This window comes from Muscardinus avellanarius (assembly GCF_963383645.1).
Source record: "Muscardinus avellanarius genome assembly, chromosome: 8".
Lineage (NCBI taxonomy): Eukaryota > Metazoa > Chordata > Mammalia > Rodentia > Gliridae > Muscardinus > Muscardinus avellanarius.
The window spans coordinates 51,105,883-51,177,971 of NC_137794.1; the positions used below are offsets into that span (position 1 = coordinate 51,105,883).

Here is a 72,089-nt window from a genome sequence, read left to right on the forward strand (position 1 = left end):
CTATGAGAATTTCTTCTTTTGAGATTACTAAATTCATTTGCCCATTTGTTAATCAATTTATTTGTTTTGCTCAGTGTGAAGGTTTTTTGTTCTTCATATATTATATATATAAATCCTTTATTGGAAAAGTAGCTGGCAAAGTGTTTGCCTATTTTATATGCTCTCTCTTCATACTATTGTTTCCTGTACTGTACCGAAGCTTTATAATTTGATGTCACCCTATTTATTAATTCTTGGTGTCAATTCCTGAGCCTTAGAAGTCCTATTGAGGAAGTCATTACCTATCAGAATGCTGCCCAGAAACCAAGTAGCAACAAATGTTGTTGAGAATTTTTGGGAAACAAAATAATTATATGCTGTTGGTGGGAATACAAATTAGTACAACCACTATGGAGTTCGGTATAGAGTTTCCTCAAAAAATGCGGAAAGATGAGAAATGAAGCTGCCATACAACCCAGCTCTATCACGCTTTGATAATTTTACAGAAGGAAATCAGCATACTTTAATAATACATGCATTTTCATGTTATAGCAGCACAATTCACAATAGCCATGTTATGGAACCAATCTAGGTATCCATCAACAGATGCATTAATAAATAAAATATGGTATATCTACAAAATGGCACTTTTTTCAGCAATAAAAATGAATGAAATTGTGTCTTTTACAGGAAAATGAACAGAACTAAAGAATGAAATTAATAAAATAAGTCAGACCTGGACAGTCAAGGGACATATTTTTTTTCTCATATGAAGAAGCTAGAGAAAAAATTTACAAAAAGGCTCTCATGAAAATAGAGATTCTTTTCCAATAGAATTGAGGAAGGAGACCAGGAAGCAGAAGGACGGGAGAGTAACAGGAGGTACTAGAGAATAAAATTGAGAAAAATTATGTTATTTGCATATTCAAATAAGTCACAATGAAGCCCACTATCATACATAATTATAATGTATCATTTATTTATTTATTTATTTTTCTGGCCATGTTTTATTTGTCTTTTTCTTCAAAGATAGCCAAAGAAACAGACAGTATTCAGTAAAACAAAATAGATGAAACAAATTCTAAGAGACTGTGATGCCACATGCTACATTTAACCTAGTTTTATTCATTCTTGCCTCAGGATGGGGAATAGATCATTTGGTAAAAACATACAGTAAAAACAAAAAATGCCCTATCATGGACAACTTTTAAACTACAATAACGATGTACCCTTAATTACTTCCATCCACGCGAGTCTAACATTACAGTTTTGTGGGGGTTTTGGGTGGTACTGGGGTTCCTGGAAACCCTTCTACCTCCAGGCTACACTCCCAGACCTATTTTTATGTTTTTATTTGGAAACAGGGTCTCTTGAGCCAGTGAGGCTGGCTTCGAACCTGCGCCATCCTACTGTCTCCGCCTCCCAAGCACAGGGATTACAAGTGTGCACCACCACGCCCAGCTACAGTTTTTTTTTTTTTTAAATAAACACAATTAAGACTTCTAGGAGCATTTTATAATAAAGTAATTCTAATTTTCTTTGTAGATAGATCAAGCACCTCCGAAATACAAATTCCTATACACAGTGAGCATTTTACTTTAAATGAACAATTAAGTAAATGAAGTACGTGGACAGCCTTAAGATGAGCTGGTATCTATCATATGCTCAGCCAGGCAGGCAACAAACCACAGTGCCAAATGGGAAGTGTAATGGCAAATAAATTTTAAGACTAAGTTAACGTTCATAATTAAATAAAGAAAATATACTGATTTGCTAAAATAAATAAGACGTGATGTATTAACACTTTAATATAAAGAATGAACCAGAACATTTATAAACAATGAGTGAGTCTTAAGAATAGTTTACTAAGATAAACACTGGCTAAATAGAAGTGCATACCGTGAAGCGCTATGGGTGGTAAATGTTCTCACATACTTTTGTTACCTTGAGGTAGATAACACATGTGTACCAAATTCGGCATTCATTTTAGTTGCTGCTGGTGTCATGTGTTTTAAGAAATGTGTACAGTATGAAAAACTTGAAAATATTAGCGAATGAAAAATGTCTTAGGAAAAAATAGATATTTTTATGCAATTATGTACAGTCTCGCTGTGTAAATTTCAAGGCAAGATTTTGGTTTCCTGTGGAACAGATCACTGTTCTATGAGAATGTTTACTTGTCTTAGTGCATTTCTTCTGTCTCCTCCTGCATTGCATTATTTTGCTCTATTTTTTGTGTGCAAATGACATGCCAGTTAAAATGAAAACTATCTCATGTAGAAAAAAAAAGTCTGGATTTAAAAAACCAAGAACTAATAAAATCCTTACTAAATGACACCATCTGATTCAAGTAAAAATGACTTAAACACTAGTAATAAAAAAAGAGACAACACACATTTCATGAATACAAAGAAATGTCTGCCAAGTGTTTTAGTTAAGATGTTTCAGAATGCTGCTGTATGTTTTGTGAAGAATTTGAGGGGAAGATTTCATAGCAGAAGGTGTTCATGTGGCCTCAATGGACTTACGTGGTGACCCCACTGGACTGTGCAGCTGGGGGATGCCCATGGATTCCAGCTGCTTGTTAAAGAGGAACTCCCCACTGCTGTTGGGGAGGCCTTCCTCATTTCCTCTCTCCCCAAGCTTGCTGTCGTCTGCTAGCTCAGTGTCTAGCATTTCGGTATCTTCCTTCCTGCTAAAGAACTTGGCCAGGTAACTAGTGTAAGTGTTCTCCTTCTCAGCTTGCTCGTCCTTCCTGACCTCACAGCAGAACTGACTGATGAGAAAGCACTCCTCCCTGCCACTCACAAACTGGCAGTCCCAGGAAGGCTGGTATACAGGGCCTCCCGCTGAGCCAAGTTCACCATTCCCTTTCCCTGCTTCTCTTGGCTTACTGACTGTGAAATCAAGCTTTTCAGTTCTAGCTGGGACACTGAGCTATTCAAGTTGCTTAATTTACCAACAACATCAGCAGGCTCGTGCTGTGAACTAAGTTGAATAGTTCCTGCAATAGAGGAATCGAAGTCAAATCCCTGGTTCTTTTCCTTCTCTTTTTCAGCCAGCTGCTGTGAGGCTTCCTCTAGTGCTATCTGGGCTTTTACCAACCCATTCCTTTCACATTTTGGCTTGCCTTTCTTATCAGCTTTTTCTTTGCTCTGTTCTTTCCAGATGGAAAGAACTATAATAAGTTTGGGTTCATAGTAATGGATAACTTCACTCTCTCTCCAAACCAAGCTACTTAAGAATGATGACGACCTTGCTTTGTAGTTACACATATGGCTACACTCCAGATCACAGTACTTGTTTTCGTGATGATCTGGGGACTGCCAACAAGGCTCAGTAGAGTAACTGGTGTCAAAAGCAGGATCCTCCAGATACTTTTCTCGGTCTCCATCCAAATATTTTCGAGGATCAACTTGTACTTCTTCTTCGTCCATGCCATCAGACAGTGCTCTGGGGTCCAGCTGGACTTCATTAATATCAAAGTTGTTATGCAGAGGCAAGTCATGCTCCGAAAACTGACAGTCGTGGAACCTTTCCCAGTTATAAATGTGACTGTGAGTTTCATCCATAAGCAAAGTATCATCCACTTCATCTTCAGTGTGAAAAGGATGGCTGGAAATGGGCTCATCCATTGGGAAAGAATATATACTCATGTACAGATGAGAGAGGGCTTCCTCTGCTGTCAACTGGTCCATGGGGCTAAATGTCAGGATTTGTTCCAGGAAATCCAATGCTTCTCAACTAATTCCTGGAAGCAGCTGAGTTAAAGGTTTGTGTGGCTCAGTCATGTCACTTCTAATGTAAACTGGAATTACGCTGAGAAGCTCCTGATGATCTTCTTCATGTACAACAGGAATAGATTCTAAAATCAGTTGCATCTGCTCAAGTTCATGTGCACCTGCAAAGAGGGTTTTACCAGTCAGCATTTCAGCAAAGATGCAGCCTGCAGCCCACATGTCAATGGCTTTAGTATAATTATTAGTAGAAAGTAAAAGACGTGGAGATCTGTACCATTTAGTAACCAAACCTTCAGAAAGATGACCCTTATGGGAATGATGAGGATCCATGATCCTTGCGAGACCAAAGTCACCTGTCTTCAGCACCAAGTCTTCAGTATTAATGAAAAAACTAGCTGGTTTGAGATCTCTGTGCAGTACATTTCCAGAATGGATATACTTGAGCCCCCACAATCTAAATGTACACCATTTTGAATATGTTCCACTTATAAATAAAAATTTAAAAAAGGAAAAAAGAAAAAAGAAAAAGAAAAGAAAAAGCCAGGTATGGTGGTGCAGATAAGGAAATCAGGGGTTTAAGGAGTCTATCTACTGGCCCACCAAAAAAGCATCACACATTAAATAATAATGAACAAAACCAACTTTACTTAACTAAATTAACTTCTAAATTTTAAATTTACTTAACTAAAATCAACTTAATTAACTTCTCATTAAGTCCTTATTCTCTCATATGAACATATCAACTTAAAAGATTTTGGCTTCAGCCCACTGGACTTATGTTAATAGTCCATAATCTGGACCTACCAAAGGCAACAAAAATAGACTATAAAATTTAAGAAAATTATGCACTTCTGAAATATATATGCTGATTTACATGTATCACTATTTTGAGAGCACAATTAATATACAAATAGAAATAATTACAAGACAGTTAATTTCTTTTTTACCCCTTTTCTACACAAATGAAAAAATTTTTAATATGAATACAAAACAACCAATGATTTTTTAAGTTAGAATTGGATTTACTTCTTTCAATTTAAGATGTTTATCTGAGCCAGTTATGGGTTTGCCTCAAGCCCCTTTTTATTTGTCTCTCATAGCCAAAGCCACCTGTCTTTTTCTTATTTTGTTATACTGGATCTGAATTCTGCAAACTATTTTTATTTTTTGCCAGCTGACTTGCAGTTCTGTCAATAGCAAATGTAGAATGAGAAGAGACTAGAGGATAAAGAGAATTTTTCCAGAAATATCTGCCCTGTAACTTAAAAAAATGACAGATTTTTTTCTGAATTTTTTGGAACTCAATGGCCCTCATACTGTGACATGAGCTAAGTTTGTGATTTTCTTCTGTATGAACTCTGGTGCCCTCTAATATAATCTAGTGCTTACTGCAGTCAATGTCATCACTGATCACTTAATGTTAATCTCTAACTGGACCCTGCAAGTACATTCTCTCCAAGCCAATGTTTTAGAAAACGAGTCTGAAACAGAATCTGGTCAAGAGACACAGAGCATACTAATAATTTGAACCAGAAAAATTTAATATAGATAACAAAAAAAGTCAAATACAGTTTTTAATGGTGTGCATTGCAGATCAAAATCAAGGCAGGTGATTTTGAAGCCTCACCAAGTTTGTCATATAAAATTTATGGCACTATTTGGTATGGTATGTGACCTTGAAACTTAGAATGGGAATACCTCAGTAGACTCATCCAGAACTGAGAATCTTTAAACACTAAGCCTCTTTTAGCCTTCCTTGTCAGGAAAATTAGCTTGCTCTCCCTTATGTAAGGAGAATAGCCTTCTTTTGCTTTTGAAACCCGTAATGACTATCTGGGACAGACACTTTGCCCAACTTCTCTTCACCACTAGAACTACAACTAGAGTCAAGTCTCAATTTGCTCTATACAATCAAATATAAGTATGATCCAAAAAGAAGTAATGTATTCAACAAAAGCATTGTAAAATATTGTTAATATATTTGGCAGAATCCTGGAGAATATTATGGAGGTAGATTTTAAGGGTATCATACCAAGAAGGGCAACTATAATTTTATTATCAAGAGAAAATATTTGATATGAACATACTTAGGAGAGATATTAGATTTAATGTGTTGTCTTGTGCCTCCATAAATTATTCTAACAGTTTAGTCAGTTGCTTAACTAAGAGTTAGATTCGATGTTGACCTTTGTTTAATGAGGCTGAAAGGCCAAAACTTCCCTAGTATGATGTAGAAAAAGGATTATAAAGACTTAATAAGATAACCATGTTGGAGTGAACTTATGAAGTATAATCTACACACACACACACACACACACACACACACACACACACACACACACCTCAACTCCATCCTAGAAGACAGTACTCTCACTAAGGCATTGAGCAATATATTAATGAGAGTATCCTCCAAAATATCTGTGTTGGCCAACTGTATTGGGGCAGGACTGTGATCCCAGAAACTCATGAGGCTGAGACAATAGGATCAAAAGTTTAAGGCCAGCTTGGACAACTTAAAAAGAGTCTTTCTCAAAAATAAATTTCAAAAAATTAGAATAGGAGTGTGGCTTAGTGGTAGAGTTATTGCCTAGCATACACACACACACACACACACACACACACACACACACACACAATCTGTAGTGACTTTAATTTCTATACCATATATCCAGTATGGTTTTGGGAATTTTGGCATGCAGATAGGATCCCTTATTATATTTAGGATTCTAACGTAACATACTAAAACCTAGCACTTCACTGCCAAAGGCATAATGAGCACCCAGAATAGTTGGATACATGACAACGGGTGATAATGGCTAATGTATCATAGTACCCTAAGGAATGAAATATACATGTAGACTACTTGAATGCTGCTTAATATGTAAGCAGAAAAAAGCCTCCTAGTTTTCATAAACTACACTCTGACTTGAATTGCCATGATGGAAAGCCATCACTTCTTTTTTTTTTTATTGGTGCACTGTATTCATACATCATAGTGGGATACAAACTTTTGTAGACATACATGTACACATCGCCCAGTCAGCCCCCACCCGATCCCCACCCCATTCTCTCCCCATCCCTCCCTCCCATGCTTGGCTTAGTGGTTGACATCTAGTATTATAGCAATTTATCCAAAATTAAAAATGATAATCTCACATAACAGTTTCATTTGTCTGATACCAAGCTTTTGATGACTTAAAGATAACATTTCAATATTTCTTTTTACTTTCTTTCTTACCAGAGAATATTTTTTTCTATTTTTTTAGGTGAAACTATCATATATTTATATATTTATTTTTCAGAAAAAAAATCAATCCTAATATAGAAAATGGACTCTAGATACCCAAAACGATCTTGAAAAAGAACAAAGCTAGAAGATATATATTTTCTGATTTCAAACCATATAAAGCTACAATAATTGAAACAGTGTAGTACTATTCTAAAGGCAGATATATAAACCATTGGAGTTAAATAAAAGCCTAGAGCTAAATTCTTCCCTATATTGTCAAGTTATTTTTGACAAGATTTTCACGAACATTTGGTGGTGGAAATAATAATCTTTTAACTAAATATTGTTGAAACATAATAATTACATGGAAAAGAATAAAGTTGGACCCTTACCTAATCCCATATACAAATATTAACTCAAAATAGAGAAAAGACCTAAATAGAAATCTTAAGACTATAAACTTTTAGGAGAAAATCCGGGTCATAAAACCTCACAACATTGAAATTGGCAGTGATTTCTTAGATATGATTTCAATGGCACAGGCAACAGAAGAGTATACAAACTCCCTAAAAAATAAAAAATAAATATTGTATATCCAAAGACAATGTAAACAGAGTTAACAGTTACTAATAGAATGGGATAAAATATTTCCAAATGCTATATCTGAAGGTATATTAATATTCCAACTAGAAATCCTAAAAATTAACAACAATAAAGGCAAACAATACCATTTAGAGATAGGTAAAAGACTAACATAAATAATGAATCTCCACAGATAACCAATCTTAGTTGTCTGTTGGATGGAAACTCTTGTTTCTCTGGTTCTGGTGTGTGTTACCTATTTCTTCTTTGTAGTTAATCTCTTTGAGTATTTTCTCTAGTGCTGGTTTTGAAGACATAAATTCCTTCAGTTTCTGTTTGTCATGGAAGCTTCTTATTTCTCCATCTAATTTGATAGAAAGTTTTGCTGGGTAGGAAATCTTTGGCTGGAAGTTGTTTTCTTTCAGAGTTTGGAATATGTTACTCCAAGCCCTTCTGGCTCTCATGACTTGGTTTGGGAAGTCTGGAGTGATTCTAATTGGTTTGCCTCTGAATGTCACTTGGCCCTTTGTTTTTGTTGCCTTTAAGATTCTCTGCTTGGCTTCCACATTGGTCATTTTGACAATTATGTGGCATGGGGATCCTCTTCTCCGATCCTGTCTAAAGGGAGTTCTATAAGTTTCCTGGATCTGTGTATCAACCTCTTGCTCTATGTTTGGAAAATTTTCTGCTATTACTTCCTTGAAGAGATTGTTGATCCCTTTGGTTTCACTTTCTTTTCCCTCCTCTATTCCAATTATTCTTAGGTTAGCTCTCTTAAAATGGGCCCATATTTCTTCAATATCAGATTCCTGCTGTTGGATATTTTTTCCTAGATTAGAAACTATGCGTTCATTTTTGGAATGATCATCTTCTAGGAGCGAGATTCTATTCTCCATGTGGTCTAATCGGTTGTTTGTACTTTGAATTGAGGCCTTTACTTCATTAATTGCATCCTTTATGTCTTTTTGGCTCTCTCTGAGTTCTTTTCGAAGCACCTCTATTATTTCTACAGTTATTTTCCTGATTTGATCTTCTAGAAATCTCTGATTTTCTGTTTTATTGGGTTCTGATGTTGTGGGGTTGTGGGCATTCATTGCTCCAGTATTATTCCTCTTTCCCATGATTTTGGGAGTTTGTGCCTTCTCTGGGTTCTTCCCTTGGGTCACTATGACTTCACTTAAGGTATTCTGGATCTCTAGTCTGTAGTATCTCAGATTCCACTACTCCTTTACTGGGTTGTATCACAGAGTCTCTGACCCAGAGAGTCGATAGAGGCTGCTTTAGACTGTGGGGGGTGCCAGGTTGCATGTTCTCCTATGGTGTGATATCTCTGCCACCGCCCCTCCCCCACTGGGTCAAGTCCCAGGGAGTACAGTACTGGGATTTCTCCTCTGGGGCCCGCCATTTGACTCACTGCTCTTGAGTACGCAGATGTAGCTGTACTGGATTCAGTGAATTCTCTGCTGCTGCCGCCGGTGGCAATATGGCGCCGCTCCTACACCCTTGGCCATGAGGCTGGCGTATTTCTTCTTGGTTTTGATTTCCACTCTGAATCCCTGCAGCGTGTGCTGAGCTCAGCTACTGGGAGCTTTAGATTTTACCTGCGCTGAGAAATCTCGCCTGGCTGTTCCGCAGCGGCTCACCTCGGCTTGCTGTAGCCGTCCGGTGAAGTCGCCGCTGCCGCCGGCAGTATGGCACTGCTGCCGTGGCCTCGGGCGTGAGGCCAGTTATCTCCTCTGTGGCTCTGAGCTCTGTTCTCAGTCCGCTTTCTCTCTGGAGCCTGGTGATTTTTTTGTTTCTCTGGTGATGGTGTTTTCTGGCTATGAAAGGCGCTGATTTTGTGGTAATGGAGATTAGTTGTTAGCGGGGCTCTTAAGCCCCGCTTTTCTCGGTCGCCATTTTCCCGGAAGTCTCAAACCATCACTTCTCACACAATTTCCATGCCTAAACATTTGATATCACTCTTTTTTGAAGGAAAAAAAAGGACCCTTTGAAGAAAGACTCTTTTTAATTATTGTAATTATTAGGAGGAAAGATTTATTAGTGCTACTATTGTATATATTGCATATTTTCTACCAAAACTTCCTCCAAAAGATCTGATGTTATTTAAAGAATGATTGTATAGTGGGGGGACAGAAATTCTGAGATTTGAGAAATAATTTAACATAGTCTATGAAATAAAACTAATTATTTAAGAACCCAAAATGTCATTCCAGTCTATCAGTTAAAGTGAAGGTTTACAAATGGCAAGGAGATGGATGGAAAAGGAGCTTATGTTTGAACCATAGTGACCCCTCCGGTACCCTATAGACATATTCTGTGTTTATATCTCCAATTTTTAACAAATAATTGAAATAGATATTCTTTGAAATTTGCAGGATTCTAATATTGGCTTTTTGACTAATAGAGTTGGAACCATTATCATAGGAAATAGTAAATGAAAAGCAATATCACATAAATTATAAAGATTAACATAACCATCAAAACCTTGAAAAATGAAAAAGTGGTGATTCCTATCACACTCTTAATTAACTCACCTATTTGTAGTATGTAGTGGTCAGATGAATATTAGAAAATTCCTATGAATTATGATGAACTTAATCAGACGGTGACTACAATTGCAGCCTTCCCAGTTATAGCTGTACCAGAGCAAACTGACATTATTTCCATACTTATATATGCAGCTTTTGACCTAGCTAGAGCTTTTTTATCATAAAATTTGTGAGCACTGTAAGCTGTTTGCTTTCACCTGCTGAAGCTGACAGTGAACTTTGCACTGTAGTCTCTGTATCCCAGCAATTCTCCTCTCTTCCATAAGACAGTCTCCTAAGATTTTTATCATCTTGACATTCTATCTGGTCTACGGCACACTAATGTAAATATTGATGATATCATGCTGATTATATAAGAAGAACAAAAAATAAAAAGTTCTTTAGGTACCTTAGAATGACACATGCAATTAAAAGATCAGGAAATAAACATCACAAAAAATCCAGAGGTCCTACACATTAAAGAAATTACTTGCCAGAGATCTGGTGCATGTCATGATATTTCTCCCTATAAGCTACTTATCGTGGAAAAAAAGCACAGTGCTTTTTTGTACTTGGGAGTCAATAATTGAGTATAATATTTTAAATGAACTACCAAGTCATTTGTAAGGCTCTCAGTTTCAAGTAAGGATCAAAGCAACAGAAATCTCTGTAACAAATCCAGCCTGCAGTGTGAGCTGCTCTTCTTATTGGGCCTGGGGATTTGTCAGATCTAGTAATACTCAAAGTGCTCACAGCAAAACAGAATCTGTATGCCAAGAACCAGTAGGTAGGAGAACTCTAGAAGAAACCTCCAAGATTTTGAAGCAAAGCAATGCTCCCCTTTTTTGTAAATAATGATTCCTCATTTAAAAAAATAAATTCTGGGTTAATTCAGAACTTTGGAAGAAATTAAACATGTAATTTGGGATACTAGTGATCATGTTACCTGAGCTTCTTATCATGACCTGGGCACCCATGAGTTTTCTTTCATAAATAATAAAACTGGGTACATGTAGCAACCTCCTATTTTAATATCATAGAGATGATATACAACAGCCAGACTGAAGCACATTTCAAATTAATAATGATAGCTTAGTCTCCTTTGATACTAATTTCTGTTGCATAGTCTCCAATTTTTCAATCCTCCTTGTATAGTTACTCATGACAAATTAACTGAAAAAGAAGAAAAGCAACTCAGCACTGACTTAAAAATAAAGAACTGAAAAATTGACCTAATGGGCAGTGGCAAAAGAAATTTTAGAACACTTCAAGTAGTAGTTTTGATTGTCTACTTTACTGGATTGAGAAAAGTATAGGTCTACACTGGTATATATATATATATATATATATATATATATATATATATATATATATATATATATATTATATTTCACGGTAAAAGAACTACAGGAATGGACTCATGCCCAAGGAATGAACTAGTAATATAGAAAAGTTTATTATCCAGAGTTATGGTCTAAATGAAAGATGAATTTGTTTATTGATGATAGATCCAGATGTGGGAGAAAGAATAGACTAATATATATATATTATAATATATATAATATATTATATATATTATATAATAAACTAATATAATATAAACTATATAATAAACTATATAATAATAAACTAATATAATATATATATATATGTGTGTGTGTGTGTGTGTGTGTGTGTGTGTGTGTGTGTGTGTGATTGCTAGCCAAATATCCATTTGGCTAGAAGACAGGAGCTTGGAAGAAACAGGATTGGAATATTACTAACAAGAAAGTGTTGGAAAATGTTATGTGGATGGATCACTCAGAACAACATAAAGATTAAAGATGTTCATGTCTCAATTAAACAGTAAATAAAGAACATCCACTGCAAAGAAAGAACTCAGTAATTGGGTAAGCAAATGACACTTTCTGTGAATGCCATCCAGCCCATTTCCCCAGATACCCTACAACTTGCATAATGGACTAATTGGGGCAGGGAGAAGTAGCTATGCTAAAAGGAACAAAGGATATACATAGAATTAACAATGACTTAACTAAAGGTGACCTGGTTACCCCTACTCTTGAGTGCTGAATCCAACAACAGAGATCAACACAAAGCCCAATATTTCATCTGTCCTCAAGAACAACAGCCAACCATCTGGTGGCATGTTGATTACATTGGACCTGTTCTATCATGGAAGGGTAGAAATTGGTCCTCACTGAAATAGACAAATGTTTTGGAGATGGATTTTCTTTTCTTGTCCACGTTACTTTTGCCAGCACCACCATCTGTCAGCTCAAAAATGCCTTATCTACCATAATGGTGTTCTGTAACACATTGTTTAAAATTATTTCATGGTAAAAGAACTACAGGAATGGACTCATGACCAAGGAATGAACTAGTAATATAGAAAAGTTTATTATCCAGAGTTATGGACTAAACGAAAGATGAATTTGTTTATTGATGATAGATCTAGATGAGAGAGAAACAATAGACTACAAGAGATCATCTGGTATCTCCTACCCTATATCAAGAATACATGGTCCAACAATCAAGAGTGGAAATGGAGGAAATGGTGTATCTCATGCCACGGAAACATAAGACAAAAAGGAGAATAGTCTTATGACTGAGGGAAATTAGGTTTCTCCTAGACTTCACTCCTTCTAATTTTTCACTTCTCTAAGTTTTAACACCACAACATGTTTGAGTACTGTGGATCATTCTAGTTAATCATCAAGCCTGAGCATGATATAGAGAACTTGTGCCTCAGTCCTCCCATTTGATATTGGTGATATGTGGTGTATTGAATATCCACCTCATGCTATCCATTGCTATAAAAGATGCTTTAAAGTTTTATCCTTTATGTATCCTAAGTGCTATTGTATTTTTCTTTTCTGATTATTTATTTTGTAAATAAAATTTATGAATTTATAAAAATCCCTTCTACTCCTAGTCTATTAAAAGTTATAAGTGATTTATTTTATTACTTTTTCTCCATATAAAGGAAAAATCTGCATGTCTAGCTTTGGGGAGTTGTTTTTGTTAAGTATTACAATAGTAGCATATTAAAAAATGTATTCCAAACTCAATATCTCTCAAAAGAAGTTCTTTTAAGTCTACACATTTATAGAGCTGCTTAAATGGCTCTTCCAAACTCCTTTAGGCTTGACCCTCACTGAACTTGATTTATGTCTGTTCCATGTGTCTCATTTTTCTGGGACCAGTGGATTACTTGAGGCATAATATTTTCTTGATATTGGGAAAAGATGGTTAAAGGAAATAGTGCATTTAACATAGGAATTGGACATTATTTTTACTCCTGTCCACATTCTATTGGCCAAAGTAACATACTCAACAGGACATGGAAATACATTATCTCTCTACTTTCAGTAACAACAAAATCCCATGTGAAAAAGGCATGGATATGAGGAAAGGTGAGAAATAGAAACAACAATGCCATGATCCAAAAGACTATATTACATATAGGGTAACATTCCCACCCCACATCTAGGTCTTATGTGTTAGTTCAGTAAACAATTAAATTCAAGTACATTAATAAACATTCCTGGGACAATCAAAGTCATCTATAGTCACTATCATCATCTTTTTTACCCCTCTACTGTGCTTAGTGAATATGTTTTAATTTTTTATGATTTATATTTAGGATTTCTGTGTTCCACTGAAGGAGATTCCTCAAGATATATGGCCCACTCTATTGGCAAACATATATTTGTACATTTTCTCACAAAATACAGAATTCTTTTATTTTCTGCATTCTTATTCAGTATTCCTTTTTTTTTTTAACTGAACTGCCTTTGGTAATTCTTTTAAGATTAGTTGAAAAATTTTGTCTGTGACAACATTTTATTGTGGCCTCACTTAATTTATAGTTTAGCTAATTATAGAATTCTAATGGAAAGTTTCCCCCTCGTTAGTACTTTATAGATTTCATTTTTTAATTCAAGTATCTGGTTTTGTGTAAGAATATTTGCTATCTTGTAGTCCTTCTTTGCATATAAGAACTTGTCTTGTTGGATTTAAGATATTTTCTCAGTCTGACATTTTTCTACTTCAAAATGGCTTAGAATTTTCCAAAATTAATGACACATGCAAAACTAAAGATCCAGAAACCTCACTGAAGACTAAGTAGGATAAATACAAAAACACATGTCTAAGCATATCATATTTACACTTTAGTAAACTGAAGGCATAAAGAAAAATTTTGAAAAAACCAAGAGATAAAAGTTATCTAACATATATATAAATAATTATATCAGACTTCTCTTTAGAAACCATGCAAGTGAGAAAGAAAGGAATTAAATGTTTAACATGTGGGGAAAATAATCACCAACCTAGAATACTAAATCCAGCAAAAAAATCCTTTGAAGTGAAGAAGAAACATTTTTTTTGAGAAGCAAAAATTGAGGAAATTTGCCAATAGTAGACATGCCTTTAAAGAAATGTAAGAAGTTCTTTACAGAAAAGGAAAATTACATATTATTATATTATATTACTATGTAATATAGTATATATACTATATATAATAATGATATGATATGTATTATAACTATATAACAAAAGAACATAAGAAGTTAATGAAGGTAAAAGAAGTACTTTATCCTTAATTTAACAAATAAAAGTTTGCTCAAAATAATAATAAAAAGAATATGTTCAGTGATTAGAGCTTACAGGTAAGTGAAATGAATAACATTTACATTTTAAATGATGGGAGGATAGAATACAAGCACTACAATGTTACTTAAAAGTAGACATGGATTAGTTGTAAATATGCATTATATATCTAAGCTAAGAGGAAAGAATCATATAATACACTCAATTAAAACCAGCAATAGAAGAAAAAAAAGTAGAAAACCATATAAATAAAGAACAACAACAAAAAAAAACAATGGCAACTGATAGAAAACAAATATACTAGGTACTAAACCAATGAAATCACTAATTACATTAAATGTGAATGATCCAAATATATCAATTAAAATACAGACTACATGAGTGGGTAAAAAAGAATAAATGGAACTATACATTGCCTAAGAGAAAAACATTTTAAATATAAAGATGTAGATTAAAAAGTGAGGATGTAGAGAGGTCTGGAGCTCAGTGGTAAAACACTTGCCTAGCAGGTATGAGACTCTGATTTCAAGTTATTGCACCACATATCATCCTAAACATGGAACTAAAAAAAAATGGAATTGTTATATTAATTTTGGACAAAATAGACATCAGAGCAAGAAAAATTATGAAGGATAAGGAGGGACATTATGTGAGGATAAAGAGTGAATCCCTCAAGAATAAATAATATTCTTATGTTAATCCTTGGTGCACCTAACAACACAAGACATATGACAGAACTTCTAGAAAAAGAGATGATCTATTATTTTACCTGAATTTCTACATCCATTTATTATCAGGTAACAAATACAGAAAATCAGTAAGAATACAGTTGAACTAAATATCACCACCAATCATCTGGATCTAATTGACATTTATAGACTACTTCATCCAACAGAAGTAGAAAATACATTCTTTTCAACACAAATGGAATATTCACCAATATAGACCACATTCTGGACCATAAAATATACTTTAACAAAATAAAATTATAAAAGCAAATTTAGCTAGTTTTTGTGGGAAGTATGCATCTTTTGGCACCCATGTTTCTAGTTTCAAGCGTCTATAAGCCAGGAAAAAATATTCAGTGTGTTTAAACTAACAATTAGTTATACTGAATTTCTTTTTTTTTTTTTTTTTTTTTTTTTTTTGCGGGTCTGGGGATAGAACCCAGGGGTATTCGACCTCCGAGCTACACCCCCTGTTCAACTTTTTTTTTTTTTTTTGAAACGGGGTCTCACTGAGTTTCAGAGGGCCTCACTAAGTAGCTGAGGCTGTCGGCAAACCCTGATGCTCCAGGTCTCAGCCTCCTGAATGCTGGGATTACAAGCGTGCGCCACCACACCCAGCAGTTATACTGAATTTAAATAGAAAAAAAAATCAGTTGTATATTTATCCTTTAGAGTGCACATGTATCATCTTTTAGAAAATAAAATTGTGTACAACTAGGATAGAAAATTTAATTTGATAAGAAATTCTATACTTAAGAACGGAGAGAGCCAAGTGTGGTGGCACATGCTTGTAATTCCAGTACTTGAGAGACTAAGGCAGGAGAATCTTGGTTTGCAGACAGCCTCAGCTGCTTAGTAAGGCCTTCTGCAACTCAGTGAGACCCTGTTTCAAAATAAAAATAGGGCTGAGGGTGTAGCTTGGAGATAGAATGCTCCTGGGTTCCATACCTAGTGCTGCAAAAAAAAAAAAAAAAAAGAATGGAAAGCCAGATGTGTTGGTGCACACGGGTCATCTCAGTACTTGGGAGGATGAGACAGCAGGATTACAGGTTTGAGGCCAGCCTCAGCAACCTAAGAAAGGAGAGACTCTGTTTCAAAATAAAAAATAAAATGGGGGGAAAGTTATATCTCATAAGTAGAATGCCCCAGCGTTCAATCCCTAGTACCACAAAACATAATGGAGAAAAATTTATTTTTCTGTTATAATGAGTAACTGGCATGTATTAAATGAAAACTGAAAAAGGGCATAAAAAGACTAATATATATCATAGTCATTAAAATAAAAGTTAGATACTTTGTATAAAAATTCCCAATTAAATAATATTAAATTAATTTTTTTGCTTGTCTACTTTTTTGGGATCGTACCATTTGGCATTATGAGCCTACTGAAATTTGGCTTCATTTTTTTCTTGAAAATTTTAAAACACAGAAAGAATATACATAAGCATTTTCCACATTCATCATGGCACCTGGATTATCATATTCTCTACAATATTATTGAAGTTTACATCTACCTTTAACCAACTAAAGAGATTCTTATATATAATTTCCAAATTATAAGTACATGGAGATGTTTTCTAATACTTATGATCTGAATATGAAAGATACTTTTGATCATTTTCACTCTCTGTCCTGAAATATTCCCAGTGATAGTCCACAAAATATTATAATAAAAAAGAATTTGATGTGGGGAACTACTTGGCTTTACACAAAATCTGCTCCAAATATTTTTAATGATTTGGCAGTTTATAACTTCATGCTATTAGAAATTTCTAATCATGATAGAAATACTTGAAAAAGTTACTCTGGAAGCATTTCATGGTTGAATACTTTCTCTTATTTTACATTCCTCTTCAAATTAACAAATTCTATTAATATTATTCTTTCTCAATTTCAAAATAACTTTATGAATTGTTGATTTAGTGGGCCAACAGTAACTGATGGGGCACAGTCAGTGAATATTTTGGAGTCTTCAAGAAATGGTGACTGTTTTTAGAGGCAAACTACCATACTCAAACAGGCAAAAGTATTAGAGATAACCAAAGATCATCATATATTTTGAAAACATTCAACTTTTTATAAGATGTCCTGAGAGATTTTCCAAGACTTCATGCATAGACTTCTCATGTTTTATTTTTAATTCCCACAGGCTCTGACCCCTCACTTCCAGAAGCTATTTCATGCTGCAAGTAACTTTGCTGCATTTGTCCTTGTGTGTGTATTGCTCACCCACCAACCTCATCCCAGGTGCTTCCCCTGTCTTCGGAGACTCATGCCTCCATCCCACCCTGTTCTAGCTCAGAGAGTCTGGCAGGCAGCAGAGTAGGTCCTCCTCCCTGCTTTATTGTTTTCTCCCTCTTTCCTGAGAGAGTCACAGGAAGTCTATTATTTCTAAAATCAGCTTAAGTATATTTATTTTATAGTTTTATTAAAATTATCCAACAACTTCACCTCTCATTTTCTCATATGATTTGCTGTTTTAATGGAATGTTCATCTTTCAAAGACCTGAAACATTTTCTGGGTCTTTTTCACAACTATAAGGCATATAGTATATGCAATATAAACATGGTTCCAAAGACCTGAACTTTCATGATGGATGGGAGAGAAACTGTTTATCTCGAGATGATTATGGATAAATTCATACACAAAATATGCCAATCTCTTCCCTCATGCCCTAATCTCCTCTAAAGGCCATACCTCTTGATACTCTTACCTCTTAATATTATCATTTTGAAGCTTAAGTTCCAACATGGGAGTTTGGGAGGACACATATATTCAGACCATAGTGGTAGTGCAAAGAAGTTTATTATAAAGAGATGAGACTTAAAAATAAAATGTGTAACAACTGGCATAAAATACAAGTCCCTGTTTACAAGTTAATTAATAGATGTAAGTTAATGGATATTTGAAGGCAGGATGTTTATGGCCTGAGCACAGCTTGGTGAAAATTATTTTGGCAGCTACGTACAAAACAAATTATTGTAGAGAGAAGGTGACTTTAGGAAGTCTAGTAATATGAGAGTAGACATGAACTAAGTGAAATGTGGTGAGTGCTTAGACAATTTGATAGCATGGGCAAAGAAGAGAAGTCAGAGAATAGAATATTATGTTTTTATGTGTCTAAAACATGCCACACTCTCTATTCAATGTTTAAATGTTAGGTGGAAACAGCTGTAGCTGCTCCAGTAATAAAGCTTACAAAAAAGGGAAGATGACATAAATGAAGGATTTTCTGTGAAATTTGTTTATCTGAAAGGCATAGCTAGCCAAGAGCAAATTGGTGGTAGGAAAACATATGTGAAAATGCAAATTTTCATCAGGTTAAGTATAAATTTTTGGCAATATTACTATCATTTGTGTTTCATAACATAATTATTCACTCATTAAACAAATCTTTATTGCACAGTTTATTCTGTATCAGTCATAATTTCAGGTGCTAGAAATATACAAAAAAACTTAAACAATACATAGGCACAGACAGTAACTTTCTCAACAAGACCCCCAAAGTGCTGGAAGTTGAGCCAAGAATTAACAAGTGGGATGGCATCACACTAAAAAGTTTCTTCTCATCAAAGGAAACCATCAAGAACCTAAAGAGAAAGCCTACAGAATGGGGGGAAGATTAAAAAAAATGGTCAATAGATACATGAAAAGATGTTCAGCATCATTAGCCATTAGGGAAATGCAATTCAAAACTACGCTGAGATTCCATCTAACCCTAATCAGAGTGGCAAGCATAAATAAATCAAATAACAACAAATGCTGGAGGGGATGTGGGGAAATAGGAACTATTTTCCACTCTTGATGAGAGTGCAAACTAGTTCAAACACTGTGGAGATCAGTGTGGAGATTCCTTAGGAAACTGGGAATGGATCCATCATATGATCTGGCTATACCACTTCTGGGTATCTTTCCAAAGGGGTTGAAATCAGAGAACTACAGCAACATATGCATACCCATGTTCATAACAGCACAATTCATAATAGCCAAAATATGAAACCACCCTAGATCTCCATCAACAGATGATTGGATTGCAAAATTATGGGGAATACACACAGTGGAATTCTACTCAGCTAAAGAGAAGAACAAAATCATGTCATTCGCAAAGAGGTGGAAAGACCTGGAGAACATTATGTTAAGTGAGATAAGCCTAACACAGAAAGAGAAGGGGCATATGTTTTCTCTAATATACCCAAACTAGGGACTATGAGGAATACCAGAGGGACTCCAGATAATGGAGAAACCTCAGCAAAGCTGAAAGGGAAGGGTAGGAGATGAAAAAGGCTGAGGTTGATTAATTGAGGAGCTATATTCGAATATGTGTAAAAGTATGAATGTAGCATGTTAACCTGGACACTCATTGTTGGGAGGAGGGAAGGGGAAGTAGGGGTGGGAGAGGGCACCAAGCACAATCTGAATGTATGCTATTTTCAATATGATCCACAAAAATATAAATAAATTTTAAAACAATATATAAAAAAAACCTTAAAATATGGTGGAGAAAAGATAAAAGTTGCCAGACATGGTAGCACACGCTTGTAATTCCAGCATTTGTGAGCCTGACACTTGAGGATTGAAGATTGCAGACAGCCTCAGCTACTTAGAGAGGCCCTTCGCAACTCAGTGAGACCATTTCAAAAAATTTTTTAAAAGACTAAAAAATAGAGCTGGGGATGTAGCTCAGAGGTAGAATGCTTCTGGGTTTCAAGTCCCCAGTACTACCAAAAAAAAAAAAAAGATATAAATTAATTGATGATTTCAACATATTTATAGCTAGGGCTATGTGGATCCAGAAAGAAGTAGCATTAACAGTAGCAACAGTATCTCCAAATACAAAATTATAACTATTTCTAACAAATTCCTGAGGATCATCTTCATAATAGTTTTATTTATTTATTTATTTATTATTTATTGTGCTGAGGATTAAACCTAGGGACATTCTGTCTTTAAGCGACATCCTCATTACTATTTAATTTTATTTATTTATTTATTTATTTATTTATTTATTTAATTTGTGTGTGTGTGTGTGTGTGTGGTACTGTGGTTCCTGGAAACCCTTCTACCTCTGGGCTACACTCCCAGACCTATTTTTTATATTTTTATATGGAAACAGGGTCTGTTAAGCTGGCTTTGAACCTGCGCAATCCTCCTGTCTCCGCCTCCCAAGTGTGGGGATTACAAGCGTGTGCCACCATGCCCAGCTAATTTACTTAAAAAAAAAAAAAGGCTCTTACTAGGTTGCTGAGGGCCTTGCTAAATTCCTGAAGCTGGCTTTGAATTTGTAATCTTCCTGTCTCAACCGCCCAAGCAATGGGATTACAGGCATGCACCACCATGTCCAGGTTTGTGGTCATTTTTTTTTTTCTTTTTTTGTGATGCTAGGGATTGAACTCAGGGACATTCTACCTCCGAGATACATTTTTATTCTTTATTTTGAAACAGGGGATCACTAAGTTGTGGAAAACCTCACTAAGTAGCTGAGACCGGCCATGAACTTGAGATCCTTCTGTCTCAGGATCCAAGTACTAAGATTAAAAGCTTGTGCCACTATGCTCAGCTTCGATTTTTAAATTACATTAAGCACCAGATACAACAGCAACAAAAAATGCAGTTGTAGATCTTTAAAAAAAGATGATAAGAATGTTGTCGGTTGTAATCCCATTCCTTTTTTAAATTTTTATTTGTTTATTTATTTTTGCGGTTACTGCGGATGGAACCCAGGGGCATTCTACCTCTGAGCTACACCTTCAGCCCTATTTTTTTAATTCTTTATTTTATTCTTTATTTTGAAACAGTGTCTCACTGAGTTGCAAAGGGCCTCACTAAGTAGCTGAGGCTGGCTGCGAACCACGGTCCTCCTGTCTCATCCTCCCAAATGCTGGGATTACAAGTGCGCGCCTACATGCACGGTGTCCCATTCCTTTTAAGGATCCTGTACCACGGTCATGGCATGGACACTGTCACCCCCTGCAGAAAGAGGTCCAGGCAGGGCTGGGAATGTCAGCCCTATGTTCCTGCTTTGTGACTAATTCATGCTGCCTTCATTCCAAATATAGAACAAGATCACGTAAGAAGCCCTTTTATAAACAGCTGGAGAAAAAGTGAGGGGGGACCAAAACCTAATGTAAATCTGATACTACTCAAGGCACTAACTTAAGCTTCTTATCCTCTGACAGAAGCAGTTGTGCCAGAAATAACCCTTGTCATGGTGAGAAGTCATGCTGAATACCCACAGGCCTTGTGAGTGACTGGAGGTGGGAGGCAGGAGACTTTCCTCAAGCCACCCTCTATAGCATCCACAAAACTCTGAAGAGAACTGGTACCTCTTTACAATGTCTATTTGGATACCTCTCATTACCCAAGTTGAATATAGAATGTCTAACATCCAACTTATTAAACATTGGCATATTTAAGGTGCCAACTGCAGAATCCTCAGGAAACTATACTATGCGTGGAATTCTGCCAAAAGCCTAGGAAGGTTCTAAAGGGCTTGGCTGAGAAAAGGAATCATCTGAGTATAATTTGATCCAGCATGAAAGGTCACACTACTCAAGATCTGCTGCCAAAACCCTGCTACTGAGGATTAATTAATATCAACTGAGCATCCAAGAGCATCTGGCATTTGACCAAGATTGCCTTTTTCAGTCTTCATCTACTACAAATGGCTGTGGAGATTAAAGCTATCAGGGTCAACAGACCTCCTCTCTAGCCATAACAGAATGAAAGAGGGTTGATACGTACAAGGGAGAGCTGTCTCTGCTTTTATGTAGACAAAGATCAGGTTTTTAGTCATTTGTCTAGGACCAGTTAGTCTTTTCCATTCAGAGAAAAATAAAATTACTAAGATTTATTGAGTTCTAACTATATGCCAGACCCAGTGTGTGCATATTTTATATGTTTAATTAGTTGTTCTTCACAATAGCCCTGGGAGTATTATCCTTATTTAATGGGAAAGAAAACTGATGCTTTGAATGTTGGCTGAAGTCCTATTACACACATATTCTCACCATCAGTGACAGCTCTTTCTCCATGAACACGTGTCTTACTGGATTGAAGCAATTCATTCCTTGCTGTAAAACTTTTCATAGTACATAAAATATTGCCTGTTACCGAATTCTGCTCTGATTCTGTTGACTAACTTAAGCTGGGCTGCCTCTCTTCCACATGTAAAAATTTAAGACTCATTCATTAATTCTGAGTATTGGGTTAGCCCTGATCAATGTACCTTAAACCAGCTGAATTCCTATCCTCCCAGTAGAGTTCAAGTTAGAGCATAAAATGGAGACTAGCCTCCACACTTCATGTTATGCTGTGATTTTCTCCAAACAGTTAAGTGTAGAACTTAGTGTTTTGGTAAGCAATGTAGCCATTTCAAACACCTCCATTTCTGTTTGTATCTCTCTTGTTCTAGATTGGTACATTTTTTATGTGACACACAGTGTAGGTAACACAATATGTTTTATTTTTCCCTTTCCCACTTCTGAAGACACAATTTCAAAGCCTAGTGTTGTGATTACACAGACACTTTGGAGGGTATAATAGATATCCTGTGCATTGCATTGGATTTTCTGCATACAAATTCTTTAAAGTACAGAAATTTTTTTGTGGTACTAGGAATAGAACACAGGGGCATTCTACCTCTGAGGTACACCCCTAGTCCTTTTTTTCTATTCTTTATTTTGAAATAGGGTCTCACTGAGTTGCAGGGTCTCTCTAAGTAGCTGAGGCTGTCTGTGGACCACAATCCTCTTGTCTCAGCCTCCCAAATGCTGGAATTGCAAGCGTGTGCCACCACACCCAAATCAAAGTACAGAAATATTATCATACTTTTTACTTAAGAAACTTGAAATTCTCAAAGAGGAAGGGAGACTAACATGTTAATTTGGACAGGATTGTGACTGTCATAAAAATTAGTAGCGGGTGTGGTGGCTAAGTCAGGAAAATCGTGGTTTGCAGCTACTTAGTGAGGCCCTTTGCAGCTCAGTGAGACCCTGTTTCAAAATAAAAAATGAAAAATAGGGCTGGAGGTGTAGCTTAGAGGTAGAATTCCCCTAGGTTCCATCCCCAATAATGAAAAAAAAAAGAATTAGTAAAAGATTACAATTTGTATTAAGTTATAACTGTGTCAATCTACTCCAGGGATGATCTTTGATTTTGTTGCATTTTTGAAACTATTTCTATATTCCTCAAATACACAGACCAATGTTTTTGGGTTATAGAGAGACTGGACATTCAATAAAACGTATAGTGTGCTCCTACTTTTTTTTTTTTTTTTTGCAACCAACATCCAGTGATTTCATATCCTGTCTATCAAGCCAAACTGTTCTCCATGGTCTGTTACTGGATATAAAAATGTACTCAGGTAGCTGAGGCTGATCACAAACCCCAATCTTCCTGTCTCAGCCTCCCAAATGCTGGGATTACAAGTGTGTACCACCATGCCCGGCTTAAAACCAAACTTTTGAGTTTGTTCTCCAAAACATCTTTAATAAGATACAGTTCTTAGTTGAGGCAGATAGCAGCCTTTAATTGGCTGTCGGTCACCATGATCTCTAGGCCAAAACTCTGTAGGGCGGAGACTATGATGTTAGAGCCTGCAGCTGCTGGATCAAATTTAATGCCCCACAGGTACCACCACTGCTCGGCTGGTTGTGAACCTTTGAAACCCTGCAAAGGGCTGACTTGTGGCATCAGTGGCCACTGGCTCTAAGCTCATCAAGACAAGAGATTTCTAAACTCCTCACTTATGGCCCAGCTGGCTAAGCTTCGATGATCCAGGGACATCACCACTGATTTGCCGACTATGATCTTGTAGAACACTGGCATCACTGGTATCTATGCCTGTCAGGCCCATACTCTCCTGGCAGAGAGAGTATTGAGTCTCCAGCCTGTAGCTGTGATCACATGAAGCCTGGCTGGCCCCTGGCCTCCATGATTTCAGGGCCAACCTCTAGCAGAGAAAGGTTATACAATTCTGAGCCTAGGGCTTGGGTGGCTTAGTTGTTTAACCCCAGGGACACTACTGCTGCTCTGAGTGACTGTGATCATGTGAGACTTTTGTGGCCTCTGGCCTTGGTGCTTGTAGCAACTAAACACCACCAGGCAGGAGTTTGTAGCCTTCCAAGCCTGCCACACGGTTGGCTAAGTTATTACAATCCACAGTCACCACTGCTGGTGGTCCTGTGGTGATTGCTGGAGACTCTGTAGGGGCACAGCAAACTGCTGTCCTTCAGTGCCTCTCGCCCAAATATCTCTAGGGAATGTCTGCCAATTCATATTGCTGTTGTGTTTGACCTTATGTAGCCCCTACCCCTACCTCAGCAGGAATGACTTTCAAACTCACAGACTCTGCTGGTCTATTCTTTGCCATACAAGACCCTGTTGGCCATGCAGTTCCCACTAGGATACTTTGTAAACTCATAGTCTTGATGAGTGCTCCTCAGCTTCCTGTAGGCAGAAATGAGTTCAACTGCAGCCATATCACTTTTCTGGGTGATCTGGGAAGTTGAGTCTGGAGGTATTTCAGCATAGAGAGAAGAGTGCAGTTTCTTTTGATAATAGTTTTCTATAGTCACTGGCTCAACAGGATTCTGCTTCTTCTTTGCTGGAATTGATCTCTGATAGCTGCCGGGTCCTGGCAGCTTCTAGCGCTGGCACCGGCTCACCAAGAAGGCACCGCCTCTACTCTCTGCTCTCTGCTCACCAGGTGAGACGTGTGGAGCCCTTTTTAGTTCTCTGCTCTCTGTGCTGCCTCCAACTCCACCATGTATCAGCTGTGTTTCTTCTGTTGAGTTCTGACTGCTTTTCTTCTCTTACCAAAAAGCAGTTTTCTGGCTGGGTGAGTTCTGAGTCTCAGAGCAACCAAAATGCACTGTCACCCTGTTTTCTGTCATCTTTAATCCCCTCTTTTCTATTTTTAAACAATCTAATTCATTCTCCCTACTTTAATAATTGTCTTCAGTCAAACAACTCAGAGGTTTATATCAATCCTGACTTTATATTAGAATTTTATTTATTTATGCTTTTGTGTGGGTGCTACTGGGGATTGAACTTAGGGGCATTCTTCCTCCAAGCTATACACCTAGCACTTTTGATTTTTTAGTTTGAAATAGGAACTCATTAGGTGGTTTTTTTTTTTTTTTTTTTTTTTTTGGTGGTACTGGGGTTCCTGGAAGCCCTTCTACCTCCGGGCTACACTCCCAGACCTACTTTTTTATATTTTTATTTGGAAACAGGGTCTCATAAGCCAGCGCGGCTGGCTTTGAACCTGTGTGATCCTCCTGTCTCCGCCTCCCAAGCGCGGGGATTACAAGCGTGCACCACCACGCCCGGCCAGGAACTCATTAGGTTTTTGAGAATCTCTGTGTTACAAAGGCCTTCCTCGATCCTGTGTTATTTCCATTTCAGCTTCACAATTACTGGGATCACAGGTGTACAGCATCACGCCCAGCTTCAAAAGTATATTTCTAACTTCTTATCCTAATCCTTTTCCTGAATAGTCCACTGGAACCTCAAATGACGCACTTAATAACGGGTACTTATCAAAACTTTAGATGTAAAATGGGCACAAGTTTACTATAATAGGACTAATAAACACATATTTAGTGCTTTCTGTCCTAAGTACTGTCCTGACTATTCAAATGCAGCAAGTGACAGTGTATAAGGTGGACACTGTCGTCCTCTATTGTTGTTTTACTGAACAGGTAAAAACACTTCAGCCCATGGAGGTTAAGATGTGCACTCAAGTCCACAGGTACAAAGTGCAGAATCAGGGCTGGAAGTTGGGTCTTTATTTGCAAAGTACTGAAATTCTTTAGGCACGATTCTCTCCCCTTATCTGCCCCCACTGTAACTCATATCTTTCTTCTATTTTATAATTTTGTTAGTGACTTCTCTGTACTCTCAGTTACCCTGGCTGAAACCCATCATTCTCTTTCTGCTTTCTTATTCAATCGATTGCCCCGTCTCATATATTTTAGTTGCATCTCTCTCATTTAGTCCTAAAACGTATTTCTCTAAGACTCCTGCCTTATTTCACACTTCCATCTAATTTTAGGCTCCCTCTCACTTCCCTTTCTTGATCTCCAGAGCCAGACACTTACTGCTCTTTTAGATGAATCTTCTGGTATTCATCCTTATCTCTAAATAACATGAATATATTGCCACTGCTTCTCTAAATAACATGAATATATTGCCACTGCTTGAACTTTGAATTTTAGGCATTAACTATTACTGTCTCACAAAAGAAGAAGAATATTTAAATCTCTTTCTCCCTTGCTATGTCCATACACTTCAAAATCATCATCCTTTAAAAATAAATATCCTGTGATTTTGGTTGGATCAGTCTATATAGTGTTAGGTAAGTGATTTTCCTTATAGATTCACAATATGATGTGTTTCCTTTCTCAACAGTTTCTCTCTTGGAGTTTCATTTGCTTAATTTTTTTGTTATGAATTTAATCACAAATTCTCCCTTAAATGTGCCAGTGTCTTCTCAATATAGTTAAACATCTTTCGGTTTCTTGTTAGGAACATCTCTTACTGGAAATTCAGACCTGCTCCAAAAGGACTGATACATTAAGCAGGCAGAAGACCAGACTGCTCTCTGGGGGTGGAACAGGATAACTGCAGCGTTGCCACTCTGAAACCTCCCTTTACTATAATCCAGTAATTCCCTTATTTTAACTCCTACACTGGATCTCTGTTTTCTGGACCCAGGTCTTTTTTTAGTTGTAGTATCTCATTTCATGGAGTAATATCTTGAGAAAAGATGCATAGAAGTTAAATTTTTGAGACCTTTTTTTTTTTTTTTTTTTTTTTTAGTAGTACTGGGAATGGAACACAAGGAAATTCTACCTCTGAGCTACACCCTCAGCCCTATTTTGTTCTTTGTTTTGAAACAGGATCCCAATAAGTTGCTGAGGCTGGCCAGCAAACTTGTGATCCTCCTGTCTCAGCCTCCCAAGTACTGGGATTTGCAAGCATGCACAACCGTGTCCAAACTAATTTTTGAGATTTTTAGATTTCATTCTGATATTTATTAAACTAATATTTTGTAGTCTCCAGTGTTTCCATGGCCTGTGGCATTGGTATTCTGGATCCTTTGTATGAACCTACATCTACTCCTGACTATTTTTCTGAGTGTTTGAAGGATATTTTCACATTTTCAAATGCTCTGAAATTTTACAACATGCTCTAGTATGACTCACTTTCATCCATTTTCCTGAGCAACCAAAAATCCCCCTTCCATATATTTGAAAACTATTTCTCTTGCATGTGTGTGTGTGTGTGTGTGTGTGTGTGTGTGTGTGTGTGTTACTGGGAATTGAACTCAGAGACATTCTACCTCTGAGTTACATCCTCAGATCTATTTTATTTCTTATTTGAAAGCTGTCCTTGAACCTGTAATCCTCCATTCTCAGCCTCCCAACTACTAGGATTACAAGGGTGTACTACCATACCCAGCTGTGTTTTCTCTTTAGAATTCCCCAACATTTAGATGTTCAATTTCTTGGACTGTTTCTCTTATCCTTTGTATTCTCAGAGTCTTTTCTTATTTTAACACCAACCATTCTTAGGAGGATTTTTTTTGCCATCGTATTTTTAAGTTCTAGTAGCGTTGTTGTTGTTGTTTTTGTTGTTGTTGTAGCAATCTCTTCTTTGGTCATTCAGAAGATATTGATGATTAATTTCTTGAAGTCCATTTTCCCTGTATAACCTTTTTCTTTTAATTTTTGTTTTGGCTTCTACCTTTAACATCAGAAGGCTTATCCACATTTATGGTGATTCTGGAGTATCAGAAGATATTTAAGAATGGCTGCTAACAAAGCATGGTGGTGCAGGTCTGTAATCCCAATACTTGGGAGTCTGAGGCAGGAGGACCACAAGTTCAAGGCCAGCCTCAGCAACTTAGCAAAACCCTCAGAAATTTAGCAAAAGCTTCACCAACTTAGCCAGACTCTGTTTCCTTTTTTTTTTTTTTTTTTTTTTGGTGGTCCTGGCGTTCCTGGAAACCCTTCTACCTCCAGGCTACACTCCCAGACCTACTTTATATTTTTATTTTGAAACAGGGTTTCTTAAGCCAGCGTGGCTGGCTTTGAAAGACGGGGTTTCTTAAGCCAGCGCAGCTGGCTTTGAACCTGTGCAATCCTCCTGTCTCCGCCTCCCAAGTGCGGGGATTACAAGCGTGCGACACCACGCCTGGCATCTGTTTCCATTTTTTAAAAGGGTATCTAGGGGTATTGCTAGAAGGTAGAATGTCTCTGGTCCCCAGTATCAAACAAAACAAACAAAAAAACAATGGCCTACAAGGAGCTGTTTGAAATCCTTGAATAAGTAGATGAAACTGTCCATGAGCAACTTGACAAGAGAAATTCCAAAGGTCCAGATTTGATTTGGAGGAAAACACCTGATGAATCCATTCCTTTAAATATTTTCTCTAGGCTGATCAGATAGTCTAGGGAAGAACCTCTGATTTCTGCTTGTATGATATAGGCTAACATTATAGTATATGAAAAGAGAAAGAACACTGAGGGTCCTTGATTCAAAGTAAATTTTTAGTGAATATTTCTTTTCTTATGAGAGGAGTTTTATCCTCAAATCTACCTGTTGTTCCCCAGTTGAAAAATATATTCTATTTTACCACCCCCAAAGAGCAAATCTCTGGTTGTCTGCCTGGTCAGGAGAAGGGTATTGTCTTGATTTTATATAAAAAATAAAGAGGGGCATTCTCAGGTCCACTAATTAAGTTTTTGTTTGTTACTTTTTCAGTTTTGAAGTGTGTGTGTGTGTGTGTGTGTGTGTGTGTGTGTGTGTGTGTGTTGCTGGGGACTGAACCCAGGGGCATTATACCTCTGAGCTACACCCTAGCCCCATTTTTTATTCTTTGTTTTGAAACAGGTCTCACTAAGTAGCTGAGGCTGGCCACAAATCTGCAGATCCTCCTGTCTCAGCCTCCCAAGTACTTGGATTACAAGTGTGCACCACTACGCCCAGCTTCGATTCTGAATTTTTGATATTCATGTATTTCCATCTCCCTGTCTTTCCAAGATATACTTCTTTTTTTCAGAGACAAAGACAGAGGTTTAGGAAAGTGGGGGATATATACTCTAGGGAGAACAAGGGCCATCTCAAGAGGAAGAGAGTGGTCTCACAGTTTTGTGTGTGTGTGCGTGGTTTTATTTATTTATTTATTTATTTATTTATTTATTTATTTATTTATTTTTGCAGTAATGGGGACTAAACCCAAGGGCATTCTACCTCAGAGCTATAATCTCAGCCCTATTTTCTATCCTGTATTTTGAAACAGGGTCTCAGTAAGTGGCAGAGGGCCTCACTAAGTAGCTGAGCCTGGCTGTGAACCATGATCCTCCTGTCTCAGCCTCCCATGTGCTGGGATTACAAGTGTGTGCCCAGCTCACAATTTTTTTTTTCATGTGATACATGTCCCCACCCCATGAGTTGGTGGGTAGGGGCACACAGCAGGGGCGAAGGTAAAAACTAATATCTGTGGTTTGGGGAAGGGACAGAGACTAGATTCAGAGATTCCACTTGCATCATTGACAGATGTTGGCCTTGGTCTCCTTTATCTAGGAGGTCACAGTGGCCTCCTCACTCCCTGATCCTACCAGTCTTCTGCTCAGAAGCAATCAGCTTCTTTGTAGATCAGAGCTACCAGGTTCCATCGACTAGAGCAATTGTTCTCAATCTCTTTTGTGTCCTCCCCACTATTCACCAACAATCTTTCCACAAGGATCATTTCTCTCTCTCTCTCTCTCTCTCTCTCTCTCTCTCTCTCTCTCTCTCTCTCTCCTCTCCCTCTCTCCCTCTCTCCCTCTCTCCCTCCCTCTCCCCCCCCTCTCTCCCAGGCACTGGATGAACCCAGGGGCATTCTACCTCTGAGCAACACCCGCAGCCCCACTTTTTATTCTTTATATTGAAACAGGGTCTCACTGAGTTACAGAGTGGCTTACTAAGTAACTGAGGCTGTCTGGGAACCCGGATCCTCCAGTCTCAGCCTCCCAAATGTTTGGGATTACAAGCATGCGCCACCAAGCCCGGCTAGGATCATTTCTTAATACAGTAATCTGCTTGCTTACAATTCCTGAGGTTAACAATGTTTCATATGCAGCCATAGCCTGCCATTTTGATGTACTACACATGATTCCCTGTACCCCAGGCTTTAGCCAAAATTGGCTACATTTTGTTCCCTTACTCTGCCATATATTACCTTTTCTACAAGTTGACTTTGCCATTTTTTATAAAGGAAGTGCTTGATAAGTAGCATACAAACTTTACTGAGCCTCCAAAGCCCAAGTCAAATAAATATACCTCTTCAATGAAGCCTTCCTCCATTTCTCAGCACCATATCACTTTATACTTTGTATAAAGTGCTTTGTATACCTCATATAGGTTAGTAAATCTCATTTGGGTTTTCCTAAAGACATTATTTTTATCATTATTTCCTTCCTTTACTATATTATAGCTCAACGAATGTGAAACTTATGTCCCTTTTTTTGGTGGTACTGGAGTTCCTGGAAACACTTCAATTCCCGGGCTACACACCCAGACACCTATTTTTTATTTGGAAACAGGGTCTCATAAGCCAGCACGATCGAACCTGTGCGATCCTCTTGTCTCTACCTCCCAAGCACAAGGATTACAAGCATGCGCCACCACACCTGGCCTGTCTTATTCTTACATATTAACTACTGTAATAAATTCATGGCCTCAATTAATTGAATTAAACCCATCAAAGCCATACAAGATTATATAATAATTCCTAAAACTTTAAGATGTTTTTCCTATTTCTTATATGTTGTTGATTTACCAAGGCAATAAAATTTAAAACAAATAAATAAAGTCACACTTCATCTCTGCTGATTTGATTGACAGCAATTGTTTAACTCTAGGCATGGTCTGAACTTCGGTTACAAACTGTATGTTCAGGAAGAAAATTTTATTACCTCCAAGCATAACTTTTCCCATAAAATATATGGAGCAAAATTTCTGTGCAGCTAGCTTGCTATTGAGAATATGTACATGTGCACTAAAGCAATTTTCTCAGATAAAAGAACATTGCTCACTCCAATATGGGTATTATTACAGTAACTTCAGAGAGATGGCTGGGTATTCACAGCTTTCCATTTTTAAAATCTACTTCAACGTCTAAAATATTATGTGTCAGCAGGAGAAGAGGGCAACAGCAAGCACAGCAGTACAAATTAGCTACAGTGTTATCAAAATAAGACCACCTTTAGCTCCCATTTCTCCCAATTCTAATTTTTGGAATGGTATTTTGATAACTTATTTCTGATTAACAGTAGTTACTCCACATCACATAGATAGCACCTATTTGTTGGTCATTTACTGTGTGCTAAGCTCTTTACATTTTCTTACTGAAGGGTTACAATGTCTCTTCAATGTCTTAAACCTACTTTTACAGATGTACAAGCAAAGGCTTAAAGGGAAGCTAATTTAACTGTCTAGGTTTAAACCACAGGTAAATAGTTCTTTATTTGATTTTATTTGGGAGATATTTTTAGATGCTTGCTATAAATTAGTCTTTATAAGTTTACTTCCGTGTTTTTATACTTTGGCTCTTATTCAAAAATCAGTGGAAAATAATTTTTGTATGAAGAATTTGTTTAATACCAGGTATGAACAATTAAAGAGAAAGTTACTTATGTATCTAGTCAGTCTCTAAAGTGTATATTTTTTGCAAGACTGAGTGCATATTTGGTCTTATGTGTGCCCCAAAGTGGTGCAGACTGTTCTTCAGGGATGTCTGTCTTGCTTTCTTCTACATGTTGGCAAAGACCGCTGGTGCCTGCTGTTGCGTCTGTATCCAGAAGTATAGCCCAGAAGTTCCAATTAACTCCTTATTGTATTTCTCAACTCTCTGATTTCCACAAAATACATTTTGGGGACATATGTTGGAATAGAAATATTTCATTTTTTGCCTGAAGATTAAAGCTGAAGGAACTTAAACTTTATTTTATATTTTTTATATTGTTTATGCACCCAGCACTGTCCTATGTGGTTTTATATGCTTATTTATCATAAACCTCTGTGTACAAACTTTGAGTCTTTATACCACACCATGTCCTCAGGAACAAACTTAGAAGTCATTTTCCTTTGTTCAAAAAATGACCAATGTAATAAACAAATGCAGTCAGTATTTTTTCAATGCCTGATATTAACATAGGATACAAAAGTTATTAAAATAAGTATTAATTCATTGTATGTATGCAGATGATTCTGATATTCTCTAGAGTATACACATTACATAAAATCAATCATTTCTTTCTAACTATACCTTGGAACAAATATAATACTTTCAAAAACAACAAATAAATTGCTTATTTAACTCAGTTCTTTAGCTTATAAGGAGTCATTTTGATGGATTTTATTGTTCTTCCTACTCTCTCCATCCTTAGGCCCTAATAAATTACTGTCCAGATACCAGAAGCATCAAAATTGGGTTAACTATAATTCTATAATTCTATAATTCTGTATTAATATTAAAATTAGTCACTTAAGAGAATTTTCACAGCCACATCTGCATGTTTAAAGTCCCAAATAGAAACCTCAGATCTGAGATGCATTAGGTTTCTCTAAAGAAACAAAAGCAATAGAGTATATGTATGTGTACAAAAGAAGAGAGGAGAGAGAGAGAGAGAGAGAGAGAGAGAGAGAGAGAGAGAGAGAGAGAGAGAGATGGATCATGTGATTACGGACATTAGTGAATCCAAAATCTGCAGTCCACATAGCTGACAGGCAGAGACCAGGAGAGCCAATAGAACAGATGACATCTAAAGTCAATCTTATGGAAAATTCTCTCTTGTTCAAGGATGCTAGTTGTTTTTATCTTATTCAGGGTTTCAGCTGATAGGATTAGACCTACCATCATTGCAAAGGACAATCTGCTTTGCTAGAAATCTGCCAATTTAAATATTAATCTCATTCTAAAACAATCTCCTAGTGGACACACAAAATCAACCATCACACGAAGAAATAATGAAGGTGCGACCTTGAATTTTGTCCCTTCTAATAAGTCTTTCATGGTGGAGGGGGGCAGTACTGGGGGTTGAACTCAGAGGCATTCTACCTCTGAGCTACACTCCCAGCCCTTTTGAAATTTTTCATTCTAAAACACGTTCTCCCTAGTTTTCTAAGTCTCACGCTGCTGAGGCAGGCCTCAAACCTGCGTTCCTCTCGTCTCAGCCTCCCATGTAATGGTATTACAGGCATGCACCACTGCACTTGGCGTATAACCTTGCTTGCCTCTTCCCTGAGATCCAGCCCTCGTACATTCCTCCACACTCACACACACCTTCAAAGGCGACTGTGATGGAGAACCATTTTACCAGAAAGCAATATGAGAGAGGAAAGAGGGTAACTTTATATTTTGTCTGACAAAACTGCCTAAGGCGTTTTCTAAAATGTCATTCCAGACCTCCGTCCTTTGGAGATGCAGTGTTTGGTAAGACCCAGCAATCTCCTTTCATAAGTGTTTCCCAGGAGATTCTGATGTATCGTGTTCTGAAAAAAAAAATACTATATTTTGAGAAAACTCATTTTGGAAATTGAGAAATGTATTTTACTTGATTTATTAGTAAAGCCTCAGATATTAGAGCCAACTGTTTTCTACCTAGATCCACTGGTTGCACACTCTGCACAGAGCCTACTGCATCAGTGAACAGAGTCAACAGTGAGTACTATGTAGACATTAAGACTAGAAGAGTTGCCTCCACAGGAAGAGCTGGCTCTGATGAGGATGCGCTATGCAGAGGAAGGCTGGAAGAGGAGCTCCACAGGCTTGGCTGGAGAAATCCTAGCCATAGGTCTGGGAGGCCAAGATGTTGCAGTCTCTGCAAACACAAACCCCAAGTGTCATTGATCACTTCAGTTACTCAAATAGTGAAATTCCTTTTTCCAAATATTTCCAGTGATCGGCATCTACATTTTGAGAATCTATGATATACAGTGGGCCAGAGCAAAATACTTATCTTACTTGATAAAACAGCTGAGGATAGTTAAAACGTAGGATCTTTCGCTGCAGTTTTCAGTCCCTGTCTAAATGTATTTTTTTTTCTTAAGTGTGTAGGCTCTCACTTACTGGTCTGCATCTCTACTTTGCATGCAATTATGGCTTGGCTTTGCAAGTTTCACTGGAGAATAACACAAGTATGAAAATAGAAATGTCTGAGATGTCTAAATGTGAGCCTAGCTCCCACAGGACATTTTACTAGATGTCAAATGACTTCTCTGAGGATGGGCTCTCCTCTCTTTCTCCTTCCCTCTGCACCCTCTCCCTCTCCTTCTCCCTTTTCCTCTCCCTTTTCTCTCTCCCCTCTCTCTTCTCTCCTCTTTCTCTGCAGGAGAAAAGAACTTGCAACTGTGCACCCTTTCCGGTTGACAGTGTTGTCCTGGGAAGGAGTCAGTCACAGACTAGCATCTGACTTATGGTATTAAAACTATGTGTCAGGCAAGGAGAAAAGAAAGGAGACCTTTAATTTTATTAATTTTATCTTTAATTTTAATGGGATGGTCAAATAAGGCTTTAGGAATACAAAGTTTGGGGAGTCTTAGGTAATAACATCAAGAAAAATGGACTGAAGCTTACTTGCAAGGCTGGTTCAAAGAAATAGTTGAATCAGTATTCTTTTTTCCTCAAAGTGCCTGTGTGCAGTGAGTCATTTAGAGGTGAGAGTAAAATGAATCCTCTGAGGCTATTGGTGCCAGCTGGTGCTTCTGTGAGTGGCCCATTTAAATGGCAGAGGTATACTCAGGTGGACACAGGTTGCCGCCCATCCCTCTGTCTATCTTTGGAGAGTTGAGTCACAAGACTGTCTGCGGACACCTGGACACCAAAGCTGCGTACTTTGAGGTGGCGGTGCTGCCTCTCCATAATCCCTCTTCGCACAAGCACCTCTCTCTGCCTTCTTTTCCCCCTCTCCCAAGTACTCTGTACTAAGTCCCCTGGAATGAGCACTAGATGGGGACCAGGAAACACCCTTTCAAGCTTCCCCTGTTCTACTCCCCAGTCTAGTTTTCACCTCACTTCTGCATCTGTTGAAATATTCAAAGATCTGATTAGATCACCATTTCCAAAATCCTTCCATAAGTTCCCAGCTGTTTCCCTTCTGCTGTGCCCTATGTCTCTTGGCTTGGGTGTTGGTACTTGGCCTGTGTGAAATGTCTCTGTCTTTCCTGCCAGAGTGGAGATGAAGGAGATTATTGTTCTTGTTCTTTTCCAAATGTTACAATATCATACCATCCTCATAATAAATATTTTGTTGAATGATTGTCTGCTAGAAACTTGTTTGCAAAATATTTTAGTTTAAAATTTAAAATGTTATTAAATTTTTAGTTTTTATTATGTATGCATATATAATAATGATACATGTATATATCTGTATGTTAAAATATACAGATAGCAAAAAGAAAAGTTAAAGGAACTCACAAAAACAGTTCCCAGAGATAAACATTGTGTGTGTGTTACATTAAACCCAGGGACACTCTACCTCCAAGCTACACCTCAGCCCTCCTCTTTTTTTTCTTTTTTTTCTAAATAGGATCTTTCTCAGTTACTCTGAGACTTGTTACCTTGCTGAGGCTATTTTTAAACCTGCGATCTTCCTGTCTCAGTCTCCCAAGTACTAGGATTACAGGGGTGTGCCACCATGCCTGGCTGAGGTAACCATTTTTAATATATTGCATATATCCTCTTGAGAAATTTTGTGTCCCTATGAATACATAAAATATTGATATTTTGAATAAACTTTATCTGGTAAATCATAAATAGGAATGGCTGTGTCAACCAGGATTTAATTTGGACTCCTTGGAATGTACCTATCCTTCCACAGCAATTTCGTCCATGGACAATCCAGGCAGTAGTGTATGAGTACACACATATGGGGCTGCTGAAGATGCCTGTTCCTTAAACCACTTCTTTATCACCACATTTGTTGAATAAATGACTAAATTTTTGCTGTGAGCTGCATCATCATATACATACAAACACACACAGAGACACACTTTGTATATTGAAGTCTTAATATTCACTTTCTCAGAAGTGACTGAATCTGGAGATAAGGTATTTAAATAGTTAAGGTTGGATCCATGTGAGGTGGCATGTGCTTGTAATTCCAGTACTTGGGAGGATGAGACAGGAGGATCACAGGTTCTCAGCCAGCCTCAGCAACTTAGTGAGACCCTGTTTCAAAATAAAGAATAAAAAATAGGGCTGGGAGTATAGCTCAGAGATGGAATGTCCCTGGGTTTTATCCCTAGTATTGCAAAAAATAAAAAATAAAAATAAATAGTTCATGTTAAGTAGGTCATTGGGTAAGTCTTAATTTAATATGATTACTCTTCTTGAAAGAAGCAGAGATTGGGATATAAATATACACACAGAGAGAGAATTCTGTCAGCAAACTGTCTTCAGACTTGAACTGAGACCCTTCCCCAGGCTGCTCACCTGCTGGCCTACCCTGCAGATCTTGAATTTGTCAAACTCACAATCATGTGAGCCAATTCCTAAAACAAATATGGCAAGGCTGATCGTGGTAGCGCACAGCTGTAATCCCAGTACTTAGGAGGATTACAGGAGGATCACAGGTTCAAGGTAAGCCTCAGCAGTTTAAGGAGACCATATTTCAAAATAAAAAATAAAAATAGGGCTGGAAATGCAAGTCAGAGGTAGGATGCCATTGGGTTCAGTCCCCAGGACCAATAAATAAATTAAATAAATAAATAAAGAGAACGTATGTTTGTAGTCGGCCCTCCATACCCATAGGTTCTACATTTGTGGATTCACCAAACATGGGTCAAAATTATTCAGAAAAAAAGTTATACGTGTACTGAACATGCACCAATATTTTTGCTTGTCATTATTCTCTAAACAGTACAGTATAACAACTATTCACATAGCATTTACACTCTATTGAGTATTATAGGTAATCTTGAAATGATTAAAGTATATGGGAGTGTGTGTAGGTTATATGCAACTACCACATGATTTTATATAAAAGACTTGAGCATCCACAAATGCTGGTATTTTAAGAAGGTCCTGGAACCAATCCCCTAGACACTGATACACACATGCACATACACCATTCTATTGGTTCTGTTTCCCTGGAGAACTGTGATGAATGCAACTTCTCTACTCCTTAGTTTCCTTATCGACACCACAGTGCCTCCCTTCTACTATGCACTTGCGCTTGCTATGTTCTTGGCACAGCGCCTCAAGTTCAGCAGGAATTGCTCATCATTATAAAGACTATTGCAATGGACAAGTGCATTCACTTGCGTTTTTCCCCAAATTTATATTATTTTTCCTTAAGAGATTACTGGTAGATAAAAAAATATATACAAAGGGTGGCATCATAGATATATTACAGTATGCTTGCAAAACAGGACCACATTTTAAACCAGATTTAATATCTGTCTTCTTTTTTTAAAAAAATACACAATGAAGAAGATATTTTAAAAATTCAATCATTTCTCAAAACAATCAATGGGCTATTTACTTGTCTCTTTATTCTCTAAACAAAATAACATTAAATAGTATGCAACTATTATATTGAATTAAATTGTTCAATTATAAAATTTAATTTTTATATGTCCTACACAACAGGACCCAAAAATTGAGGCTCTTTTCACAATGTATTTTTTTCCCCATAGCTTAAAAATTTTCTTTAGAAATGTGATTGTCAGACTTCCAGGAAGATGGCGACCGAGAAAAGCGGGGCTTAAGAGCCCCGCTAACAACCAATCTCCATTACCACAAAATCAGTGCCTTTCATAGCCAGAAAACACCATCACCAGAGAAACAAAAAAATCACCAGGCTCCAGAGAGAAAGCAGATTGAGAACAGAGCTCAGAGCCACAGAGGAGATACACCAGCCTCACGCCCAAGGACGCGGCAGCAGCGCCATACTGCCAGCAGCAGCAGCGAGTTCACCGGACAGCTACAGCAAGCCGAGGTGAGACGCTGCGGAACAGCCTGGCGGGATTTTTCAGCGCAGGGAACATCTAAAGCTCCCAGTGGCTGAGCTCAGCACACGCTGCAGGGACTCAGAGTGGAACTCAAAACCAAGAAGAAATAAGCCAGCCTCACGGCCAAGGGCCTAGGAGCGGCGCCATATTGCCACCGGCGGCAGCAGCAGAGAATACACCGAGTCCAGTACAGCTACATCTGTGAACTCAAGAACAGTGAGTCAAATTGCGGGCCACAGAGGAGAAATCCCAGTACTGTACTCCCTGGGACTTGACCCAGTGGGGGAGTGGCGGTGGCAGAGATATCACACCATAGGAGAACATGCAACCTGGGACCCCCCCCCCATAGCTTAAAGCAGCCTCTATCGACTCCCTGGGTCGGAGACTCTGTGATACAACCCAGTAAAGGAGTAGTGGGGTCTGAGATACTACAGACTCGAGATCCAGAGCACCTTAAGTGAAGCCGTAGTGACCCAGGGAAGAGCCCAGAGAAGGCACAAACTCCCAAAATCATGGGAAAGAGGAATAATACTGGAGCAATGAATGCCCACAACCCCACAACATCAGAACCCGATAAAACAGAAAATCAGAGATTTCTAGAAGATCAAATCAGGAAAATAACTGTAGAAATAATAGAGGTGCTTCAAAAAGAACTCAGAGAGAGCCAAAAAGACATAAAGGATGCAATTAATGAAGTAAAGGCCTCAATTCAAAGCACAAACAACCGATTAGACCACATGGAGAACAGAATCTTGCTCTAAGAAGATGATAATTCCAAAAATGAACGCATAGTTTCTAATCTAGGAAAAAATATCCGACAGCAGGAATCTGACATTGAAGAAATATGGGCCCATTTTAAGAGAGCTAACCTAAGAATAATTGGAATAGAGGAGGGAAAAGAAAGTGAAACCAAAGGGATCAACAATCTCTTCAAGGAATTAATAGCAGAAAATTTTCCAAACATAGAGCAAGAGGTTGATACACAGGTCCAGGAAACTTATAGAACTCCCTTTAGACAGGATCAGAGAAGAGGATCCCCATGCCACATAATTTTCAAAATGACCAATGTGGAAGCCAAGCAGAGAATCTTAAAGGCAACAAAAGCAAAGGGCCAAGTGACATTCAGAGGCAAACCAATTAGAATCACTCCAGACTTCCCAAACCAAGTCATGAGAGCCAGAAGGGCTTGGAGTAACATATTCCAAACTCTGAAAGAAAACAACTTCCAGCCAAAGATTTCCTACCCAGCAAAACTTTCTATCAAATTAGATGGAGAAATAAGAAGCTTCCATGACAAACAGAAACTGAAGGAATTTATGTCTTCAAAACCAGCACTAGAGAAAATACTCAAAGAGATTAACTACAAAGAAGAAATAGGTAACACACACCAGAACCAGAGAAACAAGATTTTCCATCCAACAGACAACTAAGATTGGTTATCTGTGGAGATTCATTATTTATGTTAGTCTTTTACCTATCTCTAAATTGTGTTGTTTGCCTTTATTGTTGTTAATTTTTAGGATTTCTAGTTGGAATATTAATATACCTTCAGATATAGCATTTGGAAATATTTTATCCCATTCTATTAGTAACTTTTAACTCTGTTTACATTGTCTTTGGATATACAATTTTTTTTTATTTTTTAGGGAGTTTGTATACTCTTCTGTTGCCTGTGCCATTGAAATCATATCCAAGAAATCACTGCCAATTTCAATGTTGTGAGGTTTTATGACCCAGATTTTCTTCTAAAAGTTTATAGTCTTAAGATTTATATTTAGGTCTGTTATCTATTTTGAGTTAATACTTGTATATGGGATTAGGTAAGGGTCCAATTTTATTCCTTTCCATGTAATTATTATTTTTCAACAATATTTAGTTAAAAGATTATTATTTCCACCACCAAATGTTTGTGGAAACCTTGTCAAAAATAACTTGACAATATAGGGAAGAATTTAGCTCTAGGCTTGTATTTAACTCCAATGGTTTATATATCTGCCTTTAGAACAGTACTTTACTGTTTCAATTATGTAGCTTTATATGGTTTGAAATCAGAAAATATATATCTTCTAGCTTTGTTCTTTTTCAAGATTGTTTTGGGTATCTAGAATCCATATTCCATATTAGGATAGATTTTTTTTTCTGAAAAATAAATATATAAATATATATGATAGTTTCACCTAAAAAAATAGAAAAAAAATATTCTCTGGTAAGAAAGAATGCAAAAAGAAATATTGAAATGTTATCTTTAAGTCATCAAATGCTTGGTATCAGACAAATAAAACTGTTATGTGAGATTATCATTTTTAATTTTGGATAAATGCTATAATACTTGATGTCAACCACTAAGCCAAGCATGGGAAGGAGGGATGGGGAGGGAATGGGGTGGGGATCGGTGGGGGCTGACTGGGTGATGTGTGCATATATGTCTACAAAAGTTTGTATCCCACTATGATGTATGAATACAGTGCACCAATAAAAATAAAATAAAATAAAATAAATGTGATTGTCAGCAAAGATACTATTCCACTCAGGCATCATTAAAAAACAAACTTGAAAATACTTTTTATTTATTTTTTGTGGAACTGGGGGTTGAGCAATGTACCTCTGAATTACACCCCGTTCCTATTTGTATTCGTTATTTTGAAACAGGATATCAGTAAGTTGCAGAGGACCTAAGTATCTGAGGTTGGCCCAAACCTGCCATCCTCCTGTATCAGCCTCCCAAGTACTGGGATTATAAGCCTGTGCCACCACACACAGCTGAAAATACTTTTAATAGTGCTTTCTCAAATAGAACATTTAAGAATTTCAAGGTTTTAATGTTTATTCACACAATAATATAAAATTTTACTTTTTTTTTTGATGGTGATACTGGGGTTCCTGGAAGACCTTCTGCCTCCGGGCTACACTCCCAGGCCTATTTTATATATTTTTTTATTTGGAAACAGGGTCTCTTAAGCCAGCGAGGCTGGACCAGCGCGATCCTCCTGTCTCCACCTCCCAAGCGCAGGGATTACAAGCGTACGCCACCACGCCCAGCTAAAATTTTACTTCTTAAAAAAAAGAAAAAAAAAAAGATGAACTGAAATCTATGTGGAAATTATTTGACAATAATAAGAAGAGTCACAATTTTTTCCCAAGAAATAGGGGGAAAATAAATATACTGTGGGTATTAAGCAGATTTAAATCTGGAAAACAAAATTTGGCCAAGTTCTCCTGGAACAGTAAAAATTTTAAAGATGTTGCATCCAATTTTGGATAGCATTAATTTTGGGGAAAAGATAATTGGATAGGAAAGATATTTTATCTTTTTTTCGTTTGTTTTGCATCAATTTGATTCTAATAAGATTGATTTTTGCCAATTTACTAACCACGGGGTCCCCACTGCCCATAATTACTTGACTGTCCCATTTCTAAGTTTCCAAGAGAAGAAATCTGCTTGACTGAGGTTGTGTCAGGGATCTAGTTAAGAAATTTTATCTCTCCAGTACTATTGGTGAGTAGGATAATCTGAGAAGAAAATGTGTTTCATATCCACTCTCTGCCTCCCATTCCTTTTCACTAACACACACACACACACACACACACACACACACACACACACACACACCACTCTGGCAGATCTTACCTCACCCAGCACATGTTCTCTCCTGCCTCATGGCTTTCCCCAGGATGCATTTTCTGCCTAGAATGTTCTTCTAAAATATTTATGGCATATTTGAACCCATCCTTCAAATTTTCAGCTTAAATATCACCTTTGCAGACAGGCTTTTCTTGCTCACATAATATAGAATGTATCTCCTGAAATTAACCTTGATATATCTTCCTAGAGTTTGGATCTGTTTTCAGATGGGGTGTGGTAAGAGAAGGAGGCGTTGGGTGGGATGTGGTGTGTGAGTGGGTGTGTGTGAGTGTGTGAGTGTGTGTGAGCATGTGTGTGTGTGTGAGGGTGTATGAGTGGGTGTAGCTCGGGACCACCCCATTCCCTGGGCAGGCTGCACTGCAGCCACTGCTGCATGCTCCCTAATTTCCACTTGCAAGTCTAAGATGGCATCTTCAAAATTAAACTTTTCTCATGAGCATGTTCATTTATGGTTTTAAAATTTTGTATTGGTGCACTGTAGGCATGCATCTTAACAGAGTACAGTAGAGGCACACATGCACACATCACTCAATTAGCCTTTCCCCAGTTCTTACCCCATTCACTTGCCCCAACTCCTTCTCTTGTTTGGCTTAGAGATTGACATTGATATGTTTGCGAGTGTACCTAATGAATATGTTCATTTATAACAGGGTACTTTTCCAGATTAAGAAAAAGAAAATCATTCAGTCTATCATGAAAATTATTTTTTTCCTTTGTCTGAGAATTGACACCATAGAAAAAAGCTGGGGGGCGGGCTCATGTAGCACAAAGGGGGATGCATGTTGGTCCACAAATTGCGGTCAAAGCACTATCAACCCTATAATTTTCAGTACGCCATAATATTTTGAAAAAAATATGAAGTACTATAGAAAGAGTAAGAGGCTGTCAATTGCGATTTTAAGGACCTAGCGTTCTCTAATGAAAATTCTTATGATCTGAATTTCTTTTGCAATCAATGACCTATTTAAATCGATTACATTTGTCTGCATTGTGTAGCACTATTTCTATCAGCAAGTTGTAACTAATTTGTTTTAATTAAGGAGTAAAATAGGCTGTCATTTATTTCATTCTTTAAATCATTCTCAACTCATTTTGAATTGACAGTGTTTTCAGGGTTTCTTAAAACTAGTTCCAACCATAACACAATTCAAGGAAAGATCTTCCTTTGGTTTTAGACTGCATTTGAATGGCATATTTAGGTACAACTAGTAAAAAGCAAATGAAAGTCCAGGATAGTGAAAGATTTATTGTGATACTTTAATCTACAGAAATTACTTATAAAATTTAATGACTTTTTAAATGGTGAAGTTGATAGGAATTTGTGCTGCTTCAATTTTGTTTTTTTAACACACTTTTATTGGCACATTGTAGTCTCACATCATAATGTGGTTCAGAGCAATAGGGACACACGTGCACACGGCACTTGGTGAGCGTCCCCCGGGCATCCTCCCCACTCTCTTCCCTTCCCCATCCATGATACTGAGGTTGGTGTTGACAATTTTGCATATGTATTCAACATCAAGGGAAGTGTTTCCTTATTCATTCTCCCTCCTCACCACCACCACCATCCCTTAGATCCCCTCCATTGCTCCACCCGGATTTTTCCTCCATTAGCTAAAGTCCCTTTTGTATCTCAATTACTTCCCATGTGCTCCTTCAATTTTCAGTTACTTTTTTAAAAAAATCGGTGCATTGTATCATACAGCATGGTGAGGTTCAGAGCGCTAGAGACATGCGTGCACACAGCGCTCGGTGAGCGTCCTCCCAGCTCCTGGTCCTCTCCCTCCCCTAGAATTTGTTTCTCTTATGCTCCATTCTCTCTGCGTAATGTTCACAATCTAATTAAATAATACCATTTGAAATAATTCAATTTAGTTTTCTAGTTAGGTTACACCATTACTGTTTAACCCACCTGTATTAAAATGTGGTTCTCAGTGAGTCAGATTATCTTTCATCATCAATGTTTGCTACACAAGGCACAGAGCAAAGCTGGCCTCTTAGGGCAACTCTCCTCCTTAGGAGAAAATTCTTTCCCATAACAGCAACAAACTCTACTGTATTTCTGGTATTCTGCATGGTGCGGTACAAACATAAAATTTGGATTGAAGTGTAGGATTGGCTCCTATCAAACTCCCAGTGGCCACACAATTGGTAATATTATAAATAAGTTGTTGTATTGAAAGTCCATGCAAGAAAATACTGTATTAGATGTCCCTCATGAACCTTAACACTGGGGTACAAACACCGGCACAGAGGCAGTGGGGTGTCAGGATTTAAGACGCGGATTCCTAAGCTCCAGGATCTAACTGCTCTAAATCTGGTCCAGCCCTCTGCACTTCTTGACTATCAGAATTGGGGATGATTAATGCCTCTCTGCTTCAATAGTTTAGTCAACCATAAACTGAAATAAATAAACCATCAACTTACAAAATAGCACCTCCCTCACAGAGCTGATGTGAGGATTTAATGAGTTAATTCATGTAAGGCTCTGAAGACTTTGCGTGGAATGCAGTAAGGATCAGTTGAACATTCACCAGATTACAGTGATGCTAACAGCCAAATGGTGGTAGCACGTGATGCTGAATCACTTCTCTGTTCACTGTGGCTCCACACTGTACCTCTCCTGGTTACTGCTCCCCAACCGCCTACTTCTTGTGGTTCCTCCTTTATGGAGTTTGATTGATAATTGTGGGCTAATCTGTGATAAAATTTATGACATATTTTGAATGCGTATAGTTTTCTAGTTATAAAAGAATAATACATGCCTATTGTAGAATATATATAAAAGTGTAAAAAGAAAAAGAAAAATCAACCAACCAGGGTTTATGATTTTTATGTTTCTTCCAACTGCATCTTACTGGGCATATAAATTGGTATTCAATTAAATTTGCATCACTTCATATTTATATATATGTACATATATATCTGTGTATCATGATTTTGATTTAAATTTTAATCAACAGCATTTTCTAAGGTAACTTTGATTCAAGATTAATTTTAATAGCTACATAATATTCCATCATTCCTATTAATTCATCAGTAACACACAGTTCAATATGGAGATTATTATCCTATTTCAGCTAGTATAAATTATATTATAAAAATATCTTTGTCCTTAAATATTTTTGCACAATATTATCACTTAGTTTTGCTAAAACTATTTCCAGCACTAAAGTTTTTGCATTAAAGCACATAAGGGTCTGGGCTGAAACAGATTCTATAAATTTTTTGTATTTTTTTTAACTACTCTAGATCAGTATCTCTTTTTATTTTAATTTTCAATTATTTGCTCAAGTAGGGCTTGTTTTTCAGCTATTTTTTATATTCTGGCTTTATCCTGCTGACTGTCTACTTCTTTTGCCTTATTTCTACTGAATGTTTCCTGTGTTTCTATTATCCTTTGTGTAACTAGCACTGCTGTTACTGTTTTCCTGTGTTACGTGGGGAGGCACCTTCCCCCTCCAGGCTGCCTGTGTGGGGACAGCCCCTCACCTAACACCGCTGCCCTGGCCCTCTCACCCACAGTTCGTCTGCCACTGGGGTGAGGAGCAACTGCGTGCTGAGTTTGGAATAGGGTGTGGGTTTTCCATTTAAAATTTTTAATGTGAGTCCCTTTTGGGCTAGATTTATCCAATTTCTGAAGAGTGATCTATTTCATTAGTAAGTTAAAAGGAAGGAATTGGGTCTTTAACGGAGACACATGCTACCTTCTGGGATTTAGTGAAATACTGTCACGCCAGGGAAGAAGAAGGTGATTTGCAAGGCCTGTGCTTTGAACACGCTGCCTCTAACAATCAAGGTTGCTTGGGAATCAAAGAGAAATTGAGAGTTGTTTTGTAAGAAAAATTAGTTTAGTCTCATTCTCAGAATAGGAGCAGTGGAAGCATGAAAATAAATCAGGACAGACAGACTGATTAAACTGGAGGAAGAAAGAAACTTCCTCACGAGAAAGGCTAAGATTGAGATCTTAGAATGGGTTATGGGGATATTAAAGAGAACATGAGCCCTTGACAGGCAGAATAGATCAATAAAGAGAATACCATAGTAAGTAAACAATATTATTTCATAATAAATTAATAATACAGGAACACCAAATCGGGTGTTCTGAGGAGAAAATGAATTAATATTTATAAAGTCGTTAGAACAGGGTTGTTATTATTATCATTATTGCTAAGTTTAGAGGAATAAAGATGTTAACACAATAAGCAGAATAAACTGTTAGACATCATGAAGTCTTCCAGAAAGAGCAGAGGCAGAAAAGAAAATGAGATATGTTAACAGAAACACCCACCCCCCCTCTTCAGCTGAAAACAAGAGAAAATGAAACTCCTGGCCAACGCAGCCTCAGGAGAAGTGTTGCTTTGGGGAGCACAGACACAGGGATTGGTCCCCACCAGGCATCTGAAGTAAGATTCTCCAGCTGAAACTACGAGAGGTTTGAGGGAAAAGTGTCCCTGGGGAGCCAGTCTTCACAAGTGAAAGCACTTCCACAGGGCGTGGCAGGGACCACAGTCCTGGTAGCAAAGGACCAAAACGCCCACTCGCCCCAGAGAGCAGTACTCACCAGATCTGCAGTTCTACCTGCCAAAGCACAGGAGCCAGAACAGGGTTTCTGGTCACAGGGGTCTCTGTCTCTGTTGTCTTTTTCACCTTTAACAACCTTCATCTTTATTTTCATTCCTTAGTTAATGGTTCTGCCTGTCTCATACTAAACACCTATGGGGCATAAACTGGGTCTGTCATGCTCATCCCCAAGTTCCTAACAATTAGGCGATACCTGCTGGTATAATTTGATGGTTATTAAAAATGCTACAGTTTTCTTTAATTTTCTTTTAATTCTTATTATTCCAAAGCACATGATTAGACCTATAATTGTCCTTTCAAATTGTATGTTTATATTATTTCTCTTGTCCTTCCTGATATATATTGAATATAACCCTTGGCTTCTAATGAGTCACAAACTCAGTCGCCTGTAGGAACACTAAACTACCACAGATCCCTAAAATCTTATTCCTGAAAGACTGGAAGACAAAAAGGAAATCTCTCTACCTCACACTAGCTCTTGGTTGTGATCATATTTTTCTGCTTCATTCTCTCTTCTTGACACTGTATTTGAAAACACAGTAGAGACTGAATTCTGTCAGTGTTATCTTCCATTTCTGAGAGAACGAGAGAAGAGAGAGAGAGAAGGAGAGAGAAGAGAGAGAGAGAGAGAGAGAGAGAGGAGAGAGAGAGAGAAGGAGAGAGAGAGAGAGAAGGAGAGAGAGAGAGAGAGAAGGAGAGAGAGAGAGAGAGAGAGAGAGAGAGAGAGAGAGAGAGAGAGAGAGAGAGAGAGAGAGGACACTTAGCTTTCCTCTGTCTGGCATGTAAGGTAGGGGCTATCACTAGCTCTAACCAGGAATTGAACTGACTTGGGATGAACACAGCTTTTGATAATAGTCGATTCACCTTCACATCAAATGGGCGACTGTTTTTATTGCAGGCCTTTTTCTCTTGTCTACTAGTCCTGAGAACTGCGGCTTCTCTATCCAGACCCCATGCTCCCTGTGACCCCAGCATCCAGCAGACTCCTGCATTTGAGGCTCCTCCAGATTCCAATCTGGATCACCGGATTTGGCCAGGAGAATGTGAGAAGAAATTATGGAAACTAGTCTGGAGCAGAAATTTTAAATGTCACTGAACACTGACACGCACACACAATTTTCCTCTGCCATGAGCCTGGTGTGTCTGCATTCATTTTCTAGAGCTGAGAAGACACAAATTCGGTGTATGGAGCACATATTTTTAAAAAGGGCTTCATTAAAACCATAGAGAGGCTTAACTCCCAAAACGCACTGGGATGTGGCTCACCAGACTCCAGCATGATATGTAGCTCACAAGTGTAACTCTCACAGCAAACACAGATGTGGTACAACACACACAACTTATCAGAGGCAACCCTCAAGCATGATAGGCAATCCACAGGTGTGACACGTGAGCAGGGGCACCTTAGCAACCAAATCAAGTCCCTAGCAACCTGAGAACTATAATTGTCAGCACCTGAGATGAAAAACCCAGAGCTGCTTCTGCCAAGAAGCCTCACCACACGGCCATGCGGACCACTGATAATGAGACTGAACGCTGACCTGGCCAGCAATGCTGGTGGCTGTGGGGCAAGTCCTCATTTTTCATTCTGGTTGAGCATTGATTAACGTCAGGCCTGAAGAGTTGGACCAGACTCACCACTGATTCTGACCTGAGATGCTGACACAGGCAGCTGAGCTCCTTGGTAAATGGACTGCCTGACCAGCTTTCCAGCTTATACTAATCTCTCTCCTCTCCTCTTGTTTGTTTCCTCTCCTCCTCCTCTCCCTCCTCCTCTTCTTCCCCCTCTTTATCTTTCTTTCTTCTTCTTTCTCTCTTAAAACATCATAAGTTGAATGAAGTTTACACGGAGTGTCAACAAATAAAGAGTCCATCTTGGTCATAATTACAATACACATTCTTGAATGACTGAGTCTGTGTTTTGGTTATTTTCCACCTGCTATGTCCACTCCAAACAGTCAGCTTCTTCCTGAAAAATTCTGAAGGTGGCCTTGACAGCATCATAATTTTAGGCTTCTATCCTCCTGAATTAGGTATATAAAAAAAAAAGTGTATGTTGTTTTGGGTCACCCTGTGTTTGGCACGAGAAAGCAATCCAGGTGGCACCAATCCCTTCCTTCACTGCTGTTTCTTTGCTCTCTGTCCCACGAAGGCTAATAATTCACAATGTGATTTCCTTTTCTTTGCAGTTAGTGAAAAGTCATCAAGATACAGGAATAACTTGGCTGAGTGTGTCTTGGTGGTGGTATGTGCTACCTTATTTGGTCTTTAATGTGTACAGTCATTGACATTTCAGTGGAAAGTTAAGTGTGTGCCAGATGATTCTAAAGCTGATACTCTCCTGACTCTAATGTGTTTAAACATTTAAGAAAAATTTTCCATTAAAATCTTAATCTTCCAGACCACCTAAGGAAATATAGAAGGCAGTTTCAGGGATCGTGAGAAAGTGCAGCACTTGCTTTAGGGAGCCGGTGCCTACTCAGCCATAAAGAGGAAGAGAACTACGTCATTTTCAAGAGAATGGAAAGAACTAGAGAATGTTTTGCTAAGCAAGATCAGCCAGTCACAAAAAGTCAAGGGTTATATGTTTTCTCCCATATGCAGAAACTAGAGAGAAAATAGGAAACAGAAGGGACCTTCGAAAAAGGAGGAGAGAGTCCAGTAGCCTAGTGGAATGGATCCGGAGGTGGTGAGGAGGGGAGGAAGGAGGCTTGATGAAGTAAACAGTTCAAATAATGCTATGTTCATATTTGAAGGTATCACTATCAATCACACTAACATGTGTGGAGAAGGAAAGAAGAGCAGGAAGCGGGATGAGTTAGAGAAGAAAGTACACCAAGTGCCGTGCTGTGCGCATGTGTGATTACTTTGAACCTTACTATGATGTATAATTACAATGCACTTAGAAAGAAAGGAAAAAGAAATCCCGAGTCTCAAGATTTGACATGGTAGCTGTAAGAAACTAACTGTCTGCACAATTCTGGCCTTTATCTATGACACCCTTAGGACATTACATGAAAGGTAAGACTCTTCTTATTAGTTTTACATAAACAGTTCAGGGTCACATTTGGAGCACAGCCACAGAAGCCTCTGGCCAAGACATCTGCTAATGAAGCTCAAGGCAGGAAGGCTGGGGCTGGGGCTCTGCCTTCCTGCACATCCCTGGCCTCCCATGGAATCCGCCCTGGCAGCAATAAAGCAGGATGACATTTCTCACACATGAGGAGGCACTGACGTCTCAGGTCTCCAACCTCAGGGAGAAGGACTCAATAGTGAGGAATAAGTGGCAAGGAATGATAGAGGCTGGCGCCAGGAGGCTGATGTCAGCTTTGCCAAAGGTTTAAAGTTAGGGGTCAGGGACTTGCACCTTTAGAACAACAAAGAGGCCTCAGTGCCTGGGCTGATTATTATTTACACATTTATATGTATCATATTTCCACTTATAAAACAATTGTACAATCATTGAGGAATAATTTAAACAATATAGAAATATATATAAGGTCAAAATCTTCGGAAACCTGTACTATCCCCAGTGGTTAGCAGGGTTATCTGTTTTGTATATAAATGTCAAATATTTTATTTCTCTAAAAACACAATTTCTTCTTATTCTTCTTCCTCCTCTTCTCCTTCTCCTTCTCCTTCTTCATCTTCTTTTTACAAAATGAGATTATACTACACATTTCCTTTACACAATTTACTTATTGGATGTAATAGTACCTTTATAATTTTATATATCTATTTGTCATTTTTAAAGTTGTTGAATGTATTATTTTTACAAAGATAAAACAGTCATTGATCATAAATGTTCAAGACTGTAAAGAGAATAAAAATATGTGTGATATAAGCAATTAAAGTGTTTAACATTAAGTGAACCTCATTCCAGATATTTTTGTACAAAAAGAAAAAGAAAATAATACAGATACATACATACATACATACACAAAATAACTTTGTAATATATGTAAGTTAAATTATCATAAGTTTACTTGAATTCAAACAGTGGGAAAATAAGAAAAGTTGAAAGAATTTACAAAGCCAGCTGTGGTGGTGCACACCAGTAATCCCAGTACTTGGGAGGCTGAGATAGGAGGATTGAAGATTTGAGGATAGCCTCAGCAAGTAATGAAGACTCGCACAAACCTAAAGAGACACCGTTTTAAAAATAAAAAATAAAATAGGGATGTGGGTATAGCTCAGAAGTAGAATACCCCTGTATACCACATAAAATACCCAGTACTACAAAAATAAATAAACAAAATTAATTTACGCAATCAGACATATTTCTTCTGATTAAGAGAATTAGTTGGTAAAGGTTAAGAAAAATAAGATAACCATTAAAAAGGTTGGTATCTTTATTTCATTTTATACTATGTACTTCAAGTATCAACAATACCAATCAACTCTCCTCTGAAAGACAAAAAAAAATGTGGCTCTCACATGACCTTCTCCATCTAGATATGGATTAGAACAGTATTTTTATTTTGTCTAACAGTCCCGTAATTATTTAGTCTTAACTCCACAAATAAGCACATTTAGCATTAGAGCAGACACTGTTGCGCGTCGTCTATTCTTTCCCCCTCTTCTTCAGAAAAGCCCATTTTGTTCCAGGATTTCGTCTTCTTCCTGTGGCCGTGAACTTCAGAACGAGCTGGTTACTGTCAGTGGGCCTGGTGACTCCGCTCTCCTGGCCAGTGACCCGTTAGCAATGAACTTCCGGCCAGTGGGACACGACAGTGAACTGTTGGGCAGCACCAAGGAATTATTTTCTCATCTTGAGAAAGGAACATGCAGAAACAGTCTATTTCTCTCCTAAATATTGTTGCATTTGGTTGTAATGCCTGTATCATTGCAACCATTTTGAAAACTGAGAACAAATCTAATTTTTTGAGGGTGAAAGAACAAAGACCCAGAGATATGGAATCCATGATGTCCTTACTGAATTACTAAATTAGGCAATATGAAGTTACATTGTTTCTGAAACTTCTTGTTTTAAGTCTCTCTGAGATGGGTTTTCACTTTGTGAACCCAATATTATCTTCACAGACATACATATTCACCACTGGCATTCCTAATATGTACAAAAACATATGTACATATTAGAAAAGATTAGTATTAGAAATTAGAAATTAGTATTATACATTAGAAAAATATATGTGTGCTTGGTGTGTGTGTGTTAGTGTGTGTGTGTGTATGTGTGTGTGTTTCTGTGTCTGTGTATCTGTGTTTAACCTAGTCCTAGGTAAATTCAAGGCAAGTTTTGTCTAGGGGGAATATCCCGCTAATTACTAATATAACTAAGTCACAACTTTTATTAAATAACAGATTTATTTATTGACAAATTTGTGTGTATATACTGATGATTTGAGCATACTTGTATGTGCTTACCATATTCAGTCAGTCACATCTCTTAATGCTAAAGCATAGCTAAGAATTAAAGAGATGAAATATTGTTTCCCTTATGAACCTGTAATCTAGACTGTGGTAGATGGGAAGAAATAAAAATGAAAACATTGTGTGATACATAAAAACCTTGCCATTTCCATGGCAAATATAGAACAGAAAAGGAGAAATAAGAGGCATGGACAAGGGATGTGGTAATGGTTGAAATTTTTAATAGGGTGGTTGGGGAATGTTCTGTGGAAATCTCACCATTGCATTCCATTTAATCACATGAATTCTCTGTAAACTAGCGATTTAACCTTTGGCTGCCCTGTAGGTTAATAATTTAACCTAAAATAATGAAGTTGTGTCATGTGGAGCTTTTTCACTCAATTTTGGATTATAAAAATTCTTTAATGCAAGTTGGGTTCGTGATGTCCTCCTTGGAGGACAACACTGGAAGAAATTGTTTCAACAGGCATATAATTTATCATTTTGAAGACTACCCATCAAAGCTTGGAAAAACCAACTCATCCTCTTAAAAAAGGAATTAAAAGATGCTTTTTAGAAACAATCTCTATCCAACCACCCAACTTCAAGTGTCAGTCCAATGGCAAGAGAAAAGAAACCTAATATACACCAGTTTTGCCTGTTTATTCTTCAGAACAATAAAGCTGTCATTCACTGAAGATAAGATAAATATCATATCAGGAAGAAAATTTAATACATAATCTATCTTCATAATGATTTTAAAATCTTTTAGACCTCTCTTTTCTCTCTCTCTCCCTCTCTCTCTTTCTCTCTCTCTCTCTCTCTCTCTCTCTCTCTCTCTCTCTCTCTCAATTTTAGTGAGATTTCTCTCAATAAAGTATACAGTAAAACAACCAAAGCATTCCATTTATTTTCCAAGAAGCCCTAACTTTCACTTTACATTCACATTTTATTGTTTCCATAAACTTTAATTGAAGTATATAAGTACAACTGACTTAAACCAGTTTCCTAACAATAAACTAAAAAACAAATCAACATTTGCAAAGAAAACTTTAAAAATAGGACTGAGCATTTTTCTTTAAACAGGTATGGCTTCTCACAGGGAATTGTGTGGCCCTATCATCAAACAAAAGTAAAGCTTTAAAAGCACTGGATAAAACTTATGGGTAAAATCCTCCTACTCTTTCATTCCCCTTCCATATGGCCAGGAATAATGTAGAAATATTTTGGCATTCTGCTCTTGTCATACTGGACTATATGGAAGATGAGCCTCTGCTGTTGTCAGGAGTAGAAATCATAGTTTATGACTGAAGAGGAGAGCCACAACTATTCTAAGAGCTGGTCAGTCCATCGCGTACACAAGGAGGGCTCTACATACAAGCAAAGTTGGAGAAAACAAGAAGATCTGAAGCGTGTGATTGGGCTTAGGGAATATTTCTAGAAGACTGGATAGAAACCAAAAGGTGACAGAAGACAAGGCGAGGATAAATGGAAAGCACATTAAGTCCAGTTGGTACCCTGAAGGCTGAGGCAGCAGGGTGTTGTGTTTCCGCCTATCTTAGTCCTCCAAGGGAAGCAGGTCCCGTGGAAGAAAACTCAGGGAACCATCAACTCTTCAGCCAAACAGGACCAGAGAAGGATTCTACCTTTGAGTTACACTTTTTTTTTTTTTTTAACCCAGGGACATTCAACCTCCAAGCTACACCCCCTGATATTTTTTTTAATTTTGAAACAGGGTCTCAACTAAGTAGCCGAGGCTGTCCGCAAACCACGATCCTCCGGTCTCAGCCTCCCAAATGCTGGGATTACAAGCATGCGCCACCACACCTGGCAAGTTCCACCTTTTTATTTTATTTTTTTAATTTAATTTAATTTATTTTATTAGTTTTTTGTGTGTGGTACTTGGGGTGGAACCCAGAGGCTTTCTACCTCCGGGCTATACTCCCAGACCCATTTTTGTATTTTATTTGGAAACAGGGTCTCACTAAGTTGCTGAGAGCCTCACTAAGTAGCTGAGGCTGGCTTCGAACCTGCGTGATCCTCCTGTCTCAGCCTCCCAAGTGCGGGGATTACAAGCATGCGACACCACGCCCGGCAATTTTTTTTAAATTTTAAAACAGGGTCCGGATAAGTTGCAGAAGCTGGCCTTGAACCTGTGATCCTCCTATCTCAGCCTCCTTGTACTGAGATTTTAGGTGTTTGCTGTCACACCCAGCAAGGATTTAGATTTTAAATGTCATTTATATGTAATACTCCATTTTATTTATTTGTGTGTGTAGGGGGGGGGGTTGGGAAGGGAACCCAGGGGCTTTTGACTTCCGAGCTACACCCCCTGCCCTATTTTTTTATTTTTTATTTTGAAACAGGGTCTCACTAAGTTGCAGAGGGCCTCACTAAGTAGCTGAGGCTGTCCGCAAACTGCGATCCTCAGGTCTCAGCCACCCGAATGCTGGGATTACAAGTGTGTGCCACTACGCCCGGCTTCCATTTTCAACATAGTTACAGATTCTCAAATCAAAATCAAGAAATGGGGGCCTAGGTGTCATCCCTTTCTTGGATCTCACTAGGATGTGACTTATTTGATAAGTAGAAAAATAAAGGAAGAGATGTGATATGACTTTTGAGGGCAAATCCTGAAAGCCATGCCATTTCTTGGTTTGCTGGAGACCTCACTGAGGAGTCCTAACCTGCTACAGAAGTTCAGCTACTCTGAAGCCACAGGAGGGAGAACGTGTGCAAAGCTCAGGAAAACAGGGGCAGCTTTTGGCTCCTCATGACTGAGCCCCAGTATTTCTTGTATTATATTTGTCAAAAAACAAGAAAGCAAACAAAAAAAGATAGCTAGAATATTCCTAACATTTGGGGATAGCAAAATAGTATTCATTTATTATTATATTCCCCATACGCAAGCTCCAGCCACATTCAGGTATGCACACACTCATTATCTGTCTTCTATATTCTGAAAAGAAAGTAAAATATTACCTTGGCTGGGTTTTCTTGAGAACACTGTTGTTATTTTTGTTGTTGTTGTTGCTGCTGCTGTTATTGTTATGATAAACTTCTTGGGTTGATACGAAAAACCAATTCTTAGGAATGCTTTGAGAATGTGTTTTGCTAAAAGAGCATGTTGTGGACTCTTTCTGACACTCAAAGTTTAAGTTAAAAGATTCTGTTATTTCAACCACTGAACAATGGGCAGCAAGCACCCCAACACACTTACTTCCATCTGTCTGCCTTGGCCCGCCCCGCTCTGCCTCTCAGCTCTCGTCCAAACATCACCTGTCCCTCTGACTGCTGCAAGAGGTCTGACATGCCATGTGGGATGCTCAAGTTAGCAGCTATGGATCCATGGATCCTTCTCACTAGGAACCAAGAAGATGGAGTCTACAAATCCAGAAAGAAATGAAGAGGCTTTTATGTAGAAAGGCTGGTTTTAAATTATACTCTATGCTATGTTCCTCTAGGTCACTAAATGCCAAATACACTGAGCAGTAACTTTAAAGATTAATTTTTAAGGGAAAGATAAAAGTATATTATCTTTTAAATTTTAATCTCAAAGCAAATGATCAAAGCCCCAAATGATTCTATAATTTCTTCTTCTTAATTTATATTTATTGAAAAATATTCTTAAAGAACAACAAAGATCTTTGTAATCCTAGTACTTGGGTGACTGAGGTAGGAGGATTCCAGGTTCAAGAACAGCTTCAGCAATATAGTAAGCTCTCAGCAACCTAGCAAGAACCTGTTTCAAAACAAAACAATTTTTAAAAAGGGCTCAGGGTATATCTTGGAAGTGGAATTTCAGTACCCAAAAAAAAAAGTTGTACATATTCTTAAGGTTTATTCATAACTAAGTGTCAAAAATATGTGCTTTAATTTAAGAGTTGTTGATTTCTTTTTCTTGAATTTAAAAATACTACCAAAGGAAGTTATATTTTTAAACTCTATATTTATAAAGGGACTTATCATATAAAAATAAAAATAAGCTAGGCATGGTGGCTCACGCTTGTAATCCTAGTACTTGGGAGGCTGAAACAGGAGAATTGCAGGTCTGCAGTCAGCCTGAACTACTTAGTGAGGCCCTCAGCAACTTAGTGAGACCCTGTTTCAAAATAAAGAATAAAAAATAGAGAGAGAGAGCCTCGGGTATACCTTGGAGATAGAATGCCCCTGGGTTTAATCCCTAGTTCTGGAAAAATAAAAAATAAAAATTAAATTCAGAGATCAAACACTTATAAATTAGTAAAATTACAGTGCTTCAGATATTTATAGCAGTTTAACCAAGTTTCTTAATTTGTCAGCATGTAATAGTTTTGACAATTCATGTCAGCCAAGGTCAGCTGTAGGTCAGGCACATCTGTTGTGGGTTTGGGATGGGCACCGCTACAGCAGACAGGAACGGGCAGGAACTCCACAGCACTGTCATCTTTCCTGGACAAAAATGAGAGTTATGAGTTTCTGTAATCATATTCTGATATATGTGCCAATGTCAGTTTCTGACTTTAAGCCAAGAGAAGAATGTGGGATTCTTGACTTTCAAAGTACCATCCATACTGAGTAGGTTAATCCCTAAAATGAACAGCCCCTAAATATCAGCATCTTAATAGGATTCCTGCCCCAGTAACAGTACAGTGAGGGTGGGTTGGCGAGCTCTGTTCTGTGCAATGGTTCAGGGACCCCAAATCCATCTCTCTAGTGACTCCACCAGATTTCAACATTTTTCAGTCCTGTTAAAACCCTCTGTATCCAAGCAACTGGCAGGAAGTAAGAAGAGGAGGAAGACATTTGGTCCAATCACCACAGCCTGGATGGTACATCCATCATTTTTCTTCATTTTGTAGGGGCAAATTTGTTCTGTGGCCCCACCTAAATGCAAGCTTTGCCACATATATTGAAAGTAGTGTTGTTGTTGTTTTAATTTTTTACAACTATAAATGTTTTACTATAGCAATGAGTGATAGAGTGAAATGTAGCCTAAAATCTTTAATGGGTATAGTAGACAGAGTAATGCCCCCCCACCCACCCAAAGACATCTATAACTGGTCCAAACCTGGGAATGTTATCTTTCTTGGCAAAAAGAAATTTTGCACAAGTAATTATTTCTAGAACTATTTTGTTTTATTTCTTCTTGTATGGTTGCTTCCTATATTCTGACTAGGAAAAATATTAATGAAAAATCTTAGACATCTAAAACACAGCCTGATTTTGTGGATGTATATCAGTTAATATTGAATGTAGATATAACTGATGCCTCAATAACTTATTCTATCTGTGAAAAATGCGACATTTTGGCTGAACAATTATAATGTAGCATTTCCAACTTCTCGTTTACTAACACCCCACTCTCGGAAATATTTAAAGTAAAACTCTGAATATTAACGTCATGACATTTTCGGTTTAAATAGGAAATTATGCTGGTTACAGTATTGTCATATTTCTCTACCCATTAATGATTAGACCTGCTTCCTTATGTGCATTGGAACATATATCATTAGAATAAAAAAGGTTTTAGTGTTTTAGACAATTATAAATGACAAAGTTTTCAAATAAAAGTTTAAATACTAGATACTAGTTCAGGCTCCTAAGGTCAGCAGATCTTTTTTGTTTATTTCTGATATGGGTTCGGGTTTATGCTCATCTCCTATGGCAATAAATTCTCAAAAGAATAAATATTTTATGCATCATAGATTCATTATAATTTTCTGGGAAGAGAGAAATGGTGAAAGATACTATAAATTATGCAAAAATATAAGTTTGCTTAAATACCATAAGGCAATAGCAAATTAAGTCTGTTTAATCATCTCCTGCCCTGAGTTTACACATAAACCTATTACCACAAGTTACCACAGCAAAGTTTCAGAATCCTAGGACTATAATGAATAACTAATAGATTTTTCACAGAAACAACTTTAAAACTCATAAGGCAAGAAACTTTTGTTTATCATATTTTAAAAATCACTTAAGTACTGGTCTTTTTTTCTAGTTTCCAACAATAGTTTAGCTCCTCACTATAGGTTTTAAAGAACTAAAACTTGGAAAGTATGTACAAGATATCTAAGTCTTCAGATCATTTTGCTCTGCATGAGAAGAAAGAAGAAATTGTGTGATAATGGTTATCTTTCTATGCTTCTCTATGTGCTGTTCAACAGATATTTTCTGAGTGCTTAGTACATGCCAAGCTCTGCCCAATGCTAATGGATCAGAAATTAACAAAACAGCCACAGCTCCTATTATGATGGAGCTTTTAATAACACCAACAAAGGATGAAGGCCAGCTGGGCACGGCGGGGCACACTTGTAATCCCAGTACTTGGGAGGCTTAGACAAGAGGATAGCAGGTTCGTGGCCAGCCTCGGGAACTTAATGAGGCTTTGTTTCAAAATAAAAACTAAAAAAGGGGCTGGGGATGTAGCTCAGAGGTAGAATGTCCACGGGTTCAATCCCCAGCACCCCTCCCCCCAGAAAAAGAAGAGGACTAAAGTTTGAGAATGAATCAGATTCTTTGGACAAGAATTAAGCCTTAAAGTTCTTCAGGCTACATTTTAAGTCTTCCCTGCAGGTCAGGTCTCCTCTGGCATCCCCAAAATGGTGATCTGCGTTACATCATTACAATCCAAATTTCTACAACCAACATCCTGTTTTCCATCTCCACTGAGCAATTTCTATACAGATTTCTTTTTTGGTACTGAAGGTTGAACCCAGGTGCATTCTTCCACCAAGCTACATCCCCGGCCCTTTTAATTTTGTTTTGTTTTGAAACAAGGTCTCACTAGGTTGCCGAGAGTCTCACTACTTTCTAAGGCTGTCCTCAAACAGGCAGGTGCCAAGATGCCCGACTTTCTGTACAGATTTCAAGGCTTAACTTAAATCCCACGATCTCCATTTAGCCTTCCCTATCTGGGTGCTCTCTTTCAGTCCTCTGAACACACATAAACTTGTTTTTTAAAAGTAAACAACAGTGCAGGAAACTTTATTCAGTGTTTGATATGAACCAGGTACTTTGCAATAATATTTGTATATAGTCAATCTTATGGTTTGGGTCTGGAATGTGCCTAAAATCTCAGGTGTAGAAGTTTGGTCCACAGTGTAGCAATGTTCAGAGACAGATCTGGGTATAGTCGTAGGAAGTGGCTCACTGGGGTGCACCCTTGGGTATTATATCTTGTCCCTGGCCCCTCACCCCCTCCTTACTGGCTGCCAGGAGCTGCCTCCCATCAGGCCTGCAGCAATGGGGCCAGCTGACCCTGGACTGAAACCATAAGATAAAATAAATTATTCTTCCTCTAAGTTGTTTTTCTCAGGAATTAATTACAGCCACAAAAAGGTTAACCCACTTATAAAATAAATGTGTGTGTGCGTGTGTGTGTGCATGCATGCGTGCATGCGTGTGTGTGTGTGTGTGTGAGTGTGTGTGTGTGTGTGTGTGTGTGTGTATGTGGGGATACTGAAAATTGAACCTAGGGTTTGTCTACTTCTGAGCTATAACCCCATTTTTTTAACTTTGAACAAGCCCTATTTTTTTTTTTTTTTTAACTTTGAACAAGGTCTGGCTAAGTCGAGGAGGGCCTTGCTAAATTGCTGAAGCTAGACTTGAATCTGCAATCCTTCTACCTCAGCTTTCCAAGGAGTGGGGTTACAGGTATAAGCCACCATGCCTGGTTTCTATTTTATTGATGAAAATACTTGAATTTCATTGGAGATAAATTGATTGCCTCCGATTATAGATGCAATTTAACTCAGGGTTTATGACAAAAAACATCTATGTTCTTTCAAACACATCACAATGATCCAACAATAATTTTTATTACTTCTAAGATTATACATTTTGTTAAATCAGGAGTCACTCACCTTTGAATATGTCTGCATTTGCTTAATACCTAAAGTCAGTTATTTACTTGCAACAGATGCTGATTAAAATATGGTCTAATGATCATAAGATAATGGTGACAATAATCAAAATTCAATATAGTAAACGTCTTCCTACCCACGGGTATATGAAATAACTAATGTCAAGCCAGAATAGCGAGATGAAAGTTTTGAGCTGGAAGGCTGAGTAGAATTTAAATTTCTTGTGTCAACAGGTAAAGGAATGCGAGATATAGGAGAAATTCAAAGCAAAGGTTTTGAGAAGAGAAAGCATAAAATCTATTGTGAAACAGCGAATGGAAGTCTGACTGTAGCAGAGACTAATACAGAAGAAGATCACTTAGAGTCGTCAATTGGTGTGGTAGTCAGGATCCTGTGCGCTCCCCCAACAATATTCACATCCAATTCCAGAACCTGAGAATATTACTTTACATGGGAAAAGAGATGATGCAGAAGTAATTAAGGATTTTGTGAAGGAGCTATTTTCCTGGATTATCCAGAGGGTCCCAACATAATCAAGAGGAAGCCAGAAGATCCAAGCAAGCAGAAAGGTACTGTGGCAGCAGTGCTGGGCTGGAGTGGTACGGGAGCCAAGGAGTGCAAGCCATCTTCAGAAACTGAAAAGACAGGGAAAGAGTCTCTCCTACACGAATGCAGCCCAATGACACATTGTCTGCAGAACTCCGACCTCCAGAACTGTCAGAGACTAAATCTGTGTTGTTTTCTGCCATTTCATTTATGATCGTCTGTCACAGTAGCAATAGAAAGCTAATCATAATCGAGCACCTCAAGCATCTGGAAGCTTGAGGCTCATATAAATGACTAAAATCCACTCTGCATGCACTGAATATTCCTAAGTATGGGATAAGAATAAAGTCATATTGTACAGATGAACTGTGCTGTCACATTTATTGGAAGCATAGAGAAGGGAACCAAGGGGCAGGTGTAAAGGAGTCGAGGAGAACTGTGGAATTAGACAGAGGCAGCCTCTGAGGAATTCAGAAAAAGAAAGGAAGATTGGTACTCACTAAATTATGAGCGTGAATGGGGCATAGTTAAGAAAATAACAATGTAGGTGGGATGGTGAGTGTGAAGGAAAGCCATGAGTTAAGTGCTACACACTGAGCTCAGTTTGCTGAGTCGTGTCTACTAGCTGGTAGAACCCACGGAAACAGAGAAATGCTTGAAAATACTTCCAATTGACCATGGGCTCCATGAAAGTAGGAATAAAGTCCTCTTTCATTACCCTCAGACCCAAACACAGCATCTTGCACCTAACAGATATGAGGAACATGTATGTTGATGGGAGAAACACCTAATCTTGTTGAGGAAATGCATTGCAGACACTTCTGATCTCAAAACAGACTCTTGGGACGAGCATCTAGTTAAACAGATTTGTCTCTACTTTTCTCTCTCTTTTTCTCTCTCAAGTGAAATCTCCTCCTTCTCTTTATTTTTTATTGAACATAAATGGTATACATTTAAACTATACTTGGTGCCCTCTGCCACCCCACCCCTGTTTTCCCTTCCCCCCTCCCACCAATGATTGTCCAGGGTAACCATGCCATATTCATAATTTTACACATATTCGGATGTAGACCCTCATTAATCAAGTTCGGTCTTCCTCCTCCCCTATCTTTCCACTCAAGCTTTGCTGGTATTTCTCCTCCATTACCTGGAGTACCACTGGTATCCTCTATGTTCCCAGGTACATATGTTCCCTCTAATATGCCCAAACTAGGGAACGTTAGAGGATACCTCCTTCTCTTTTTTAATTTTGTACCTGGATTCTGAAATCCATCCATCTCTGTGGGCTTTGATGGGGAGAACTTTCCAGACGCTATGCCTTCCTCAAGAGTCTGATATGTCTGCTGAAATGTGTTTTGACCCATTTGGATGCTGGGTGTCCTGCACTGGGGTCTGTTGAGTTGAGACTGTCCCATGTAACCTCAACTGCATTGCAGGTGTGATGGCCTCTGGCTACCAGGTGGTGCAGCCTCCTCATACCTATCAAAGACCTCTTGTATTTCCTCCCAGCCCAGAACATCTGCACCCCTGCCTCTTAGAATGCCCTTGGGATCTCGGTTGGGTTGTTTTCTTGGCATCACTCTGAAGTGTGATCCTGTGAAGTTGTCACCAGGCCCCTCTGCTTAGGCCACTTGCCTTTGTCGTTGTTACACAACCACTCGCCATTTCAATATCATGATGGATGTGGTAATGTTCAACACAATCATCTTGAACATCAACGAGGCTCCCTCAGGCTATACCTTTGGAAGCAAAAGTTCTCCAAATTTATCTGAGTATTTAAAAACAGCCCTTTGTTTGGCTTTTTCGTTGTTTATGCACTTAAAAATTTCATATTTTAAAATCAAAGCCAGGCACCTGTTTTCTTGATTGTCAATCCTGCATTCTTGATTGTAGACAGGATATTTTCTTTTCCTCCTTAGAACAATAGGCCTAGGTCTGCTGACTTGGCCTTAATGATAAAAAGCTGCAGGGAATGAAAAATAATACTTGAGAAGCAGAAATCTATTGAAAGTCATTTCAAAAGCATTTTTCCCTATAGAATAAAAGAGAGCCGGGCGTGGTGGCACACACTTGTAATCCCCGCGCTTGGGAGGCAGAGACAGGAGGATCGCACAGGTTCGAAGCCAGCCGCGCGCATTGGCTTAGGAGACCCTGTTTCCAAATATAAAATGTAAAAAGAGGTCTGTGAGTGTAGCCCGGAGGTAGAAGGGCTTCCAGGAACCCCAGTACCACCAAAAACAAACAAAAAAAAAAAGAATAAAAGAGAGAGTTGGGGAAGGAGCATGAATGAATGGAAGGAATAATAAAAAGAAAGGGTGAAGGGCTGAGAACTAGACTTGGAGAAGGCTAAGAAGCTGGACCAGGAGAGGAAAAGGAGATGGAACAGACTCTGGAAAAAATAGAAATTGAGACAGGAAAAGAAACCAGGTGTGGGGGTAAACACCTAAAATCTCATAAGGAGGGTGAATCAGGAGAATCACAGCCATAAGAGGATCACAGGTTTTAGACCAGCCTCAGAAACTTAGTAAAATCCTATCTCAAAATAAAAAAAAAAATAAAAAGGGCTTAAAGTGTATCTCAGAGGTAGAATGCTCCCAGGTTTAATCTCCAGTGCCAATAAAAAAAAAAAAAAAGACAGGAGACAAACCAAATACCTAAGACCCAAGTCAACAGGGACAGATCACTTCCTAAAAAGATACACAAAAAATTAAAGAGACCAAGTAGAATGCAGATGCAACGGGCAACCAGGATCTGATAGTTGAATGATAACTGCTAACATTTTATAGGCCACAGTTAGGGGTAGAATTTATATTGGGGCCCCAAAAGCATTCAGTTAAGGACTTCATAGTAGAATTTTTTTAAATTTATTTTTTGTGCTACAAATCTGAACAGATAAGAATGAAGTATAGCGGGGTGTGGTGGCACGGCCTGTAATCCCAATACCTGGTTGGCTGACACAGGAGAATAGGTTCAAGGCCAGCCTCAGCTCTTTAGCAAGACTTTTAGCATTTTAGTGAGGCTCTGATTCAAAATTTACAAAAATAAAAATGAAATGTGGCTGGAGGTATAGCTCAGAGGTAGAACACTCTGGTATTCAATCCCCGGTACCAAAAAGAAAGAGGAAAAAGAAAAAAGGAAATAAAAAAAAGTGTGGTGTGTGTGTGTGTGTGTGTGTGTAGAAAAAAACTCAGTATTTATTTTTGTTAGTATTCCTATGTGGATATTACTGTTAATTTATGTTTTTATTCATAAATAACCAAACTGGTATATGGGGTATAAGGCCACTCTCCTAAAATAAGTAAATATGTGTGCATTGGATTCATTCTCAGCCATCAGTTTCCTTTCATGTTGTATAGTCCTACACTGAAAGCATACCAAGGCATTGTGATCTCAGGAAATGGTCATTGTAGTTCTCACTATAAAATCCTGTGGCTGGAAAAATTTCATATTGTTCTAGTGAGTTCACAAAGTGTAAGAAACAACCCCTTTCTTGTCTCAGGAATCGCTAACTTTGATCAGCAATTAAAGATGGTTCAAATGAAAGCCTATGCTACAAAAGCATCGCATCATTTTTAAAAAGGACTGGTGAGGAAGTGGATTTTTAGGCCATGTGTATCGAAAATGCATTTCGGTATATGCACAAGACCCTGCATATTACACTCCAATTGCCTTATTGGTCACTGAAAAATTCAGTACTAGTAATATTTTCTCAGTTAAATACTTCATCATAAAAATACATTTAATAAAGCAGGAAGATTGTATGTTTCTATGCTTGATAGGTTTAAAAAGCATCTTCATGGGACTTTTTTAATAAATATAGTAAAGTGGCTCAGACTATAAAACTGCCTGAAAAGCAGAGATCATCCTAACAAATCCTTCACTAAAAAAAGACTCAAGGCCTAGATAAAGTGACTCTAGACGAGATATCTAAGCATTTTGAGCCTGTTTCTCAGTCTATAAAATTTATGTGAGCAATATAATGTTTTAGAATAATGACAGGCATAAAACATATACTAGATCAAGATGTGGCACATAAATCCTAAGTGGTAATATGCTATTCTTTTATTATTGGCTTTCCAAAAACATAAAATGGAGTTCGGCCACACAATGATGAATCAGCAAGAGTCTTAGATCCCTTCAGAATCAGTTTCTGCCTCTCATCATGGTGTCATCATTTCAGCAGCTCGTTCAGTGACATGTGCCGTGAGTATACAGAATACCAATGAAGCCCGTGTGGCAGACTGTAAACAAAGAAAATTGAAGATGTATAATCCATTCTTTTCTCATGTATTCAATTTCTAAATAAAAGCTCATCCTCCTGGTCAACAGAGTAACTGGGACTGCCACCTTCACTTCCTTTACCCAGGTTTAATACATTTCCCCACCCCATTCTTCAAAAGCTCATCCAAGGCTTGACAGTCTTGGGAAATCTCACCCAGGCACAAAGGAAGAACTTGAGACCAAATAGGTAAAAAGAAAAAAAAAGAGGGGCAATATTTGCAGTCTGTATCATCTAATTCAGTGACTTGATTATGCTTAAAAAAAAAAAAAAAAAAAAGGCATGCCGGGCGTGGTGGCGCACGCTTGTAATCCCCGCGCTTGGGAGGCGGAGACAGGAGGATCGCGCAGGTTCGAAGTCAGCCGCGCTGGCGTAAGAGACCCTGTTTCAAAAATATAAAATAGGTCTGGGAGCGTAGCCCGGAGGTAGAAGGGCTTCCAGGAACCCCAGTACCACCAAAAAAAAAAAAAAAGGCAAAAATTTGTCAGGTCGAATGAGATTGAAATAAAGAATGAAAGGTTTGAGTGCCTTAGCGGCTGATGAGGGTGTGCATGACCCTAGGGACAGTGCCAGGTCATGGTCTCCCATACCAAATGACCCATGCACCCTGAGAAAATGTGTTTAACAAAGAAACCAGCATGTGGCGGCATGGAGTTTAATTCTTATATTGTTACTTTTAAAAGGAAAGTAACCTAAGCTGGGAGTGGTGGCACACGCTTGTAATCCCTGTGCTTGGGAGGTGGAGACAAGAGGATCGCGCGGTTTCGAAACCAGTTTAAGAGACCCTGTTTCCAAATAAAAATATAAAATAGGTCTGGGAGTGTAGCCCGGAGGTAGAAGGGTTTCCAGGAACCCCAGTACCACCCAAATAAATAAATAAATAAATAAATAAATAAATAAATAAAATAACCTAGCGTGCTGGCACATACCTGTAATCCCAGTATTTGAGAAGCTGAAATAGGAGGATCACAGATTCAAGGTCATCCTCAGCAACTTAGTGAGACACTATTTCAAAATAAAAGAGGCTGTGAGTGTAGCTTGGGGATAGATGGCCCTGGGTTCAATCTCCAGTTCCACAAAAAGAAAGAAAGAAAATAGAAATTTAATTTTAGAACCTCTCATAGATGCCTCCTGAATTTAGTAGATAAACATTAGTGAGTGTTAATAAGCAAAAGTGAAGGGGACACTTGAAAAAACATCCTAGCGTGGAGAAAACAGCAACATTTATTTTGTTAGAAAAAGGCAGGCAACTGACTTGCAATCCTTTTCCTGAAAATAATTGGTTTGTGAGGAAAACACAATGAAGCACAGATTAATAATGCAAAAGCTAGGTTTCAGAAATATCCTAATTGCCAGTAGATGGGGAATTATAATGCTTTGCTTCTTCATTTTCAGAGAAAAAAATCTGGGAAGGAATTCAGAATATTTCCTACCCATCAAATAACATTCATGAGTTCACTTTGCATATCAATAAGTGCTTTGACACATTATGAGTAGAGGCAGCTATTTAATCAATAATTTCACAAGATTGTTTTTCTTTCCACTTTGTCTTTGATCCAAAGTTATTAACTCCCCAATAAAGAGCATTCTATTCCACCAAAACCCCATAAACTTCCAGATGGTTCCAGTGATATTCTTACAGGAAGCTATGTTTTTTTCTCAAATTGAAGGGTGGTCTAATAATTAGTTTTGTTCGCTTGTCTGTTTGTTTTCAAAACATGGTTGAGTGGTTCTTTATACTAAAGCCACTTGAGCATCCCCTTTCTTTTGAATTGTTTCCCTTTCCTACAACTCTTTATTATGTTTTTCCTGTGTATAGCTGAGGATTATTATAAATACTGTTTATATTAGAAAGGAGAATGGACTATAATCTCCAAGACACCTTCCAATGATAACATCCTATGAAAATTTAAATTTTTCTCCCTTAACACTACTGTGCTACAAATAGTTTCAATGTTCATTTAATAATGTATTCTGTATTATAAGAATTGTGGAAGCTTAGGTCGCCTGAGCCTAGAACCATTACACACACAGATTAGGAGCTGGATAGAAGTTTGGCCACCATCCTGTTGTGGCCTTACAACCCTGGCCAAATAACTGAACTACTGGAGAATCTTTAATAAATCACTCCTAGGATGCAATCCTGATAAACTCAGAATCTTTGGAGGGCAAGGCTCAAGTCTTGATATTTTTCAAAGCTCCTCAGATCATATTTATATTGAGCCATTTAATAACCACATATCTAACCCATGCATCATTTTCAGCCAAGGAAGCTGAAGCTTTCATCACTAACCAGTCTGCATAAAGTAAAAAGTAGAAAACATAGTATAATGATTTGTATTTAGAATGTCCCCTAGCCCTCATGGAAGCAAGATAGCAATGTTGGAAATGGGGCTTGTTTGCTAAGGAAGGGTCCCTGGGGTTGTGGCCTTGAGGATTGCATAAATTATTTCCTCCCCCTGCTCCACAACACGCATAAGCCACACCCAGGTGTGGGAGTGCCCTTTGGGAGTGAAGTCCTTTGGTTTAAACGAAGTGCCTCCCCCCTTTTACATATGTGCCCCATATACTTAGCATGACCCTCAGAAACTTTGTAAGACCCTATTTTAAAATTTAAAATATATACATATATGTATGTCTAAAGACCTGGCAGTATAGCTCAGATGTAGAATGCCCCTGGGTTCAATGCCAAGTTACCCTCCCCCCAAAATAAAAAAGTTATGTGGGAACTTCAATAAGCGAATGTTCATGTGCCTGCCTTAGCTCTTTCTCTTCCTGACCCAATTAGAATCTATGAAGCACTGGCTTTCTTAAAGCCCTTTATTTTGGGAAGTTATCCCAGAGAACAGAACAGAGGAACTGGGAACAATAACACCAAGAAGAAAGGAATCGATGTGATGGCTAATGTTATAGGTCACCTGACTGGGCTACATGACTCTCAGATGGTTGATAAAGCATTATTTCTGGGTGTGATTGTCAGCATGCTTTCAGAAGAGATTAGTGTTTGAATTGGTAGGCTGAGAAGATATCACTCACCTGTGTGGGTGGGCATCATTCAAGCCTTGGAAGGACTGAATGGAGCAAAAAGGCAAAAGAAGTGTGAATTTGCTCTCTCTCTTCATCTTCTCCTTTCCTCAAACATCAGGATTCTGTTTCTCAGGCCTTTTGATTCAGGGTAAGGCTTATACCCTCAGCTCCTTGGTTCTCAGGTCTTCTAGCTTGGATAGGACTACACCATCTACTTTCCTGGGCCTCCAGCTTGCCAAAGGTAGGCCCTGAGACTTCTCAGTCAGTCTTCATAATCTCATGAGCCAAACTCTCATAATAATTCTCTATTTACATCTATATCCTGTTGGCTGTTTCTCTGAAGAACACTGTAATGCAGGTGCGTCACTGAGTCCGTTACTGCTATGCAAAACTGGACCCCTTGAAACCCTTTAAAGAACCACAGAGAACTTGCTTCAGTACTAGACTGTCCACCTGAGAAGTGGAAGAAGGGAGCTTGCGTTCTCCAAGTCCTGCTACCAGTTGGCCGGGTGTGGCCTTGTAAGGGGTTGGCTCTCTGGTCTTTCCATATGGCATGTGAGAGTGTGTGGAGAGGGAGTTAATGCAGCCAGGACTGGGTTCTGTGCAAAGCTGGCTGCAGCAGCAGGGCTGGAGAGCAAAGAGTGATCCTCCAAGCTGGAACTCAGTCAAGGGCACACCCAAGCTGGTTTCAGCTTAACCTCTTTTCCTCTCAGAATACCCATTATCATCTTTCTGGACACCCAGTCCAAATGTGGGGTGTAGTTTGGCCGGAGGTAAAGGAACTGTCATTAGTGTTAGAAAATCCTCTTAAAAGAATCTGCACTCTGAGAAGGTCAGGTTAGATGGCTGAAAGAACAGAGGAGAGATTCGCACATAGAGAATGAAAGCCGGCATCCAGCCAAACGGCAGTGATGGTTTTGAGTGTCCTTCCACAGAAGCAAACACAGGAGGCAGCCCACCGACTGTGCCTGCACCAGCTTTCCTGCAGTTCTTTAATGTATATCCATGCGGTTTTAACAGGGATATCATTTTTATGCTAAATCAGACATTTTTCAAACGATTGCTAGATGAAATAGAAAGTAGTGCTTTCTGCCTGCAGACTGGTAATGGTAAAAAAAAAAAAAATTTTTTTTACATAAACTTGGCTACAGCTAAAAATTGCACAGAGAGAAGCCGTTTTCTCGTTTAAGACAATTCTAAACAAAAGCACTCTTGTCCCCTGCAACAGCTGGCAATACTTTGCACAGACATATTGTGAATAAATGTCTTCATACTATATTTGTTTAATTATGACAGCAGAGTCATTGAACAATTTTAGCAATGAGGGGGGGAAAAAACTTCCAAACTCTGTTTTTATTATGTGTTCCCATAGAAGTGATATGATTAATATAGAAAACAGCAAAACAAAACAGTCTTTACATAGTAAGTTATAATTTCTACCTTTACTTAGAAACACAATATATGTTCATTCTCCATAAAAAAAAAACTTGCTATAAGAATCCTTTCAAACATCCTCTTTACCACTTTTCCTATTTTCCCTCCAATCAGGCAATGTTTATTTTGTGTTGATGATACCCAGAGCCCTGAACCTCAGAGTGTGTATCAGCAAGATGTTTACATATTTTGTAAAGCACCCAAAACTCTGTCTCTCATGCAGGCTACGACTGAAATACCCAGCTGACAAAATTTCCTGCAGTAAAGAAAACATTTTTCACTTGATTTAAAAACAAGAAATTTTTCTTTAGAGCAAGTTAAATTCTTTGAAAGAATATTTTTACTATGATTCTTAAAATGTAATTGTCTTACTCTTAAATGTTTACTTGTAACTGGAAAGTATGACTTTAAATATTTCATTTTCTGTCTGTTTAAAATGTGAACACCCACAAAAGCTGTATGTTGCCAATTTTCCCTGTGCTCCTTTTTATGTACTGTAATATATTTTTGCTTATAAACATGGGAATTACATACAAACACAGCTCAATAACATTGGCTTACAAAGCAGACTCCTTGAAAGGCAGTGCATAAGTAGATAAAGAAAACTGTACAACGTACTTTTTCTTACTGCTATATTACATTTAAATTTATTCTTAGATAAATAATTACAATAAAAATAACCTATGTCAATAAGGATGCTATTTTGTGTGTGTGTGTGTGTGTGTGTGTGTGTGTGTGTGTGTGTGGTACTGAGGTTCCTAGAAGCCCTTCTACCTCCGGGCTACACTCCCAGACCTATTTTACATTTTTTTTTTATTTGGAAATGGTCTCTTAAACCATCGAGGCTGGCTCTGAACCAGGGCGATCCTCCTGTCTTCACCTCCCAAGCACGGGAATTACAAGCATGCGCCACCACGCCCGGCTAATAAGGATGCTATTTTTAGGCCTGACCTGAGCAGAATTTTCTAAAGGTCACCAAAAAATGTTAAACTTGAGGGGGAACTGGAATTCAGTTTCTTCATACTTCATTTTACTTCTGTATTTCATGTTACCCTTTGCCACATTCCTGTTTGTCATCCAGTAAGGTAGAACATATACAGCACACTAGAATTCCCTTTCTCGGAGTCTAGCTTACTCTCCTAATCCAGGAAATCATGAAGTTTCAGAGTCTCACTTACCTGATCTGTTGAGTATGGTACCAAACAACTGCTATCATCTTTAAGAGTTATAATCCAATGTTTTCACTATTTTATTGTGAGTCTTTTTGTGGAGAAGGGCTGAAAACCTTCCACACTTTCCAGGTTAGGATGGCAGATTGAGCACCTACCTTATTTCACTCCTTCTCTAACCTCCATTAATTTAGAGTAATTGCTGCATGTCCTCACTCCCATCTGTAGAATAGTGATTACCAAAGGCTGGGAAGGGCGATGGAGAGAGGATGGTTAATATATAAGGAACATGGTTATAAAAGATGAATCGCTTCTCATATTCTATACAACAGCAGGGTAACTGATTGACAACAAATAATTATAAATTTCAAAATAGCTAGTAGAGAGAATTTTGAATGCTCTCAACACAAAGAAATGGTTGGGGTAATTGCTATGCTAATTACCCTAATGTAATCATTATACATTAATATTTATTAAAATAGCACACTATCTGCTATTAATAGGTACAATTATTGTGTCAATTACAAATTAAAGCTGGACATGGTGACCCCTGCCTGTCATCTCAGTACCTGGGAGGCTGATACAGGAGGATTGCAGGTTAGAGGCCAGTGCAGATTTAATTAGAAAGACTTTGTTTTGAAATAAAATTAAAAAATAAAATAGGGCTGAGGACTGGAAATATAGCTCAATGGTAGAATGGCCCCAGCTTTAACCCTCAGTACTACAAAAATAAATAACTAAGCCGGGTGTGGTGGCACACGCTTGTAATCCCAGCATTTGGGAGGCTGAGACCAGAGTATCGCAGTTCACAGACAGCCTCAGCTACTTGCCGAGGCCCTCTGCAACTTAGTGAGACCCTGTTTCAAAATAAAAAATAAAAGCAAAATAGGGCATGGGGTATAGCTCGGAGGTCAAATGCCCCTGGGTTCCATCCCCAGACCCACAAAAAATAAATAAATAAGTAAACATTTTAAAATACATTTTTTCAAAGCTACAGTGGGATCTGAAGACACGTGACAGAATGAAGAGTTCTAAGCAGAAGCAGATTAAGCAACTTTAAACCTACTGCAGGTTGCCTGCAGAGCCCAACTTTCCTCTAACCCACTTGACTCCCAGAAGCCTTATGCTCACTACCACACAGAGAATATGACCTTCCCCAGAGAGTACATACAAGGCTGTTCTCTGCAAACTGACCAACTCGGAGCATTTGAATTTTCAGTTCTAATGTAAAATCTCTACCTATGCATTCAGGAGCCTAATCATCATTCATATTTCTCCATTCTAGATGATGAGATCTGCGCGCGGTGGCACACACCTGTATTCCCAGTATATGTGCTGGAGCCAGCCAGCAAGAGTACGGGTTCTGAAGTGAGGCGTGAAGATGAAGAGTTTTTAACTCTAACGTAGGGGAGCCGCCAGCCTATTATCTCTACTGGTCAACCCCTGTTCGTGGGTCAATATTTCCTATGGGTCGACAACTATGCCTGGGTCAGTATTCTCCATTGCGCAGCTGGCCAACTCCTGGCCAACGCAGCTTCTGGGTCAATCTCGTCTTTATTGCACTGACCTCGGGTTTGTTTTTCCAGAGGTATTTATACACAGCTACAGGTCAATCAACATTCTCATGCTACCACCACCAGAATACAATAGAGACCAATACAAAACACACATTACAGATAGGTCAGTCAGTACCCTTGTGTCATCACCACCTGATCCTCTCTCAGGCCTCTTTGAACTTTCCATAACCCCAAACCTTGTTGACTCTGGGTGAAGGACAATCAGCTG

General features: G+C 38.1%; 1 pseudogene across 1 annotated transcript; it reads right to left on the minus strand.

Moving 5' to 3' along the window:
* Nucleotides 1-2,409: 2,409 nt before the first annotated feature.
* LOC308266046 (mitogen-activated protein kinase 6-like) lies at nucleotides 2,410-43,493 on the minus strand (annotated as a pseudogene). Its single transcript has 2 exons — nucleotides 43,426-43,493; nucleotides 2,410-4,173 (listed from the first exon to the last, which is right to left on the minus strand). The product of its transcript is annotated as a mitogen-activated protein kinase 6-like (transcript).
* Nucleotides 43,494-72,089: the final 28,596 nt, after the last annotated feature.